Below are 72,089 nucleotides of genomic sequence, written 5' to 3'. Positions count from 1 at the left end.
ATCCCTCACTTAAAGGCCAATAAATGCAAGATGGGATATCTATTGCTTGGTTCCCTTATTTTTACACCACCACCCAAGGAACGTGACAGAAAAAATTGATGAAAAATTAGGGGCGCAATTCATATCCCCAAAGTGGAAGGAAAAGTGGTGAAAGTGATGGCGTCGTGCCATGACGTTAAATCAAGCACTTGTTGGAAGGAAACTCAATTCTATTTTTCTTTCTCTCTTTTTTTTTTTTTATTGTGATATTTTTTTGTAGTGTTATTTCTATTTATTTTTAATTTTGTGGGAATAAGGTGTGCGAAAGCGATTGGTTGAAATTAAGTGTGGGGTGCCCGCATAAAGGACCATCATTGAGACAAGTCTGAGTATCCCGTTAGCTTCTAATGATTCGGCCTTTGGCCTACCAGGGAGTCTCTTTTACCCTCTTGTTATTTATTGTATACATTGAGGACATTGCACAATTTTAAGTGTGGGGTGAGGAGATTGTCTAGGTGATTTTCTGTACTATCCTAGCTTAATTGTAGTATTCTTTCTTAGTGTAGTGATATTTGTAAAAAAAAATTGAAAAATTGAAAAAAAAAACGAAAATTGAGATTTTTTTAGAGAACTTGGACTTTTCCCGTCGATGGATTTTGTGGACAGCTTTCTTGAGGGATTAAAGTCCAATAAAAAAATTCCAAAAAGATTTTCTTTTTGTTTCTAGTTAGTTTTAGTTAGATAATAATCTCCCTTGGTTTTTCTTTGTGTATCGGTTCTTTTCCAGGGGATGTAACTTGAACCGGGTACTTTTTTTATTTTTTTATTTTTAGGATTAGTTTATTTTAGGAGTAGTAAAAGAGAGAGAAGAAAAACCTTTTGTGACTTGTTTGATACTAACATATTTAAGCCTGATTTTGAGTAGTACTTTCCTCTGAGTGCTTGAGTAATGAATAAAATAGCGGACTTTCTGACACCTAAGCTCATAATTGTGACTCTATATATAGCTTATTCTTATTTTATCATTCGCTATGATCCTGTCTGTCTTGAAGTAGAATTGATCCATCTTGATTGATGCTTGTGCCATGTGGGGTGAAGATTTCTTACATATATTCTATGTTTTGCATCTTAGTCTAGAACATGCCATGCATGTTATTGAAGCGAAATAAAAGTGTTGCTCTGTTTAGAAGATGATGATAGGCTTTCTTTGATATGTCTTGTGAATTTTATCCTTTTCAGATATTGTACTACTAGTTAGCCCTTTGAGCCTTTAGCCTTTTGTTTGGAAGCCGTATATTTTCCTTGAGTCTTTTGTTGAATCCCTAGTTTTGCACCCTGCTTCCTTGAGCAATGTTGCTTAGACTGTGATATTAATTGATAAATTTGAAGAATGAGATAATTAAGTGAAAAATAGTGACCAACAATAGCTGCAAAGTGATGAAAAGGCCCTCTTGAAAAGAATGTGACATGAAAAAAATGATTGAGTCATTCTTGATATAAGGGAAATACTTGTGAAATAATTGATGAAGAGAGGGCTGAAAAATAAAGTGAAGAGTAGAAAAAAATGGGTGATGAAGTCTAAAAGTGCAAAGTGCTTAGGGAGGTGTGAGTCACTATTATATAGTTCTCCTACTCGTCCCTAACCAACATTATAACCCGTTAAAGTCCTATTTGATTCTATTCGAGCATGCTTAATTAGTAGAGATGTACATAATGGGCAAGCCTGTTCTTTGTGCATACAGATGAATTCTTTGTGAGTGCGAGAGTTGTTCTTTGATGCTAAGTCATTAAATTATATTCATTCTTTGATTTGAGTGTATGGACTATTTATTCTTGTGAGGTCACTTGTTTCATGATAGATTGGTGATGTTATTATCTTTATTTGATAGAGTAGGTAACCGAGCTTAAAATTTGGTGAGTTAGAGTCCCTCTCTAAGTTTAAGATGTTAGAAGTTTGTTGTTTGTTTGTGGTATATCTTGCACGATGATCAGGAAGTGCATATATGATGATTTGAGTTGCTATAGGTGTGACGACCCAAAACGATGGGCCGCGACGGATGCCCGAGTCCTACCTGTCGAACACCCTTAAGCATATGTCTTAGATATAAACATGAATAGTGTATGTGAGGGAAACCTGCCCACAAGACATATATAGATAGACATACGAAATACAGTGGGGCGAGCCGGCAAGGCTGCTTTAGACAACTATATATACCCAAAATTGGAAGCCAACAAGGCCACATACTATCAACCTATACATAACTATCTACAGACATCTAATAGAAAATACAACTGTACAAGGACGGGACTGGGCCAAGTCATACCCATATATGTATACAAGCATATCATACCAAAATCAAAAGCAGCTCTGGATCAAGTGGAGCATACAAACTCTCACTGATCAGGGATCCTAAGAAGGGGGACCGTCGGCTTGCCTACCTGCACCTGTGGTTTATTATAAAAAGGATTTACCACTCATTTCGTAATCTTTTTCATATCATTCATTTCATTGGCACCAATGGCCATGATGCAATATCATTCTTAGCACGATGGCCGCACATCATATTTCATGTTCTCTTCTTTCACTTTCAAATATCATCATGGATAATCAACAACAAGGCCTTTCAAATTAAGATTTTAAACACATATTTGAGAAAATTAGGGTCTTAGGCACATGTAATTTCTTACACAATCGACATGATTGCTTTTATTAGAATCACGTTTTTAAATCATAACGTAATAACACACAGCCCATACTTAAACCACATTCTCAACAGTGACTTAATATAACAAGAATCTTTGGAATACATATTGAATGCATAATTATTTTGACGCTACGCTTATTTGGAATAATCAATTTATAATGAGCATCACAGGACTTACAAGTATATTGTGGGGTTCAATTCTAAGAGAAGGGTTTAACCAACATACCTTGCTTTGCGCTTTCCCTAATTCACTACACAATTTCGGAATCCTAGCAACTTTGATCTATTTAGAGATATAGCAAAATTGAATATAAATTAGAAAGGAGTTCATAGTTCCAGCTCACTTGAGCATTTTATCAAACACTGGGTGTGCATTAAGGTTCTAAGGTCCTCCTATGGTGGATTCTTTCATCCCACTACCCAAAGATTACCTAAATGAGCTTAACAATCTTCCCACTACCCTTGATGGTACATGCATGTAAAATAAACAACTCCCATGCCCAAGAATTTGCTTGGCTTATTACCTATTTTCAGTTACAATCACGAAATTTAGGGCTAGGGAGTAGAATCTTACCTCTAGGATGAAGACCTAGTGAATTCTTCTTGTAACTTCTTCAACCTTGAGCAAGAATTGATGAATGATAAGCTTAGGAACTTCCCCTCTCACTCTATGGCACTCCCTCTCTCTAGAAATATAAGTTTTAGCCTTCTAAAAAGATCCCTAAGGTTGTTTTATAAGAATGGGCTCAGGTTCAAAATTTAGAAAAATGAAGCCCCGATGCAGATCTGCGGTCGCATATACGACTGCATAATTCTTCTGCGATTCACAAAATGGGCCGCATAATGGCCCTCCGGAACTGGGCACCCCTACCTCACTCTGTGATCAGTCTGCGGTCCGCAGACCTATTCTGCGGTCGCCTAATGCGCCGCAGGCTGCCCTCCAAAATTTTTTATGCTGGGTCTACGATGGGTTATGCGGCCTGCAAAACGATTATGCGGCCATATAATGGACCGCATAATGGTCCAAACATTTGCCCAGATTTCTGCCTCAGTCTGCGGCAGATCTGCGGTCTGCAGAACAGTTCTGCGACCGCAGAATGGGATGCAGAAATGCCCTGCACTTCCAAAACTTCTCTTCAACGCATAAGTCTACTTCGGCACTACGAAATCTCGGGTTTTAGGTAATATTTTACGGGGCCTTACAAAGTAATACGGAAATAATGTAAAGAGAACAGTTTGAAAGAACATACGTCATTTATTAATAATATTAGTTGGTACAACCTTTTGGCTACAAAGAAGTTACACCTACTTACACAAATCCAAATCTCTTAACAATACTGATCACTAATTGTGTAGGAACAATTAGACATAGTGGGGAGGGGGATCCTAAATTATTTAGCCTAAAGGATCACCCCTTGAAATTTCACAACCTTTAAGTGCAATGGTTGCTCATATTATCCAGCGAGCACAAACTATCACCTCCAACTACCAGATTATTATCTTTATGTTGTTTTACCTAACACACACCAATTCAATTCTAAGTCGTGTCATATATTGGCCTACCTGTCCCATGCCTATTGTCCAAGAGGTGCTGGACAACTATATGGGTGGTTCTCATCCTCAGCTTTTCAAACCAAATAATTTAAACAAATAGGACTTCACAGAGGAAAAATTAGCACAACATGGTTCACATTTACCTCCACAAGTAGACGCACATGAATGTCAAGCAATTACCAATTAAACTGTTGTAAAGAAGTGGTGGAATCAAAGGCGAATTGTCCTACGAACATGCTTTCTAGTTGTGAGATTAGGTCGGACAGTTATGAACTAGTTCGTATTATCAAATTAATTCATTTGGACTTAAAATATGATCTCTAGGTGGAAAGTGTAGGCTGCAAGTTATGAACTAATTATACCTATAGATATGATTTATACATGGATAATCTAACAAAGGCAGCCTTCATTGTTAAATCTATAGGCAAGATCTTTAGGTGATTCATGTCCTAAATTGTTTTAAGTGGTACAACAATTAAAAGTCATTATTACAAATCCTATAGACATGGCCTCTAGGTTTAAAGCGTTACGAGCATAGTTGGCAGTACGAATAGTTGAATTAATTAATAAAAAATTCTTATAGGCATGATGCCTAGTGTGAAATCCTAATACCTGATTTCTAAGTGTAATGGCAGATAGTCAAATGAATTAACACATAATAGGTCCTATAGGCATGCTTTCTAAACGATATTGTAAGTCACATAGGCAGTGTTTAGTTACCAATTGCTTGAGGACCTAAACTCATGATTTCTAAGCGGAATAGGCAATGTTGGAAGTCCTATGGGTATGATATCTATTAACAAGCAATACACAGAAGTAAATCATAGATGACAAGTAGCTGGCAAAGTTATTTGGACCTATAGGCATGTTACATACCCAATCATGCAAAAATTAAACTACCCCAGGCACTTGTTTAACTATTTGCCCCATTGTAAACTTTACAAATTATTATAGACCAAGAATAAAAAATTACAAGCCCAACATAAATATACAAATAACTCAATAACACATCTGGGCCTTCAACGGCCTCGACTTCTTGCAAATAGCAGGCCCAAACTCTAGATATGCGGGAAGGCTGATAGCACAGTTTAGACTCAACACCAAATTTGGCCCAATAGACCAAACCCAAATTCTGAAGCTAAACCCCTTCTGTTTACCAGTGATAACTAACACCCAACAAGAGCACCAAGAATTCAAGTGAAAGCCTTTGCAAATGGGTCATCTAGGCTACTTTAAACTTAGGAAATGAATACATATACACTCAGAGTTCAATCCCTGAAGTTACTAACTAACCAAAAAGGTGTTTCCTAAGAAACCTTCTAGGATATGAGGTTCGGGAAATGAAAGAACACATAAATAAGGCAGAAAAGGTTTGAAGGTTTTCAAAATCATATGAGGAGTCTCATAGATTGTAACGACCCGGCCGGTCGTTTTGAGTATTATAACACTGTTTTCCAATTTACTGCACAATTTATGCCTTAAAGTTGATATATGACTTATCAGGTTAGTTGGTTCGGGTCCGGAAGGAATTCGGAGTGAAATGAGATACTTAGTCTCATAATTGAAAATTTAAGTTAGAAAAGTTGACCGGATATGGACTTATATGTAAACGACCTCGTATTTGAATTCTGATGATTCAATAGCTCTGTATGGTAATTTTGAACTTAGGAGCGTGTCCATAAAATTATTTGGAGATCCGTAGTGGAATTAGGCTTAAAATGGCGAAAGTCGAATTTTTGGAAAGTGTGACCGGGGGGTTGACTTTTTGATATCGGGGTCAATATCCGATTCTAAAAATTTGAATACCTCCATTATGTCATTTATGACTTACGTGCAAAATTTGAGATCAATCGGACGTGATTTGATAGGTTTCAGAGTCATTTGTAGAAATTGGAAATGTCAAAGTCCATTAGGCTTGAATTGGGGTGTAATTCATGGTTTTAGCGTTGTTTGAGGTGATTTGACGGTTCGACTAAGTTCGTATGATGTTTTAGGACTTGTTGGTATATTTGGTTGAGGTCCCGGAGGGCTCGGGTGAGTTTTGGGATGGTTTCGGATCATTTTTTCTTGTTTTGCAACTGCTGGAACTGATATCTGGTATTGTTCTTCGCGAACGCGAAGGGTCTCACGCGTTCGCGAAGAAGGAATTTTGGGCTTTTGGGATTTACCCATCGCGAACGTGAGCAAGGAGACGCGAACGCGAAGAAGAGACTGGAGAAGCCTACGCGAACGCGAGTAGGCTGACGCAAATGCGAAGAGGAAAGGGAGCTGGGGCCTGCCTGGCGTTAAGCCTTCGCGAACGCGGATCGTGTCTCGCGAACATGAAGGGAAGAGGTATGAAGTCATCGCGAACACAATGAAGAGGTCGCGAACGCGAAGAAGGAACCTCGGCAGATGAAGGCATTTCTGGGCAGAATTAAAAATTCCGAAATGGGGGTTTTGAGTTCATAACACAAAATTGAATTGGGAGCTCGGTAGAAGGCGATTTTTGGAGAGATTCTTGCGTGGGTATTTGGGGTAAGTGATTCTTATCCAGTTTTGATTAATTTCCATGATTCTGTCCTTGAATCCATCATTTAATGGGTGAATTAAGTTGAAAATCTAGAAAATCCTCTTGGTTTAAATTGAAAATTTGAGGGTCGAGTTGAGGTCAGATTTTGGTAAAATTGGTATGGTTAGACTCGTGGTTGAATGGGCTTCCGAATTTTATAACTTTTGTCGAGTTCCGAGACATGGGCCCCATAGGCGACTTTTGAGCTAAATTTCAGATTTTTATGGAAAATTAGTATTTTCTTATGCAATTAATTTTAATAAATTTTATTGACTGAATTGAATTAATTGTGGCTAGATAAGAGGCGTTTGGAGTCCAATTCAGAAGGCAAAGGCATAGCGGAGTAAAGCGTTAAACGGTTTGAGGTAAGTAACACTTCTAAACTTGGTTATGAGGGTATGAATCCTCGAATCTGATATGATATAAATTGTTTGGAGGTGACACACACGTTAGGTGACGAGCATGTGGACGTGCACCATATAAATTGTGTCTTGAATAAATCCTGTGCAGTTGTAAGATTAATGAATCATGTTATTATCTGAACATTCTCCATGTGTTAGAGAAATTAAGCTGAGGCTCCTATTAAAGACCATGTTTAGGCTACGTGCCAACATTTTGGGACCCATGGGGTCGTGTTGCTGTTGAATTATTTGTTCAAAAATATACATTTCACACTCAGTAATATTTGTCCATTGTGAGGATATTTATGTGATTGAGCTGCGCGACGCAGCAGGCCATAATGGCTTTATACTTTACTATTTTATGGATCAGGGATGCCCGCCTACAACAGGCCTTATTGGCTTTATTATTAAATGGATCAGGGTTGCCCGCCTGCAGCAGGCCTTATTGTCTTTATTATTATACGGATCGGGACTGCACGCCTGCAGTAGGCCATATCGGCTTTATATAGCGCTTGGGCTGAAGGAGCCCCTCCGGATTCTATACACCCCCAGTGAGCATAGATGATTATATATATTCGGGATGGACTTCCCAGGGCATGGACTTGCCTTACTTACGATGATTATATATATATATATATATATATATATATATATTATATATATATATTCGGGATGGATTTCCCAGGGCATGGACTTGCCTTACTTATTTGTATTGTAATGAGTTTACCTGGACATGGATCCTGTCTGTATCAGTTATATTTGGGGATAAAATTATCCCAAGGCTGGATTGGCCTTATACGGTACTGGGTGACTGACTGTCAGTCGATGTGTATTTATATACGGGTTGGAACACCCCTAGGTTGGATTGGCCATAAACAGTACCGAGTGACCGGATTATTTGTGACTAGTATTTACATTAGGTCTTTCTACTGAGATGTCATATACCTCATATCATGGAGTATTGATCTATTTCACTTGTACTAAGTTTAACTGTTAAACTTGAAAGCATGCCTACATTTTTTTACCATTATTTATACTAGACTGTACCTGCGGAGCTCGTCATTGCTTTCAGCCCAGAGGTTAGTCTTGTTACTTATTGAGTTAGTTGTACTCATACTACACTCTGCACCTCGTGTGCAGATCCAGGTGCTCCCGGATACGGCGGCTGCTAGATTTCGAAGTTAATTCTGTTGGGGAATATAAAGGTAGCTGCTTGACATCCGCAAACTTGATTCCCTTCCTATTTAATTATTGTACTGTTCTATATTTTCAGACAGTGATTTAATCAGTCAGACTTTTTATTCATATTAGATGCTCTTGTACTCAGTGACACTGGGTTTTGGGAGTGTTATATTTGAAATTGTGAGTTTCTTCAGCTGAATTTAATTATTATGTTTTCAAATTTAAAAGATATGGTGGTTAATTGAGATTTTTGGCTTGCCTAGTATTGAGATAGGCGCCATCACGACAGGTAAGATTTTGGGTCGTGACAAGCTGGTATTAGAGCTCTAGGTTACATAGGTGTCACGAGTCATGAGCAGGTTTAGTAGAGTCTTGCGGATCGGTACGGAGACGTCTGTACTTATCTTAGAGAGGATGCCGAACCCTTAGGAAATTTCACTTTATTGTATTCAGTCGTGCGAACTTGTTGATTCTGGAAACTAAAAGTCATGTTATTCTATTCTCTCACATATGGTGAGGACACGTACTCCCAGATCGGACGGTCAGCCAACAGTTAGGGCCGCGAGAGGCCGAGATCGTAGTAGAGGCCGGGGCCGAGGTAGAGGTCAAGGTTTAGCTCATACCACAGTGGGACCAACACCTGTAGTACCACCAGTTGCACCAGCTGTGCCCATTGAGATTCCAGGCCTTCAGGAGACTTTGGCTCCGATATTGACAGTTTGCACTGGTCTTGCTCATGTGGTTTTGACTCAGGCTGCACCTGCCACTTCTCAGGCCGGGGGAGGTACTCATACCCATGTTGCTCGTACTCCAGACCATGTAGTACAGGAACTTCAGATACCGGGGGCACTACCAGCCCAGCTAGTTGTAGCCGCTCAGGCCCCGGTAGTCCCTATTATGGCAAATGATGAGCAGAGAAGACTTGAGAGATTTGGGAGGCTTCGACCTCCATCATTTAGTGGGGCTGAGTCAGAGGATGCTCAGGATTTTCTGGATAAGTGCCAACGGATGCTTCGGACAGCAGGTATTCTGGAGACCAGTGGGGTCTCGTTCACTACTTTTTAGTTTTCTGGGGCTGCCTTCAGAAGGTGGGAGGCTTATGAGAGGTGCAGGCCGATTGGTACAGTACCACTTACATGGTAAGAGTTCTCCATTCTCTTTTTGGAGAAGTTTGTACCGCAGTCTCGCAGAGACGAGCTGCGCAGACAGTTTGAGCAGTTACGTTAGGATGGCATGACCGTGACGCAGTACGAGATGAGATTTTCTAAGTTGGCTCATCACGCAGTTTGGTTGGTTCCCACTGATAGGGAGAGGATTAGGAGGTTCATTGATGGCCTCACGTATCAACTGTGGTTGCTTATGACTAGGGAGAGGATATCTGGTGCCACTTTTGACGAGGTGGTTGACATTTCTCGACAGATAGAGGTGGTCCGTAGCTAGGAGTGTGGTGACAAGGAGGCTAAGAGGCCTTGAGGTTCGGGCCATTTTGGTGGGGTACCTTCTGGAGGGCAGTTCTACCACAACAGGGGTCGTCCAGTTCACCATGGTGCATCATCCAGCCATGGTTCATACAGTTCTCATCAGAGTCAGTCAGCTCTCAGTGCACTTCCAGCCCCGAGTATGCTCCGTGCACCATCAGTTCAGGGATCATATGTACCGGGTCCTTCTAGTAGTTATTCTGGTTCCCGAGGTCCGCCTCAGAACTCGCCACCATTCTTCGAGATGGAGTGCTATGAGTGTGGAGAGCTGGGCCATGTGAGGAAATATTGTCCCCGCCATACAGGAGGTCATGTTCAGCAGAGGAGTCAGGCTACTACTTCTGCACCAGTTGCTCCACCACCCACTCAGCCAGCTCGAGTGGGGCTCAGTTAGCTAGGGGTCGCCCAAGAGGGGGAGGCCAATCCGGTGGCGGTCAGGGTCGATTCTATGCTTTTCCTTCCAGACCAGATATTATTGCTTCAGATGCAGTGATCACAGATATTGTCTCAGTGTTCCACAGGGAGGCATCTATATTATTTGACCCTGGTTCCACATATTCGTATTTTCATCATATTTTTGTTCATTTTCTGGATATGCCTCGTGAGTCCTTAGTTTCACCTGTTCATGTATCTACGCCAGTGGGCGATACTATAATTATGTACCAGGTGTATCGGTCGTGGGTGGAAATTATTGGGGGACGAGACTAGAGTTAATCTTTTATTGCTTAGTATGGTCAATTTAGCTATTATCTGGGTATGGTGAGATATCAGATGTTTTGATATATGGCTTTGGGCCAAGTGGGGGAGTCTACTATCTACGATTTGATTGCGCGATTTTGTGCGGTATTGGTTTCGTTCTGAGGTACACTTATGGATTAGTTATGACTTGCAGAGGTTAAGATCGGGGATGATTTGAGTAAGAAAATTTCTTGAATGCGGGTTATATTTCACTTTATGATCATGAGATGATTAAATTATTATTTTGAAGGATGTAGTACGCACGGAGTATGAATTTAATTAGTGGTGTTAAGGCAGGGTTGCTTCTTTGGGGGCTGTTGTGCTAATGGGGGATTGTGTCTTTTGGCCCATTCGGGCGGTGCAATTTAGATTTGAGCATAGTGGGTGACTTTCGAAAGGGTTATAATGGATTCAAAATGTATATGTGTCAATTGAATTTTTTTTTTCGGAATTTGTATAAACCCCAGAATCGGTTATTGCACTGGATGGTGCAGGACTTGCGGTAATTCTATATGACTATGGATTCCACATTCTAGTATAAGAAAGAGGAAAGAATAATTTTAAATTCACATAAGGTATTTTCAAAGTGAGTGTTGTGGTTGTGGTACTTTTGTGGTGCTTAAGAAGAATACAATGGCTTATGGACCTTAGGACGGTGTGGTTTTATGTTGGGATGTCTTATAGTGAGCTTTGGATAAGGGTAGTAGTGTTCTAATTGAGAAACGTCAACTTGAGGGTAATTCAGGAGAACCTCGGAGAAAAATAGGACTACTAGGTAGTAGGCTAGACCAGTATGGTAATGGCATGCTCAGTTCTTTTGGGTAATAATGATGTAGAGGCTTTATAGATGTTTTGGTGGCAATATTTTTGTGTTTTGGTGACCAGCGTGGCTTGGACGAGATAAAGGAAATTAGTTCTGATAGCTTGATTAGGTGAAAATAGATTTCAAAGTGTTCTTAATGGTTTCTACCATGATTTGAACCAGATATTTTCTACCGGTATGGGAAACGTGTTGTGCCTTGTGATTTCCTCCTAGAAATAAGAAAGAGAAAAGTTTCCAACTAATAGGGTATGTAATTTGCTGGTGACTCAGAGTTTATAATGAGATTCTCGTGCTTTTCAAGTGATAGATGTGGTGTGTAGTGCGGGATTTAGATTTATATGTACGAGGTGGCAGTTCATTCTTGAAAGGAAGATCACGAATTCTGGATGGAATGGTCAGTGTTATATATTTAGAGGAATGTTATAGTTACTCGATAATCCCTGAGAAGGGTGTGCGGTTGAAAGGGGCATTGTGTTTTCATTTACGGATATTCATTGGTATTACGGTACTCTCCTGATTGATAGACTGTTGATATTCAAATTACTGATATTATTGGCACGTGAGTTATTCATGCGGGTTCAGATATTGATACTATAGCACGTGAGTTGTCCGTGCGAGTGATGTAAATATGAGCTCTAGAAGAGCTGGTTACTGATATTAAATTTGGGTGTCTTGGTTCTACTATATATAATGAGCTTATAGCATTACAGTTGTGGTGGTGCTTGTTGAACTTACAATACGGTTCTCTACTTTGAGACATCTTCCATTTTGGGTACAAGGTTGTGTAGTTGTGGATTGAGTTGCATTGGTGTGGCATGTCAATGGGATAGTTGTATTTAATAATATAAGGTTATTGGACCTAGAATGGATACTATCAGGTTTGATTCCGGTATATTGGGAGGATAATATTGAAAGTCGGCTTAAGAGAGGATTGTGGTTCTGGTTGGGGCGAGATAGCTCCATGGCTAGTTGATCTGATGAGTGGTTATGAGTTTTTGATTGTTTCTTTCATTATGGGCAGTGTACGAAGGTTTTGGAATGAGGTTCTGTTGAATGCGGCATTTTATACTAGTACTTGGTTGGTTTTGAGTAGTTACTGTGATCAGAAATGGTGCTACGAGTATGTGAGTTGTGTAGTATGTTATGTGATTATATTTGGGATTATGGTTATGGCGGGATACAGCTTGTTAAGACTCATACAGAGTGTAGATGTGAGATTCGGGTATTCGAAAGAAATTTTTGGATTTTGGAAATTGGATTCCAAGATTTATGGGCTAATGCTAAATTAATAATTTTTAGTTATGTTGTTTGGTCAGGCCTATATAGAATAGGGTGACGTGAGATCACCCCCGGGTACGTGCGTGGTAATACGGAATAGTGATTTGATGGCTTGGAAACAACTCTTGGCACGTTCGAGGACGAACATATGCTTAAGTGAGGGAGAATGTAACGACCCGGCCGGTCGTTTTGAGTATTATAACCCCATTCCCCAATTTACTGTGCAATTTATGCCTTACAGTTGATATGTGACTTATCGGGTTAGTTGGTTCGGGTCCGGAAGAAATTCAGAGTGAAATGAGACACTTAGTCTCATAATTAAAAATTTAAGTTAGAAAATTGACCGGATGTGGACTTATGTGTAAACGACCTCAGATTTGAATTCTGATGATTCCAATAGCTCCTATGGTAATTTTGGACTTAGGAGTGTGTCCGGAAAATTATTTAGAGGTTCGTAGTGGAATTAGGCTTAAAATGGCGAAAGTCAAATTTTTGAGAAGTTTGACCGGGGGGTTGACTTTTTGATATCGGGGTCGAAATCCGATTCTAAAAATTTGAATACCTCCTTTATGTCATTTATGACTTGTGTGCAAAATTTGAGGTCAATCGGACGTGATTTGATAGGTTCCGGAGTCGTTTGTAGAAATTAGAAATTTCAAAGTTCATTAGGCTTGAATTGGGGTATAATTCATGGTTTTAGCGTTGTTTGAGGTGATTTGAGGGTTCGACTAAGTTCGTATGATGTTTTAGGACTTGTTGGTATATTTGGTTGAGGTCTCGGAGGGCTCGGGTGAGTTCCGGGATGGTTTCGGATCATTTTTCCTTGTTTTGCAACTGCTGGAACTGATATCTGGTATTGTTCTTCGTGAACGCGAAGGGTCTCACGCATTTGCGAAGAAGGAATTTGGGCTCCTGGGATTTACCCATCGTGAATGCGAGCAAGGAGATGCGGACGCGAAGAAGAGACTGGGGAAGCCTACACGAACGCGAGTGGGCTGACGCGAATGCGAAGAGGAAAGGGAGTTGGGGCCTACCTGGCGTTAAGCCTTCGCGAACGCGGCTCGTGTCTCGCGAACACGAAGGGCAGAGGTAGGAAGGCATCACGAACGTGATGAAGAAGTCACGAACGTGAAGAAGGAACCTCTGCAGCACATTTTTGTGCTTCGCGAACGCAAAGCCATGGTCGCGAATGCGATGAAGGCATTTCTGGGCAAAACTAAAAGTTCCAAAACGGGAGTTTTGAGTTCATAGCACAAAATTGAATTGGGAGCTCGGAAGAAGGCGATTTTTAGAGAGATTCTTGCGTGGGTGTTTGGGGTAAGTGATTCTTATCCAGTTTTAATTAATTTTCATGATTATGTCTTTGAATCCATCATTTAATGGGTGAATTAAGTTGAAAAATTTAGAAAACCCTCTTGGTTTAAATTGAAGATTTGAGGGTCAAGTTGAGGTCGGATTTTGGTAAAATTGATATGGTTAGACTCGTGATTGAATGGGCTTCCGGATATTATAACTTTTGTCGAGTTACGAGACGTGGGCCCCACTGACGATTTTTGAGGTAAATTTCGGATTTTTATGAAAAATTAATATTTTCTTTTGGAATTAATTTCAATAAATTTTATTGACTAAATCGAATTAATTGTGGCTAGATTCGAGGCGTTTGGAGGCCAATTCACAAGGAAAAGGCATAGCGGAGTAAAGAGTTACACGGTTTGAGGTAAGTAACACTTCTAAACTTGGTTATGAGGGTATAAATCCCCGAATCTGATATGATATAAATTGTTTGGAGGTGACACACACGTTAGGTGACGAGCATGTGGATTGCACAATATAAATTGTGTCTTGATTAAATCCTGTGCAGTTGTAAGATTAATGAATCATGTTATTATCTGAACATTCTCCACGTGTTAGAGAAATTGAGCTGAGGCTCCTATTAAAGATCATGTTTAGGCTACGTGCCAACATTTTGGGACCCATGGGGCCGTGTTACTGTTGAATTAATTGTTCAAAAATATATATTTCACACTCAGTAATATTTGTCCATTGTGAGGATATTTATGGGATTGAGCTGCGCGACGCAGCAGGCCAAAATGGCTTTATACTTTACTATTTTATGGATCAGGGATGCCCGCCTGCAGCAGGCCTTATTGGCTTTATTATTAAATAGATCGGGACTGCCTGCCTGCAGTAGGCCATATCGGCTTTATATAGCGCTTGGGTTGAAAGAGCCCCTCCGGAGTCTGTACACCCCCAGTGAGCGTAGATGATTATATATATTTGGGATGGACTTCCCAGGGCATGGACTTGCCTTACTTACGATGATTATATATATATATTCGGGATGGATTTCCCAGGGCATGGACTTGCCTTACTTATTTGTATTGTAATGAGTATACCTGGACATGGATCTTGTCCGTATCAGTTATATTTGGGGATAAAATTATCCCAGGGCTGGATTGACCTTATACGGTACCGGGTGACTGACTGTTAGTCGATGTGTATTTATATACGGGTTAGAACACCCCTAGGCTGGATTGGCCATAAACAGTATCGAGTGACCAGATAATTTATGACCAGTATTTACATGAGGTCTTTCTACTGAGATGTCATATATCTCATATCATGGAGTATTGATCTATTTCACTTGTGCTAAGTTTAACTGTTAAACTTGAAAGCATGCCTATATTTTTGTATTATTATTTATACTGGACTGTACCTGCGGAGTTCGTCATTGCTTTCAGCCCAGAGGTTAGTCTTGTTACTTATTGAGTTAGTTGTACTCATACTACACTCTGCACCTCGTGTGCAGATCCAGGTGCTCCAGGATACGGCTGCTGCTAGATTTCGAAGTTAATTCTGTTGGAGACTATCAAGGTAGCTGCTTGACGTCCGCAGACTTGATTCTCTTCCTGTTTAATTATTATACTGTTCTATATTTTCAGACAATGATTTTGTCAGTCAGACTTTGTATTCATATTAGTTGCTCATGTACTCAGTGACGCCGGGTTTTGGGAGTGTTATATTTGAAATTGTGAGTTTCTTCAGCTGAATTTAATTATTATGTTTTCAAATTTAAAAGATATGGTGGTTTATTGAGATTTTCAGCTTGCCTAGTATTGAGATAGGCGCCATCACGACAGGTGAGATTTTGGGTCGTGACACAGATATAAGCTATAAGTATAACCTCTAAAAGGCACACTGAATTACAACATGAACACACCTCTGATGGAATCAATTTAAAGTGACTGCCTTTTAAACTCAAGTTTTCTATTATGGTCAGGCTTAAAGGATCACAAACAAACCAGGAAATCATGGTCTAGATCTAATCCTAAGAACATAGAAGTTCCTACAGTGGAGGTTTAACATTAAAGTCGAAGGTAAATCAATCTTGTATACACATTTCATAAGTATAGCAATTGACAAATCAATCAGCATGTATTCACCTAATTCCTAAAAGAAAATCTTATTCGAGACAAATGATATTTGAGTGTGACAAACTACCCACGATTTTGTTTGAAGACAATGCAGCATGCATAGCCCAATTGAAGGGAGGATTCATAAAAGCAGATAGGACAAATCACATTTCACCAAAGTTATTTTTCACACATGATCTTCAAAAGAATAGTGATATCAATGTGCAACATATTCGTTCAAGTGATAATAAGGTTGATTTGTTCACCAAATCTCTAACGATGTCAACCTTCAAGAAACTAGTGTACAATATTGGGATGCGAAGGCTCAAGGATGTGAATTGATGCTCTCATCAGGGGGAGCTAATATGTATTGTACTCTTTTTTCCTTACAAGGTTTTGTCCCACTAGGTTTTTCTTGCAAGGTTTTTAACGAGCCAACCAAAAGGCGTATTTCTAAATATGTGTACTCTTTTTCCTTCTCTAAATTTTTTTTTCTATTGGGTTTCATTTTAATTAAGGTTTTAACGAGGCATATTATCTGTTGAATAGACATTCAAGGGGGAGTATTATAAATATAATTTTATTTAAGGTGAATGTCTATATTTTAGAGAGATTCTAAAGTTTGTTACTTTGTGGCTAAGTCACTTTTTCTCTATAAATAGAGAGGTTCTATTCCATTATAATTCATCCCAAATCAATGAGAATTCTCTCTCTCTACTTTTCTCTGCAATACTCTTCTTCTTCTTTTATTGTTTTATAACAAAATCTAATTTTTTTATTTTTTTGTGGTTATTGAAGGTTACTAACTTATTTATTAGGGAAATGGAGAACTAAGGATATTATGTGAGCTACTCCAAGTCATTTGTAAAATTGTACTCTCTATCTAAAAAAACAAGTAATGGCATTATATTATTTTTATTGTTGTTACAGAAATAAAAAATATTATAATCTTTACAAATATTTTCACTATAAAAATTGCTACTTTACTAATTATCAAATTAGTTGGAGTACAAGTTTAAATTCTCACAGAAAAAATCATTCTTATACAGGGGCGGATCTACCAAGGAGGAAGGAGATGGCACGCCACCCACACCTCGGTTGAAACCTTGTTTGTACACACACACATCCTGAAGTACCATGTTGCTGCTTGGTGCCACTGGCCCACGGCTTAATGTTTCGCACTCCAGGCCTGAGATCGACCTAGGTTACTGCATTTTTAAAATTACTTTGTTTCGCTGGGAGATTTGTTCTTATTTTTTCTTCTTTTCTTTTTCTTATTTGCTTCTTCTTTTCTTTCTTTTACTTATTTCTTCTTTCTTCCTTTTCTTCAATTGTTGCACACTCTTTTTCCTTACAAGTTCCTATTGACGTTTTTAGTTTTATAAATTCTTGATTTTATTTCAAAGTTTATACTGTTCTAAAAAATATTTCTAGTATTTATTAAGTAAGTTTTTGCTTTGAGTATCTAAATATGCATCTATAGCGAGTTTTAGTCCTATTTGTCCATCTTTTAGTTCAACTATGACTCTAAAATATGAAAAGTCGTTGAAGACCATTGTAAATAAATAATATTACTAATATTTTGTTGAAATTAGTTATGTTATTGAAGTTTTATGCTTTGCTCACCATAATTATTAAAATATTTTATTTGATCGATTTGTCTATATAAATCAAAAAGACGAATAACCCCAACCGAAACTCAAAAGAGATCAAGTCAAAGTCCAAAGTAACATAAACACCTTGACCTTCAAATCCTAGATCAGCCTCTATTCTTATAAAGTATGACAGTCTGAGTAGACGGTGCTCTCTTTTCTGTTATTTTTGGGGTTCATAACCGGTGCTATTGAATCTGTAGTTAAGGGAATATCACCAGTTCAAAAACATAAGTTAACGTTCTCACTCCAAATTTTATGATTCATTTTGAGACAGAATGGATAATAATATTCAAGATGTAAGGGAACAAACAAGTTTCTGTAAATGGAAAACCCTAATATTCCATCGATTAAGGACCCGTTTGTCCATAGATATTTTTTTTCCTTTTTTCGATTTTTTTTCAAAACATGTTTGACCATGAAATTTTGCAAGTTTTTAGAAATATTTTGAAAATGAGTTTTTCAAAAACCAAAAAGTAGTTTTGACCACTTCTCAAAATTTTCAGAAATTTTTGTTTTCCCATTCACAAAATCGCGATATTTTTTCAAGTGTAATACATGTCCAAATATAATTTCAGATTCCAAATATTATTTTTCAACTTAACTTCAAATACTAAATTTTTTTCAAAAACTACAATTTTTATGTGCTAAATTTGCATAGAGATTCCAACTCCATATGTTCACTGACTCGCGGTAATTTAGGATTTGCTATTGTGATGACCCGATAGGTCATTTTGAGATTTAGCCTCTATTTACGCATTTTGAGGCCTCGAATAGCTCTGTTTAGCGTCTTTCAAATTGTGTGTGCAGTCAGTGTCTTATTGATTTGAGTTGACTACGGTTAACATTTTATGTAAACGGACCCAGATCGATATTTTAACAGTCCTCCGGGTCCATTTCATTCACATAGATAAGTATAGTTATATATGACAAAGATTCACATTAGAGGTACTAAAACTTGAGCAAACTTAACATTTGTAGAGATGAATCCTCATAACAACACCTTGACAATGAAATTGCAGCAAAGCATATAACACAATATAATATTTTGATTCACAAATTGCAGAAAAATCTAAGTCATGCTTTTCTATTTTTTGATAAGAGTTCAGACAGTAGTGGCATATAGAATGAACATAAATACGAACAAATAAAGAGGTAATCTAAAAATATTAATGTAACAATTAAATTGTAGGGTTCAAGAGCACTAACCAGTTGCAAAGAGAAGCGAGCAAAAATAACAAGAGACGAGTTTCAACTGTAGTTCTACAGCAATTGCATATGAAGGAAAGCATTGAGAACTCCAAGGTCTACGGTACTTCAAAGTTCACAGAAGCCTCAAAGGGCTCTGAGCAGTGCTTGTACCGGGGGAGGCTTTGAATGATACCATGGTTGCCTTGGCTTTTAGTCGGCTAAGAACACAATCAAACAATAGTAGTATTCAAAGAACCAGAACAAATTAGAACCGGTAGGAGTGAGAGAGATAGTGACTAAAGTCTGTCCCAAAGGAAAAATTGAGGAGGGTGCTTATATAGTACTCAATTCACACAATGAAAGAAAGAAGAATCAATCGAATCACAGAAATAAGGAAACAATCTCATGCAAACCAATTTCAAATTGGATTAGGGCAAAATCGAGCAAACCCTAATTCGGTAGAGGAATCAAAATATCAAAGGATCTCATTAAACTGAACTCGGGTGGCCCTGTCTTGAGTGTATCAACTCAAGAATATGGTAAATATCCAGAATCAAAGCCGGTGATAACCTTCCATAAATCAATCGATACCAAATGAACCAAATCAAGAAACGGGGAAGCAACATTTTTACAGTCAAAAAAGGAAAGGGAAATATAGAGGATCTCCATGTCGAACTAGGTTTAGGCTGGGGTGAGGCGGCTAGGTTTTAGGAGAGGCAGAGGGGTGATGAGAGAAACGGGAGTAGAGAGGCGGCTGGTGGTGAGAAAATAAGGATTAAGGTTTGGTTAGGGGATATAAGGAAAAGAAGTGGGATGTTATGGGTTGTTGATCTCTTAAGATCAATGGATGAGTTTCTAAGGGTGAAGTAGGACGGATAGTGGGTCGTGGACGGGTCAACCATATATGGGGTCATTTGGTTTAGGCCTCAGGTAGGTCAAATGGGTGGGCTTAGTGTTTTGGACTTCTTGTTGCTCCGATTTTCACCTCACCTTGGGCCACAATTGAAAAAACAACAAAAATTAATCAAAATAAATTATAAAATGGTTAACAAAATGATAAAAATGCTATTTATGAAATTAACACTTTTAAAATAGTATATTATAATTGTAAAAATATAAAAACACTACTTTGACCTAAATAGCATAATAAATATAATTATTCAAAAATATAGGCTTTATCGCAAATAATATGTAAATGGTATAAAAATGCAAATGCAATTGTATGAAATACTGTAAAATATTATAAAATATGCATAAAATATAAATAACTAGTTTGGACAACTAATCACTAAAAAATAAAATTAAGGGGATAGTAAATAATTATAATTAAAAAACTTATAATATGAATAGCATTATTTGTATAAAACTTCCATGATAATAATTTGATATAAATGTTATGAAGAGAATAGATATATATTTAAAACATGTCATGGAGTAGTAATGCAATAAAATATCCTATAAATATTACTTAAAAATATAAAAAAATATATATTATAAAATATACTTATTTACAAAGGCTAAGTGAAAAATATGAGGGCAAAATTAAGTATCAGCATTGCTTTTTCCATATGTTTTTGTGCCTGTAAAAGCCATGGCTAAGTAATAAGATTGAAAACTCGTGAGGTAAAGCTCGAAAATTGTAGTAATGTTTGATTATCGAGTATGGGAATTATTTTGAAGATGTTTTAAGGTATATTATGGCTGGAAAATTGGTGCAGTAGCTTGTGTAGTTTGTTGTTGCTAGGGACATATTTTTGAAGAAAGAAAATGACTTAATATCATAGTTTGTTAATCGTAAAACCGAGTTTGCTGCTCGTTGTGATTGTTGAATTGTTTAAAGATCTTGTTAAGTATGTTATTCTTGTTGAAGATCTCGTTTGAAGCCATATTATGATATTGTATTGCTGGATATTGGTAGTTAATGAATAAGGAAAATAAGGAGATAAAATAGAGTTGAAAAGGTTATCTTGTTGTTAAGTTATCATTGTTAAAGACTATAGAAATTCTACGCACACAAAGTGTTCAATGAAATGTCTAAGTGAAATGACTAATAGTTTATTGAGTTTCTATTGATCCAAATTATTCGTATGATGTAGATTGTCGTTCATTAAGCATTCGGGGACTTATGAGCTATCGACACAAGGTATGTAAGGCTACTATCTTTCTTGGCATGACTTGATGTAAATATTCCCTTTGAAATAATCTTCATATCACAAGATTTAATAGTCCTAAGTCTTCCCTGACAAATGATTGATCATGTTCTTGTGTATTTCCTTCCGATGGCATTCTTCCGGATTCATGATATCACTTGTGGTTGGTCTTGCATTGCACTTATATATGTATTTATTTTACTCTACCGAGCCGCACTATAGTCGGTCGGATACACCACCAATAGTGTAACCACTGATCAGTTGGGTATTACTGATCCCTTTGTGGCCGGGTATGACTGAGTCCCCTTCGTCAGGTACGTTATGATATGACATGAGACATTACCGAATCCTATTAAGGTCGGGCTCGACCGATTCCTCTTCAAGGCCGGGTACGTTATGTTATGACATAAATTTCCCCACAGAGTGGCTTGATACTATATTATATGGCCCCGTTGAGTGGCTTAATTTTTACAGACATGCATATATATATCCATGATTGTGACAGTGTATGCCGTCAGAGGCTTGTTATGAGTTTTAGGTTGACTTTTATACTATTTATTCGTATTTCATCTTTTATTTATGTGCTTTAACTGCCTTACATATTCAGTACATCTTTCGTACTGACGACCCCATGATGTGGCGATGCGTTCTATGCCTGCAGATACAAATAGTGATTCAGACGATACTTCACAATAGGTGACTTAACTCAGCTGAAGGCTATCACGCTCCTTTGTTCCGAAGCTGTCTAGTGAGCTGGTATGTATGATGATTGCATATATGTACATAGATGGGTATGGCGGGGCCCTGTCTCGACCTTATGATGTTTATATGCTCCTTATAAGCTTGTAGATAGAGGTTATGTGTATTGATAGTCATGGCATCCTTGTAGAACCATATGTCTCATGTATATACGTTTCTATATCACTATTGGTCGTCCTTTGTCTAGTTTTCTTTCATGTTTAAATCAGATTATCTCATGGCAGCCTTTTTGACCTACTTACGCATGATAGCATGGTTATGGATTCACATTATGTTGGTGCTCGATGAGGTAGGCCTGTCGTGCCCCTCCGATTTGGGGTGTGACAATGTTCTACCAGATCAGCTGAGCAGGCACCAGCACCCCCTGCTAGAGTGGCGAGACGTCGACGCCGAGGTAGGGCTTGTGCTGTAGCTAGAGCATTTGCTAGAGTAGCAACGGTGGAGCCACCAATAGCTAGAGTTAAGGATCAAGAGCCCAATCATATTGATCATGCACCGGAGGGGCCTATTGGGACATCGGGGCTCCAGGAGACCTTGGCTTACCTCATGAGTATTTTTGAGAGTTTTTCCTAGGCAGGGTTGATCCCGGTTGCACTAGCTACTTCACAGGCTGGGGTAGGAGATTAGACTCTCACCGCTCGTACACCAGAGCAACTGGCTCATGCTTACCAGAAACCGAGTATTATGGCAGTGTAACAAGTAGTTGCAGTTCAACCCGAGGTAAGGCCAGTTGTGTCGGCTGAGGGGTAGAAGAGCTTGGAGAGGTTTCAGAAATTTCATCCTCCCAGTTCAGCGGAGGGGCTTCTGAGGATGCACATGGTTTCTTGGATCAGTGGCATCGCATTTTGCACACCATGGGCTTGGTGGAGTTGAGCGGGATTGACCTTACTAATTTTTAGCTGACCGAGCCGGCATACAGATGGTGGCAGACTTATGAGGCGAGTAGGCCAGCTGGCGCATCACCACTTACATGGTCTCAGTTCTTTGATCTTTTCTTGAGGGAGTTTATTCCACAGACCCCCAAGGATGAGTTGCGCAGCGAGTTTGAGTATTTTCACCATGGGAGTATGACTATGTCCGAGTATGCTATGAGGTTTACAGAGTTATCTCATCATGCACCTTCCTTGGTATCCACTGATATAAAGAGAGTCGGCAAATTAATTGAGGATCTCGCCTATAGCCTCTAATTTAGGATGGCACGAGAGATGGAGATAGAGACCACATTTCATCAGGTCGTGGAGACTGGTAGGAGGTTAGAGTGTATCCGCGGGCAGGATAGAGAGGCTAAGATGCCTCGTGGTTTTGGAGTATTTAGTGGCTCCTACTCTCTAGGCAAGGTACGTCATGGTAGAGGTCATCTCAGTCGACCAGTTCAATCCGCACTTTAGGTTTAGTAGTACTCTAGCTAGCCATGGATTTTAGAGCACTCGTACCGGACAGTCTTCTTTCAGTGCACTTTCTGCACGGGGTTCCTACAACGGTTATTTCAATCATCCGGGGATGACACAGTACCAGCCGCTATGCCTAGATAAAGGTTGTTTTGAGTGTGGTGAAACTAGGCACATTGTGAGAGATTGTCCAAGACTTAGAATGGGTGGACCTCAATAGGGTACTCAGGCTATGGTTCCCACTCCAGTTGCTACTCCACCTACACAGCCAGCTAGAGGTGGAGGACAGGCGGGTAGAGATCGTCCTAAAAGGGTGAGGTCAGGTCGTTGTTATGCTTTCACTGTTAGGACTGAGGAAGTTGCATCAGATGCAGTTATTACAGGTATCGTTCTGGTCTGTCATAGAGATGCATTAGTTTTATTTGATTTGGGTTCATATTCATATATGTCATCCTACTTTGCTTCATATTTGGATATGTCTCGTAATTCTCTGGGTACTCCTATTTATGTTTCTACACCTGTTGGGGATTTTATTATGGTAGACCATGTATATCGTTCTTGTTTGGTCACTATTGGGGTCTACGAGACTAGGGTTGACCTTCTATTGCTTAATATGGTAGATTTTGATGTAATTTTGGGTATGGATTGGTTATCTCCGTACCACGCTATTCTTGATGCCATGCTAAGACTATGACATTTGTTATGCTGATTTGCCAAGGTTTGAATGGAGAGGTTCTTTGGAGCATATTCCTAATAGAGTGGTTTTCTTTTTGAAGGCTCATCGGATGGTCGAGAAGGTGTAACGACCCGACCGGTCGTTTTGAGCTTTAGCATTCCATTCTGTGGTTTGAGACTTAGACTAGCATCATATTATGTATAATGTCTTGCTTGTATGGTTAATTTTCGATTTTCGAGCGGTTCGGAATTGATTTGGAAGAATGATTCTCGTTTTAGAAGCTTTAAGTTGGAAGAGTTGACCAAGATTTGACTTTTGGGTAAACGGACTTGGAAATGGGTTTTCATTATTTTGTTAGGTTTGTATGATGATTTTGGACTTGTACGTATGTTCGGATTTGGTTTCAGAGGTTCCTAGAAGAATTTGACACTATTTGTCAAAAGTTGACAATTTGAAGAACTTAAGAGTTCATAAGTTTGACCAATAGTTGCCTTTAATGTTATTGGACTCCAATTGGTGTTCTGAGACTTTGAAAAGGTCTATATAGTTGAATTGAAATTGTGTGCAAAGTTTGAAAGTAATCAAAAGTGTTTAAGTGTGATTCGCACACTCTTTTGAAAGAATGAAGATTTAACAACTTAAGAGAAATTCTATTCGGTTTGAGCCTCGATTCTTTTTGTGATATTCCTGTGGGTGTTATGAGGCTTTGGATAAGTTTGAATAATGTATTTGTACTTGGTGGCATGATTGGATGGGTTCCGAGGGGCTCAGATGTGTTTTTGGATCATTGGTTGAGAAACTAGTTATGTTAAGGATTTGAAGTTTGACCATGGTCAATATCAGGTCAAGATGAATTGTTTCGATGTTTTGAGTACGCAAGCAAGTTCATGGCTTGTTTTATGATTAAAATGCATATATGGTTTGTGTCCGGGAGTTTCTAATAAGTTTTGGGTGCTAAAACGAAGATTTTCTTATTGCTGGTTTTTTCTTATGTAAATAATTACGAAAATGCCATTACAATTTTTAGATTTCTTTTAAAACTTCAAAATATCATATCTCCCTCATTTTAAGGCCAAATTGGGTGGTTCAAGATGCTATCTTGGGTGTGATCTCGCAAAGATTATGTTGGGCTTGTCAAACATAAGTTTCAGGATTATCTAGGACCTTAATCGAGCTAGGACAACTGCTGCATTATTTTTCTTATTTCGGAATTTAGTTAATTTTTCTCACAAGGGTTTTGGAGCTCAATTTTGGGCGATTTTTGGAGGAGATTTTTATTACTTGGATTGGGGTAATTATTGTTTACTAGAATATATTATTATTTCATGATTCCAACCTCGATTTTAATGTTTGATTAATAATTTGAATTGGAGAAATTGAGGATTTTAGTAAAAACTTTCTAAAACATAAATTGATGGTTTGGAGGCCGATTTGAGGTCGAAATTGAATGACTTCGATATGATTGGATTCGTATCGGAATGGGTGTTTGGAATTTGTGAGTTTTGTCTGGTTCTGAGGTGCGAGCTCGGGGTTAACCTTTTGGGTTGTCTTTTTAGTTTTCATTAAAGATCGAAGCTTCATTATCCGAAATTGTTTCCTATGGCTTTTATTTATGGTATTAAGTTATTTTGGCTAGATTCGAGCCGTCCGGAGGTTGTTTCTGCACGGGAAGGGCTTTTTAGAGTATAGATTTAGCTTCTTTGAGGTAAGTATCTTGCCTAACTTTGTGTGGGGAAAACTACCCCTTAGGATTTGGGTTGATTGTACTATTTGAATTATGTGAAAGACGTGTACACGAGGTGACGAGTGTGTAGACGAGCTTATATGTGCTATTTGACCGGTTTAGACTCTTAAGCTTCTTTCTTGCATTTAATTGAAGTGGTTAGTACATGTTCTATCTTTTATTGTCAGGTTTACTCTTACCTGCTTTAATTGTTAATTGCCATTACTTGTTGAATTCATGCCTTATCTGTTACGTGCTTTAAGTGTTAATTGATTCTCTATAATCATACCTTTATTACAAACCATCATTACTATCTATTTGACCTTGTGAGTCAACATGTAACTATTTTATCCGCTTGTGACCTTCTTTATTTCGTTTAATTTTGTGATACGACGTAGTTGGTTGTGGTTTGTTTGCTTAATTCATATTATTTGGGGATCGGGCTGTACGCTGCAATGGTATTAAAATGATATGGGAAGATATGATATGGAGCGATAAGGACGGATGATATGATATAAGTGGAATCGAATTGCATGCCGCAATGGATTGATATGTTGTAATTATTTGTGATAGTAGAGTTATTCTCGATTGTGATTCTCGTGGTTCATTCTCTGTTGGAACGGTTTATCGGTTGAACGGTTGTTGTTGTTTCTTAAATCATTTAACTTGTATTTTTTATCGTATTTGGTTGACTGTCAGTATTCTAGTAATGGAACGATAGAAACTTCTTGTGTGAGTCATGCATTCTACGTGGTTTGTAGTGTTAATTTAATATGCCAATATGTGCCTCCGTTATTTCTTGGTAAATTGATTGTCAAGGTGAATTTATGTGCATGTGGTCAGTATCTCATATTCGGTTAAGTTGTTGGTAACCTAGCGGTTCTAAATAAAACAATTATTAAAGTGCTTTACCTATGTGTCTTTCAAAATAAAACTCGTTATCTCACTCGATGCTTTACTATTTTAAATGATTATCATATTTTTTTACTTTAATTGGTTTTTCAAATTATATTCATCACCCCATTTGATGTTTACTATACTTGAAGGGTGTCATCACGTTTTACGTATATATTCATCACACGATATTTATACTTATTTTATAGGTTTCCAAACTAAACCTAGCTGATACTCTATTTTGTATAACTTGTTCTTATCTTACTTTATTTGATTTCTAAAATGAACTCACTATCTCATTTGACGCCTTACTTTATTCCAGATTATTATTATGGTTTATTGGGTTTAAATATATCTCTCGATCTCTTTAATTGATATTTGACACGGATATAAAGTACAAGGTAGCACGTGGGCTTTGCCATACGAAGGTGATTGATAATGTGGCGCGAGATGCCACGCGTGTAAGATTCCGAATTTTGGCTTATAATTTGTGGTTACGAGGAGTGGTGCCTCATGGAAATTCTTGTTATAATTCGTGCATTGGGAATGATTTAATTAATTGAGTTGTCATCTGTTTTCCTTATTTGAGTTCATTCATATCTCATCTGTGTTCTAACTATGTTGTTGCTTTATTACCTGGTTACTTCTTGTTGCCTTTTGTGCTTCTATTATTTTCATTGTTTGTTGTAAATTAGTGATCCTTCTGATGTTAGTCTTACATTGATGTTCTTTCAAATGTTAGCTTTATATTATATCCTGCACAGATTTCTATGTCTAGTAAGTGTCTTGACCTGGCCTCGTCACTACTCTACCGAGGTTAGGCTTGATACTTACTGGGTACCGCTGTGGTGTACTCATGCTACGCTTCTACACATTTTTGTGCAGACCCAGGTACTTTTGATCGCGTTGTCTTGGGGAGTTGTGTCTACGCAGGCCTTGGAGTCACCTTCGGATGTTATCGTTATTGTTGTTTATCTTCATTTTGAAATAGTATTATATATAGAAATTCTAGTGTATGTCATTAGAGCTTATAACTATGTACTACCGGTTCTGGGGATTGTATAGTAGAGTCTTGCAGATCGGTACGGAGATGCTTGTACTTATCTTCGAGAGGCTACAAAACTATTATGAGATTCTGCTTCTTTCGTTCCTTATCGTGCGGCGTTTATTCAACCTGAAGCTTATATCTTATATTCCTTTGCATCCACTTATGTACGATATTGTGCACTCGGTAACAGCTATGCGCCGACATTTTGTGATGTTGTGGATGGGCTACAAAGGGGCCATGGATGCTCGACCATTGTCTCGATATGTTGCCAAGACTTAGGATGCGGGTGTATTGAAAGATCATTCAGCTGTTTGCATGGGGGTGCAGCGGGCATCTGGTTGATAAGTACGAGCTTGGGAAGATTTAATTGGTTGCCTAATTGTTGCAATCATGGTAGGGGCATGAAATGGTGTTGATTTGAGGATAGTTGTTGGCTCTAGAGACTATGTGTTTTATATGGGACTTCTATTCAGTGAAAGGTACATATTGTCATTCAAGGCGCTTGAGGAAACGGGCTTGACTGTCATAAGGATGGACATGCGCTTAGTAAGTGATCTAATGTGTCTTACAATGGGAGTTGTACGATCTATGAAGGTTGATATTTCGGATCATCGGGATTTATGTCCTATGGCTTTGCGCCAAGTGGGGGAGTCTACTATCGACGATCGGATTGCATGGTCATGTGATATATTAGTCTTGGTATGAGGTATATATGTGGTATTGAAGGGTTCCCCGAAATTTGTGTATGGTTAAGGACTGAGATTTGCATGGGATAGTGCTAGGACTTGCAGTATTTCTGTATCATTAATAATTCTTCATTCCAGTATCAGAGAGGTTAGAGAAACAGCTTCAGATTCACGGAAGGTCTCTTTAAAGTGGGTGTTTCAGAGGAAATACAATGGTATATGAGCTTTAGGCTACGTGATTCCTGCTAGGATCTTCTGCAGTGAGTTCTGGTTTGGGGTCATTACGTACCAGTAAGGAGAAGTGTTAACCTGAAGAAAAGTCGAAGAGAATTCGAAGAAATGGGTCAGCTCGGTGGTGTTGGGTTAGCATAACAATAAAGGTAATTGGTTATGTTGGGCTTGTAATGCCTTACTGGTGTTTTATGGTAGTACTCTTGGGTTTGACGGTCTACGTGAATTGATTGAGTTGGGCTAAATTCAGTTCTAATAGCTATGTTATGTGCGGACGGGATTCGGAGAGTTCTCGATGGTGTTGACCACGGCTTGAGCTAGTTGTCTGCTATTGGCGTAAGAAATATATTGTGCATTATGGTTTTCTCCTGAATGGGGTCGCAAGTCCTAGATGGCATGGACGATTTCAGAAGTTAAGAGAATGTTGGATGGATATCGCATGAGAAGAGCGTGCATTTTAGGAGGCACCTTGTGTTTTTACTTGCGGATGCTTGATTAATGTTATGGTGATCGCCTGGTTTTGGGCTTCCGAGGTTCAGGTTTTGCTACGTCACATGAAAGGTCTATGTAGGTGTTTTCCATAAGATAATGGAGTATGAGTGATGTATCAGCCATTTGAGTAGCGAGATTGAGATCAGGTATAGAGATTCTGGTATTCGTGAGATTTAGGGGCTAGATGTCCTCGTAGGCAGACTATTCCTTGATTGCTGATTGTGAAGAAATGCTGAGAATTCGATAATTTATGGTATGAGTTATGGATAAGTTGTTATGGACTTCTGGGAAGGTTATTCATCTGATCAGAATTGGTTTGGGGGCTATTTGTAAGCCTAATGAGAATGTGTAATCTATATATTAGATTGGGTTTGGTTACTCTCATGTAATATCTATCCTGGGTATAGTACCGAGTAGAATGGATGTTATTCATGCTCCAGTCTGTGTTATGTGCTTTTCTCTTATGTTATGATGGGTTGTGAAGTTATATGATTATTCGCACACATGTTATAATTTTGTTCAGGCCTTATGCCGATATGGGCGAGCTAGCCCTAGTGATGTTGATTTACTTATTGCACCTTAGTTGTGCTTGCTTTTCTACGTATTATATTTTTCCTTTCTTCTTTCCACTATTATATTTGTGCACTCTAGCGTGCTTGATGTTGGCATACATATGATTGGGGATCCCGAGCATTTTGGCTCGATGGGTATCCCTATGTGGATTGATACATTTAGGATCGGGTTGTGCGCCGCAATGATGTTATGTGGGATACCCTTCCTTGTGTTTATTTCATATTTTATTTTTCCTCTGTGGGATGAGTTAATGAAATTGTACTTTTGTTGTTAGATCTGTTGTACTTGTTAGATAGTAATCGTACTCTGCTTTCTTTCTATTATTAGATACTTTCTTTCTGAGTTGTTGCTTGTTTGGTGTACGGACCGTGTTGTATGAGAACCCATGTGGTTTTGGTGTGACTTGTCATCTAGGCTGCTTGTATTGGCTGAGACGAGGTTTCTAGACCTGAGATTTGCACAATCGTATCAGGATGAGGAGTGTTTGTAAGAGTGATACCATATTTTCGCTCAGAATGGGGCAATGGTCCCTTGTCGGACGAGAGATATTCTTGGCTTGTTGATTTCATGGGTGGTTATGAGTTTCTGCATGTTTCTTTTATCATAGGCAGCGTTGTGAAAGTCCAGAACGAGGTTTTTTCGGATATGAAGAGTATTACCGGTACCAAGATTGTTATTGGGCTGCTATGGTGGTCGGGAGTTATTGCTACACCCATCTGAGTTGTGTGGAATAGCAGGTGATTATACCTTTCTAACGACCCGGCCGGTCGTTTTGAGAGTTGTAGCCTTGATCCCCCATTTATTTCTCATTTTATGCTTTATAGCTGCTATGTGACTTGCCGAGGTAGTTGGTTCAGGTCCGGAGAGGTTGCGGAATGAATTGAGACACTTAGAATCAAGTTTGAAAGCTTAAGTTGAAAAGGTTGGCTAGTTGTGGACTTATGTGTAGACGACTCCGGAATGGAGTTTTGATGGTTTGGTTAGCTTCGTTGGGTGATTTTGGACTTAGGAGCATGTCGAGATTGTGAATTGGAGGTCCGTAGTGGAATTAGGCTTGAAATGGCAAAAGTTGGAAATTTGGAGGTTTGAACGAGAGTGGACTTTGTGGCTATCGGGCTCGGATTGGAGTTCCAGAAGTTGGAGTAGGTACGCGCCGTCATTTGTGACTTATGTGCAAATTTTGAGGTCAATCGGACGTGATTTGATAGGTTTCGGCATCATTTGTAGAAGTTGGAATTCCTTAGTTTTTAATAGGCTTGAATTGGGATGCGATTCGTATTTTTGAGGTTGTTTGATGTGATTTGAGGGTTCGACTAAGTTCGTATTGTATTTTAGGACTTTTTGGTATAATTGGGTGAGGTGTCGGGGGCTTCGGATGGTTAACGGATCGAATTTGGATTTTGGATGATTGCTAAAGCTGGGAGTCTGTTGGTGTAATCGCACCTGCGAAGCTTTGATTGCAGGTGCGAGCTGTGTTGCACAGAAGCGGCCAAGAGTTGAGCTGGGTAGTGCGAAGAGATTGCCCACACCTGCGGAGTCGCAGGTGCGAAGAATTGAGTGCAGAAACGGAAATGGAGATGGGGGTTGGGTCCGCAGAAGCGGTCATTTGGCTCGCAGAAACGAGTCTGCTGGTGCGCTGTTATGGTCCGCAGAAGTGAAGGGAACCGCAGCAACGGGATATGGATCGCTTCCGCGACACCACAGAAGCAGATAAGTTGTCGCAGGTGCAAGAACGCCTGGACGGTGTTTTAAAAATAAGGGTTCCGTGATTTTTACCATTTTAAACATTTCATGCTCGGGATTTGGCGATTCTTGAGAGGATTGTCGGGGGATTTCTTGAGGTAAGTCACTTGTGGTTAAGTTTATTCAATAATTTTGTTTCCCCATTGATTTTCCCGCCTAGATTGTGTGGTTTTAAGGTGTAATTTGGGGGTTTGAGGCTAGGGATTTGGAGAGTTTAATTTGGGGATTTGAGTGGCGATTTGATGTCGGATTTTGATAAATTTGGTATGGTTAGCCTCGTTGTTGAATGGGCTTCCAAATTTTGTGACTTTTGATGGATTCCGAGACGTGGGCCCGGGGGGGGGGGGCGGCTTTTGAGTCGACTTTTTTTATTTTGATTAATAGATTATTAATTACTTATGGAATTGATTCCTTTAGCCCATGTTGATCGTATCAAACTGCTTGTGGCTAGATTCGATGCATTTGGAGGCCGATTCGTGAGGCAAGGGCGTGTTGGAGTAGAGATTTGCACGGTTTGAGGTAAGTAACACTTCTAAACTTGGTTCTGAGGGTATAAATCCTTGAATTACGTGTTAAATAATTTGTTTGTAGGTGACGCATATGCTTGGTGACGGGCGTGTGGCCGTGCACCATAGAATTTGTGACTTAATTGATTCCGTGGAGTTGCATAATCAACTAATCATATCATTATCCACATATCCTCCACATGTTAGAGGAATTGAGCTGAGACTCATGTTAAAGATCATGTTTAGGCTACGTGCCGATATTTTGGGACCCACAGAGGTCTTATTGCTATTGAATTACTTGTTTAAAATTTACAATTTTGTATTCAGTCACATTTATCATTTGCATATCGTATCTTAGTCTCTGTTTCCATTCATTGATACATCATATCATCATGTTGGGCCAATTTTCATGACAATGTGAGCCCAAGAGATTGGAGAGATTATTGACTGAGCGAGGCCGAGAGCCTGATTATGAGTGATAATCATGAGATCGGGCTGCATGTCGCAACATGCTTCTATTTATTTATGCCTGGATCTAGCTTATTATAGCGCTTGGGTTGAAGGAGCCCCTCCGGAGTCTGCATCCCCACAGTGAGCGCAGTGGATATTATATTTGGGATAGAGTTCCCTGGCATGAGTTGCCATATATATTCACGCTTGGAATGGAGTTCCCTAGGCATGGAGTTGCCTATACATTATACTTGGGATGGAGTTCCCTAGGCTGAACATGCCCTGTACTGTATAGAGTGATTGAGCACCCTGAGAGTGTGAGTACGCAAGGCTTCCATTGTAGTGTACCACAGACAGCATTCACAGTGGCATGTAGGTATAGAAATGTCATATCCCTCCTATCATTCAGAGTTGGTCTATTTTACTTGTATTGAGTTTTACTTGATGAACTTGAAAACATGCCTACATTTCCGCACTGTTTTTTCTATATTGAACTGTGCATGTTGAGTTCGTCACTACTTTTAGTCCAAAGGTTAGATTTATTACTTATTGAGTTGGTTGTACTCACGCTACATCCTGCACCTCGTGTGCAGATCCGGGTGGTTCCGGTCATAGCAGTTGCTGAGTTACGGAGTCCAAGACATTCGGAGATCATCGAGGTAGCTGCTGGGCATTCGCAGACCTTGACTCTCCTCCCACATCTTTCATGTAATTTATTTTAGTGTTATTTTCTAGACGGTGTACCAGACTATATCTTTATGTAGATGCTCATGTACTCAGTGACACCCCAATTTTTTGGAGAGATGATGTATTGAGTTATGACTTCCTATCCTGCTTTTAAAAGAATTCATTTAATTAAGCTGTTTTTATATCTTTCAAAGATTTAAAGTATTGGAAATGTTTGAGTAGTCGGCTTGCCTAGTACTATGATAGGCGCCATCACGACGGGTTGGTTTTGGGTCGTGACAATCTTGGGTTGAGGTTGTGACTAGATTCAGCTTGTTTAGAGTTATACGGTACATAGATGCAAGAATAGCTTCATATAATGAGTTCCGAATGATGGGGATTTGTGTTTAAGTTTCATGGACAAAGGTTGAAGTAAGGATTCTCTGTTAGGTGATTTTGTGGGGCTTATATGAACTGGGGTGACGTGGGATCACCCATGGATGTGTATGGTGAGGTTATATGGAGATTTGATGGCTTTGGAACGACTCTTGGCACGTTCGAGGACGAATGTATGTTGAAGTGAGGGAGAATGTAACGACCCAACCGGTCGTTTGAGCTTTAGAATTCCATTTGGTTGTTTGAAACTTTGAGTAGCTTCATATTACGTATTATGACTTGCGTGTATGATTGATTTCGATTTTCAAGCGGTTAAGAATTGATTTGGAAGAATGATTCTCATTTTAGAAGCTTTAAGTTGGAAGAGTTGACCAAGGTTTGACTTTTGGGCAAACGGACTCGAAATCGAGTTTTTATTTCGAATAGGTTTGTATGATGATTTTGGACTTGTACGTATGTTCGGATTTGATTTTGGAGGTTCCTAGAAGAACTCGACACTATTTGTCGAAAGTTGACAATTTGAAGAACTTAAGAGTTCATAAGTTTGACCAATAGTGGACTTTAGTGTTATTGGACTCCAATTGGTGTTCTGAGACTTTGGAAAGGTCTATATAGTTGAATTGAACTTGTGTGCAAAGTTTGAAAGTAATCAGAAGTGTTTAAGTGTGATTCGGACACTCTTTTGAAATAATGAAGATTTAACAACTTAAGAGAAATTCAATTCGGTTTGAGCCTGAATTTTTTTGTTGTGATGTTCTCGTGGGTGTTTTGAGGCTTTGGATAAGTTTGGATGATGTATTTATACTTAGTGGTGTGATTGGATGGGGTCCCGAGGGGCTCGGATGTGTTTTGAATCATTGGTTGAGAAACTAGTTTTGTTAAGGATTTGAAATTTGACCATGGTCAATATCGGGTCAAGATTACCTCTTTTCGGTGTTTTGAGTGCGCGAGCAGGTTTGGAGCGTATTTTGTGATTGAAATACATATATGGTTTGTGTTCGAGAGGTTCAAAATGAGTTTTGGATGCTAAAACGAAGATTTTCGTATTGCTGTTTTTTTCTGGTGTAAATAATTACGAAACTGCCATTGCCATTTTCAGATTTCTTTTAAAACTTCAAAATATCATATCTCCCTCATTTTAAGGTCAAATTGGGTGATTCAAGAGTCTATCTTAGGTGTAATCTCCCAAAGATCGTGTTAGGCTTATCAAATGTAAGTTTCAGAATTATCTAAGACCTGAATCGAGCTGGGACTGCTGCTGCATTATTTTTTCTTTTTCGGAATTTAGTTACTTTTTCTCACAAGGTTTTTGGAGTTCGGTTTTGGGCGATTTTTGGAGGAGATTTTTATTACTTGGATTGGGATAAGTATTTTTTATTCAGATTTGTTATTATTTCATGATTCCAACCACAATTTTAGTGTTTGATTAATAATTTGAATTGAAGAAATTGGGGATTTTAGTAAAAACTTTCTAAAACATAAATTGATGGTTTGAAGGCCGATTTGAGGTTGGAATTGATTGATTTTGATATAATTGGACTTGTATTGGAATGAATGTTCGAAATTTGTGAGTTTTATCGGGTTCCGAGGTACCAGCCCGGCGTTGACTTTATGAGTTGACTTTTTAGTATTCATTAACGATCGAAACTTTATTATCAGAAATTGTTTCCTATGTCTTTTATTTATAAAATTAAGTTATTTTGGCTAGATTCGAGTCGTTCGGAGGTTGTTTCATATAGGAAGGGATTCTTTGAGGTAAGTATCTTGCCTAACTTTGTATGGGAGAAACTACCCTTTAGGATTTGGGTTGAGTGTACTATTTGAATTAAGTGAAAGACGTGTACACGAGGTGACGAGTGTGTACACGATCTTATATGTGGCATTTGACCAGTTTAGACTCTTAGGCTTCTTTCTTGCATTTAATTGAAGTGGTTAGTACATGTTCTATCTTTTATTGTCAAGTTTACTCTTACCTGCTTTAATTATTAATTGCAATTACTTGTTGAATTCATGCCTTATCCATTATGTACCTTAAGTGTTAATTGATTCTTGTAACCATACCTTTATTTATGAACCGTCATTACTTTCTATTTGACCTTGTGAGTCAACATGTAATTATTTTATCCGCTTGTGACCTTCTTTGTTTAGTTTATTTATTTTGTTTTATTTTGTGATACGACGTAGTTGGTTGTAATTTGTTTGCTTAATTCATATTGTTTGGGGATCGGGTTGCACTCCGCAATGGTATTGAAATAATATGAAGAGATATGATATGGAGCGATAAGGACAGATCATATGATATAGGTGGGATCGATTGCATGCCACAATGGATTAATATGTCGTAATTATTTGTGACAGTAGAGTTATTCTCGGTTGTGATTCTCATGGTTCATTCTTGTCACGGCCCTGATTCTCCTCCATAGGATATCATGACGACACCTAGTCTCTAAGACTAGGTAAGCCTAACAAGCATGCGGAATAATTAAAATAATAATCTAAAAGCTCAAAACATCAGCAACTGTATAAAGTAAAAACTGCAACTCAAGTATATATACATCTCCCAAAACCCGGTAGATATAAGTCACAAGCTCTAGATACAATGTTCCAACTATCCTAAACATCACTCTCTATCAAAACATAAAGAAACAAGGAAAAGACGGAATAGAAGGGGACTCCGAGGCCTGCGGACATGGGCAGGTGTACCTTGAAGTCTTCAGGCAGCAGCACAACACTCTAATATCGAGGCCGATAGGATGTACCTGAAGGTAACAACACGGAATAAAGAAGACAAAAACAACACGTAAGGAAGCGAAAATCTTAGAAATTAAGGAACAACAATAACAACAATACAACAAATAGAGGAAATCAACAGGGGCACTCCCGAGGTACTGCCTCATAGTCCTAAAAGTAAATATCTCACAATCTTTCCTTATAATAACGATCGCACGGCAGAAACCTCATGCCACAATAGCAGTCTGCACGGCAGAAACCTCGAGCCACAATAACAACCCGCACGGTAGAAACCTCGTGCCACAATAACAACCCGCACGGCAGAAACCTCGTGCCACAATAACAATTTGCACGGCAGAAACCTCGTGCCATAATAACAACCCGCACGGAAGAAACCTCGTGCCACACCAAACAATCACCTCAACAATAGTCACGAAAAACCAAAACATAACAAATGAAACAATGACATTCCAAGCAAAGAATCCCACGGTTAAATAATGAATACGGAATCAAAGAAGTAGGTAATTCGACTAAGCATGTTGTACAAATTGCAAATAAGAGATAAGACACATAGACATATGAAATTAGGCTAAACATGATGACTACACATGCTAGAGTAACTTAATTATGGAAATTAAAGGAAACTACTTAGCAAAAATTGAATTTTCAACATTTAGCCCGAGTACGCACTCGTCACCTCGCGTACACGGCCTTCACATATTGCAAATTACCATAACAGTACCAAATCCTAAGGAGAATTTTCCCCCACACAAGGCTAGACAAGTCACTTATCTCAAACCACGCTCAATCAATCAATAAGAAGGCATTTCCCTCGATTTTCTGACTCTGAACGGCTCAAATCGAGCCAAAACCGATTACATACTATAAATATAACTATTGGAAACTAATCTAAATAATGAAATTATGATTTTAGCAAGAATTGGGAAAATCGCCCCAAAAATTCAACCTGGGCCCATGTCTCGTAACCCAACCAAAATTATAAAATCCGAATACTCATTCAATATTGAGTCCAACTATACAAGAATTATCCAAATTCGAACTCATTTGGCCTTTCAAAACTCAAGAATTTGGTCTAAGAACTTTACACCTTTTTCCCAAATTTTTCAACCCAAATCCTTAATTAAATGAAAAATCGAAGATAGATTAGTGGAAATTACTCAAAAATGAGTTAGGAACTCTTACCCCAACAATCCCTCTGAAAATCCCTCAAATTATCGCCTCAATCCGAGCTCTCAAAGTCCTAAAATGAAAATGAGATCAAACCCTCGATCTTTTCCCTTTTTCTGCCAAGTTATGTCGCACCTGCGACCTTACTACTGCACCTGCGGAAAAGTCATCGCAGGTGCGGATTTCACTTAATCCACAGAGTCCACTTCTACGAACATAGGGCCTCACTTGCGCATGCGCGCCTACGATAATTGATTCGCACTTGCGACCTTAGCCGATCATGCGCATCTCCTCACCGCAGAAGCGAAGCCGCTTCTGCGAAACATTTTTCGCATCTGCGAGGCCTTGCCTGGGCTACCTTGTCCTCTTATGCGTTCCCTCAAGTGCACGTGTGAGTCCTCACCTACGTTCATAACCTCCGCAAGTGCAATTAAACTAGAAGCTGGGAGCTTCAGCATTTGCACAAGTCCAACATTTGTTCCTATATCGATCTGAATCATACCTGGGGCCCCCGGGACCCTGTCCGAGTATACCAACTAGTTCCAAAACACATAATGGACCTACTCAAGGCCAAAAACCACATCAAACAATGCTAAAAACACGAATTGTGCACCGATTCAAGCCTAATGAACTTTAGAACTTCTAACTTCTACATCTGATGCCTAAACCTATCAAATCACGTCCGATTGACCCCAAATTTTGCACACAAGTCATAATTGACATTACGTACCTATTCCAACTTCGGGAATCAGAATCCGACCCCGATATCAAAAAGTCCACTCCTAGTCAAACTTCCCAGAATTCCATCAATTTCCAACTTACGCCAATTCACGTTGAAACGACCTACGGACCTCCAAATCAACGTCCGGACACACTCCTAAGACCAAAATCATCATACGGAGCCACTGGAACCATAAAAACTCCATTTCGGAGTCATCTTCACATAGGTCAACCTACGGTCAACTCCTATTCTAATTTAGGGACTATGTTCCCCATTCCACTCTGAAACTCACCCGAACTCGACACCAAGCGCCCCGGCAAGTCACATAACCACAAAAATAAAGTGGAGAGAGCAATAAATAGGGGATCGGGGCTAATACTCTCAAAATGACCGGCCGGATCGTTATATCTTCCCCCTCTTAAAACAAATATTCATCCTCGAACGAGTATAGAGACATACATGTATTGGTGAAAAGATGAGGATAACGACTGCGCATATCATGCTCGATCTCCCAAGTCGCCTCCTCGATAGGCTGACCCCTCCATTGGACCTTAACTGACGCAATGTTCCTCGACCTCAACTTTCGAACCTGCCTGTCCAAAATGGCCACCGGCTTCTTAACATAAGATAGATCCTTGTCCAACTGGACTAAGCTGAAGTCTAACACATGAGATAGATCGCCGTGATACTTCTGGAGCATGAAATCATGGAACACTGGATGAACTGCAGAGAGACTAGGTGGTAGTGCAAGTCTGTAAGCCACCTCTCCAACCTTCAAGAATCTCAAAAGGTCCGATATACTTAGGGCTTAACTTTCCCTTCCTCCCGAACCTCATAACACCCTTCATGGGCAAAACTCGGAGAAAGACCCGCTCCCCAACCATGAATGCAACATCGTGAGCCTTCCAATATACATAACTCTTATGTCTGGATTGGAGGCTGTACGAAATCGATCCTGAATCAATTTAACCTTTTCCAAAGCATCTTGAACCAAGTTTCTACCCTATAACCTAGCATCACCCGGCTCAAACCAACCCACCAGAGACCGGCACGGCCTACCATGCAAAGCCTCATATGGTGCCATCTGAATGCTCGACTGATAACTATTGTTGTAGGCAAACTCCGCAAGTGGCAAGAACTGAACCTAAGAACCCCCAAAATCCATCACATACGCACGGAGCATATCCTCAAATATCTGAATAGTGCGCTTGGATTGTCCGTCCGTCTGAGGGTGAAATGTTGTACTCTACTCCACCCGCGTGCTCAACTCATGTTGTACAGCTATCCAAAACCGCGATGTAAACTGCATACCCCTGTCAGAGATAATAGATACCGGCACGCCATGAAGCCTGACAATCTCGCGAACATAAACTTGAGCCAGCTGCTTTGAAGAGTAAGTGGTCGCCACTAGAATGAGATGAGCTGACTTGGTCAATCTATCCGCAATCAATCATACTGCATCGAACCTCCTCTAAGTCTGTGGGAGCCCAATAACAAAATCCATAGTGATCCGCTCCCATTTCCACTCCGAAATCTCTAGCTTCTGAAGCAATCCACCTGGACGTTGATGCTCATACTTCACCTGCTGACAATTTATACACTAAGCTACATACTCCAATATGTCCTTCTTCATTCTCCTCCAACAATAATGCTGCCTCAGGTCCTGATACATCTTCGCGGCACCTGGATGATTGGAGTACCGCGAACTGTGAGCCTCCTGGAGAATCAACTCATGCAAACCATCTACATTGCGCACACATAGTCTGCCCTGCATTTGTAATACACCGTCATCTCCAATAGTGACCTCCTTGGCATCACCGTGTTGCACCGTGTCCTTAAGGACAAGAAGATAGGGGTCATCATACTGACGCTCTCTGATACGATCATAAAGAGAAGACTGAGAAACAACACAAGCCAAAACTCGACTCGGCTTGGAAACATCCAATCTAACAAACTGGTTGGCCAAGGCCTGAACATCCAAGGCTAATGGCCTCTCTGCTATCGGTAGATATGCTAAGCTGCCAAACTCTTCGTCTTGTGACTCAAGGCATCGGCCACCATATTGGCCTTCCCGGGATGATATAGAATGGTGATATCATAGTCCTTAAGCAACTCCAACCACCACCACTACCGCAAGTTAAGATCCTTCTGTTTGAACAGATGTTATAGACTCTGGTGATCGGTGTAGACCTCACAAGGGACACCATACAAATAGTGCCACCAGATCTTCAAGGCATGAACAATAGCTACTAACTCGAGGTCATGGACAAGATAGTTCTTCTCATGCACCTTCAGCTATCTAGATACGTAAGCAATCACCCTACCGTCCTGCATCAACACTGCACTGAGACCAATGCACGAGGCATCACAATACACCATATAGGACCCCAAACCAGTAGGCAATACCAATACCGGGGTTGTAGTCAAAGCAGTCTTGGGCTTTTGAAAGCTCTCCTCACACTCCTCGATCCACCTGGACGGAGCACCCTTATGGGTCATCCTGGTCATAGGTGTTGCAATAGACGAGAAACCCTCTACAAATCGACGATAATACCCTGCCAAGCCAAGAAAACTCTGAATCTCCATAGTTGAGGATGGTCTGGGCCAACTCTGTATTGCTTTAATCTTCTTTGGATACACCTTGATCCCCTCACTCGATACTACATGACCTAAAAATGCCACTGAATCTAGCCAAAATTCACACTTCGAAAATTTTGCATATAACTTCTTTTCTCTCAAGGTATGAAGCACAGTCCTCAGGTGTTGCTCATGATCCTCCCGGCTCTGAGAGTACACTAGAATGTCGTCAATAAATACAATGACGAATGAGTCAAGATAGGGCTAAAATACATTGTTCATCAAGTGCATGATTGCTGCTGGGGCGTTGGTCAGCCCAAAAGACATCACAAGGAACACGAAATGACCATACCGAGTCCTGAAGGTAGTCTTCGAGATATCTGGCTCCCGAATCATCAACTGATGATATCCCGAACGCAAGTCGATCTTAGAGAATACTCTGGAACCTCGAAGCTGATCAAATAGGTCATCAATACGTGACAATAGATACTTGTTCTTCACTGTAACCTTGTTCAACTGGTGATAATCAATAAACATTCGCATAGAACCATCCTTCTTCTTTACAAACAAGATAGGAGCACCCCAAGGCGACACACTGGGCCGAATGAAGCCCTTATCGAGTAACTCCTGCAACTGCTCCTTTAACTCTTTTAACTCTGCTAGGGCCATACGATAGGGTGGAATAGAAATGGGTTGAGTGCCCGGTAACAAATCAATACCAAAGTCGATATCCCTGTCGAGCGGCATGCCTGGAAGATCTGTCGGGAATACATATGGATAATACCTCACTATCGGAACTGACTCGACGGTAGGAGTATCAACACTAACATCCTCACATATGCCAGATACATGTTACACCCCTTTTCAACCATTCGCTGGGCCTTTAGATATGAAATAACCCTGATAGGAACATAATCTAAGGTATCTCGCCACTCTAACCACGGTAGACCTGGCATAGCCAACGTCACCATCTTGGCATGACAATCAAGAATAGCATGACAGGGAGACAACCAGTCCATGCCCAAAATAACATCAAAATCCACCATACTAAGCAACAATAATCGGCTCTGGTCTCAAAACCACTAAGAACAACCAAACACGACCGATACACACGGTTAACAACAATAGAATCTCCCATGGGCATAGACACATAAACAGAAGAACTCAAAGAATCACGGGATATACCCAAATACGGAGCAAATTTAGATGACACATAGGAATAAGTGGAGCCTGGATCAAATAAGACTGATGCATCTCTATGACAGACCGGAATAATACCTGTGATGACAGAATCGGATGCAACTGCCTCTGACCTAGCAGGAAGGGCATAATATCTAGCCTGGCATCATCCTCTAGGGAGACCTCTACCTGCTCGACCTCCACCTCGAGCTGGCTGTGCAGGTGGAGTGGTAGCTGGTGCTGTAACCATAGCCTGAGGACCTGATGGAGCACGCGGTGCCTGAGCGATCTGTAGAGGTGTACCCCGCCTGAGTCTGGAGTAATCCCTCATCATATGACGAGTGTCACAACACATAAAACAAGATCTAAAAGGACGTGGTTGTTGTGGCTGGCTCGGGCCTGATCGGCTGGACTGACCGCTGAAAGAACCCCGTACAGGAGGTGCACTAGACAATGGCGGTGCATAATAGGGAGTTTGGGGCCTAGGACTGGCCGGAATACTACTGGCAGCTGGAAGTGTAGAATGAACAGGGCAACTCACATAGCCCCTACCCTGACGAGTTGCAACTGGGGCACAAGTACCACTATAAGTGCCGGACTCTCGAGACCTCTTGGCCTCTCTCTCCTTTCTCTCTCCCGAGTCAGCATGACCTCCAATCTCCTAGCAATCCCCACTACCTGCTGGTATGCAATGTCCATCTTCAACTCTCGGGCCATGCTAAATCTGATACTGGGGTCGAGCCCCTCGATAAATCGAAGGACCCGCTCTCTAACAGTATCAACCAAGGCCGGTACATGTCTAGCCAAATCACTGAACCGGACCGCATACTCCGACACGATAATGGAACCTTGGCGCAACTGCTCAAACTCAGCACGCCATGCATCTCTAAGACTCTGTGGAACATACTCCCTCAAGAACATATCTAAGAACTGAGTCAAAGTGAGTGAAGTTTCCTCGGCCGGACTAGCCACCTCATATGCTCGCCACCACTGATAGGCCGCTCCTCTAAGCTGGAACGTAGTGAAAGCAACCCCACTAGACTCTGCAATACCCATAGTACGGAGGATACGGTGGCACTTCCCAAGAAAACCCTAGGCATCCTCTAACGCCAAGCCATTAAAAGTAGGAGGGTAGTACTTCTTGTACCTCTCAAGCCTGAGCTGCTCCTCCTCAAAAACTGTTTTCCTAGCCTCGGGCTGAACTGGGGATACTGGCTGCACTGGTATAACCTCTGGAACCTGGTCGACCTGGACCCGCAGCTCTGGGGTACGGGCGGCGGGAGTCTATATTCCTCCCCCGGCCTAAGATGTGGCAGGAGCAAGTGGTATCAACGCTGCTTGAGCCAAAGTGCTCAACATGCTCAGAAACTAGGTGAGAGTCTCCTGTAGGGCTGGTACAGTAACAAGAATCTCAGGTGTCTGCCCTCCAACTAGAGCTACTGGTGGCTCTTCTGTAGTAGCTCGTGCAGGTGCTCTGGCTGCACCACGTGGACGTCCTCGGCCTCTACCCGGCCCGGCCTCTCGCAGCTCTAGCAGGGGGCGCGGGTGTCAGGTCATCTGATCCAGTTGTACGTTTCCTCACCATCTGTGAGAGAATAGAAAGACAAATATTTAGAATCCGAAGTGAAAAGTTTTGCATGTTAAGGAATCAAAGAAGTTAAGCTTTTCCTAACAGTTCCATAGCCTCCCGAAGATAAGTACAGACGTCCGTACCGATCCGCGAGACTCTACTGAACCTGCTTGTGACTCATAACACCTATGAACCTAGAGCTCTGATACCAACTTTGTCACGGCCCCAATTCCCATCTGTAGGATGTCGTGACAGCACCTAGTCTCTAAGACTAGGTAAGCCTAACAAGCATGCGGAATAATTGAAATGATAATCTAAAAGCTCAAAATGTCAGCAACTGTATAAAGTAAAAACTGCAACTCAAGTATATATACATCTCCCAAAACCCAGTAGATATAAGTCACAAGCTCTAGATACAATGTTGTAAATATCCTAAACATCACTCTCTATCAAAACATAAAGAAATAAGGAAAAGACGAAATAGAAGGGGACTCTGAGGCCTGCAGACGCGGGCAGGTGTACGTTGAAGTCTCCAGGCAGCAGCACAACACTCTAATATCAAGGCTGATAGGATGTACCTGGATCTGCACAAAATCATGTGCAAAAGCGTAGTATGAGTACACCACAATGGTACCCAGTAAGTGCCAAGTCTAACCTCGGTAGAGTAGGGACGAGGTCAGGTCAGGGCCCTACTGGGAAAGATAAGAAACAAGGCAAAAGATATAATGATATAATAAAGTAACAGGGAAGTGTAACAATAGTAATTTATGGAAGGTAACAATACGGAATCAAGAAGACAAATACAACACGTAAGGAAGCAAAAATCTTACAAGTTAAGGAAATAAAACAACAACAACAACAACAACAACAATAGAGCAAATAGAGGAAATCAACAGGGGCACTCCCGAGGTACCGTCTCGTAGTCCCAAAAGTAAATATCTCATAATCTTTCCTTATAATAACAATCGCACTGCAAAAATCTCGTGCCATAATAACAATCCACACGGTAGAAACCTCGTGCCACAATAACAACCCGCACAGCAGAAACCTCATGCCACAACTAAACACTCACCTCAATAATAATCACGATAAACCAAAACATAACAAATGAAACAATGATATTCCAAGCAAAGAATCCCATAGTTAAATAATGAATGCCAAATCAAGGAAGAAGGTAATTCGACTAAGCATGTTGTACAAATTTTCAAATAAGAGATAAGACACGTAGACATATAAAATTAGGCTAAACATGATGACTACACATGCTAGAGTAACTCAATTAAAGAAATAAAAGGAAACTACTTAGCAAAAACTGAATTTTCAACATTTAGCCTGAGTACGCAATCGTCGCCTCGCGTACACGGCCTTCACATATTGCAAATTACCATAACAGTACCAAATCCTAAGGGGAATTTCCCCCCACACAAGGCTAGATAAGTCACTTACCTCAAATCACGCTCAATAATTCAATAAGAAGGCCTTTCCCTCGATTTTTCGACTCCGGACGACTCAAATCTAGCCAAAAGAAATTACATACTTTAAATATAACTATAGGAAACTAATCTAAATAATAAAATTATGATTTTAGCAAGAATTGGAAAAATCGCCCCAAAAAGTCAACCCGGGCCCATGTCTCGGAACCCGGCCAAAATTATAAAAATCGAACACTCATTTGATATCTAGTCCAACCATACAAGAATTATCCAAATTCAAACTCATTTGGACTTTCAAAACTCAAGAATTTGGTCTAAGAACTTCACACCTTTTCCCCCAAATATTTCAACCCAAATCCTTAATTAAATGAAGAAATCGAAGATAGATTAGTGAAAATTAATCAAAAACGAGTTAGGAACTCTTACCCCAACAATCCCTCTGAAAATCCCTCAAATTATCGCCTCAATTCGTGCTCTCAAAGTCCTAAAATGAAAATGATATCAAACCCTTGATCTTTTCCTTTTTTCTGCCCAGTTATGTCGCACTTGCGACTTTACTGCCGCATCTGCAGCTCCGCACCTACGGAAAATTCATCGTAGGTGCGTATTTCACTTAATCCATAGAGTCCGCTTCTGCAGGCATAGGTCCGCACCTACGCGTGCACCTGCGACAATTGTTTCGCACCTGCGACCTTAGCCGCTCCTGCGCATCTCCTCACCGCAGAAGCAAAGCCGCTTCTGTGGAACATTGTCCGTATCTGTGACACCTTTCCTGGGCTGCCTTGTCCGCTTTTGTGTTCCCTCAAGCACATGTGCAAGTCCTCACCTGCGGTCATAACCTCTGCAAGTGCTATTACACCAGAAGCTGGGAGCTTCAACATTTGCACAAGTCCAACAATTGATCCGATATCGATCTGAATCACACCTGGGACCCTCGGGAGCCCGTCCGAGTATACCAACCAGTTCCAAAACACATAACAGACCTACTCGAGGCCAAAAACCACATCAAATAATGCTAAAAACACGAATTGCGCATCGATTCAAGCCTAATGAACTTCAGAACTTCTAACTTCTACATCTGATGCCGAAACCTATCAAATCACGTGCAATTGACCCCAAATTTTGCACACAAGTTATAATTGACATTACGAACCTATTCCAACTTCCAGAATTAGAATTTGACTCCGATATAAAAAAGTCCCCTCCAAGTTAAACTTCCCAAAATTCTACTTATTTCCAACTTTCGCCAATTCACGCCGAAATGACCTACGGACCTCCAAATCAACGTCCGAAAACACTCTAAAGACCAAAATCATCATACAAAGCCACTGGAATCGGAAAAACTCCATTCATGAGTCGTCTTCATACAAGTCAATCTACGGTCAACTCCTACGACTTAAACTTTCAATTTAGGGACTATGTGCCCCATTCCACTCCGAAACTCACCCGAACCCAACACCAAGCGCCTCGGAAATTCACATAACCACAAAAATAATGTAGAGGGAGCAATAAATAGGGGATCGAGGCTAATACTCTCAAAACGACCAGCCGGGTCGTAACAATTCTCTGTTGGAACAGTTTATCGGCTGAACGATTATTGTTGTTTCTTAAATCATTTCACTTGTATTTCTTATTGTATTTCATTGACTGTCAGTATTCTAATAATGGAACGATATAGACTTCTTGTGTGAGTCATGCATTCTACGTAGTTCGTAGTGTTGATTTAACATGCCAATCTGTGCCTCCGTTTATTCTTCGTAAATTGATTGTCAAGGTGAATTTACGTGTGTGGGGTCAGTATAACATATTCGGTTGAGTTGTTGTTAACCTAGAGGTTCTAAATAAAAGAATTATTAAGGTTCTTTACTTATGTGACTTTCAAAATAAAACTCGTTATCTCACTCGTTGCTTTACTATTTTAAATGGTTATCACATTGTTTTAGTTTAATTAGGTTTTCAAATTATATTCATCACCCCATTTGATGTTTACTATACTTGAAAGTTGTCATCACGTTATACTTTTAATAAATTATATATTTAATTCCTTAACTTAACGGATATTTTACTTTGTTTAAACATGATATTTTTACATATTTTATTGGTTTCCAAACTAAACCTATCTGATACTCTATTTCGTATAACTTCTTGTTATCTTAGTTTATTTGATTTCTAAAATGAACTCATTATCTCATTTGACGCCTTACTTTATTCCAGATTATTATTATGGTTTATTGGGTTTAAATATTTCTCTCGATCACTTTAATTGATATTTGACACGGATATATTGTACATGGTAGCACGTGGGCTTTTTCGTATCAAGGTGATGGATAATGTGGGCACGAGATGCCACGCGTGTAAGATTCAGAATTTTGGCTTATGATTTGTGGTTACGAGGAGTGGTGCCTCGGGGAAATTCTTGTTGTAATTCGTGCATTGGGAACGATTTGATTAATTTAGTTGTCATTTGTTTTCCTTATTTGAGTTCATTCATATCTCATCTGTGTTCTAACTATGTTGTGGCTTTATTACATGGTTACTTCTTGTTGCCGTTTGTGCTTATAGTATTTTCATTGTTGGTTGTAAATTAGTGATCCTTCCGATGTTAGTCTTACATTGATGTTCTTTCCATTGTTAGATTTATATTATATCCTGCACAAATTTCTATGTCTAGTAAGTGTCTTGACCTGGCCTCGTCACTACTCTACCGAGGTTAGGCTTGATACTTACTGGGTACCGCTGTGGTGTACTCATGCTACGCTTCTGCATATTTTTATACAAACCTAGGTACTTCTGATCACATTGTCTCGGGGAGTTGTGTCTGCACAGCTGAAGACTTCAAGGTATTCCTGCTTGTCATTTGCAGGCCTCGAAGTCACCTTCGGATGTTATCATTACTACTGTTTATCTACATTTCGAATTAGTATTATATATAGAGATTCAAGTGTATGTCATTAGAGCTTATGACTATGTACTACCGGTTCTAGGAATTGTATAGTAGAATCTTGCGGATCGGTACGGAGATATTTGTACTTATCTTCAAGAGACTACGAAACTATAAGGAAATTCCACTTCTTTCATTCCTTATCGTGCGGTGTTTATTCAACCTGAAGCTTATATCTTATATTCCTTTGCATCCACTTGTGTATGATATTGTGCACTCGGTATCAGCTATGCGTCGATGGTTCGTGATGCTACGAATTGGCTACAAGGGGGCCATGGATGCTCGATCATCGTCTCGAGGTGTTGTCCAGACTTAGGATGCGGATGTATTGAGAGATCATTCAGCTGTTCACATGGGCGTGCAGCAGGTTCTGGCATCTGGTTGATAAGTACGAGCTTGGGAAGATTTAATTGGTTGCCTAATCATTGCAATCATGGTAGGGGCATGAAATGATGTTGATTTGAGGATAGTTGGTGGTTCTAGAGACTATGTATTTTGTATGGGACTTCTATTCAGTGAAAGATACATATTGTCATTCAAGGCACTTGAGGAAACGGGCTTGACTGTCACAAGGATGGACATGCGCTTAGTAAGTGATCTGAGGTGTCTCACGATGGGAGTTGTACGAGCTATTAAGGTTGATATTGGGTATCATTGGGATTTATGCCCTATGGCTTCGCACCAAGTGGGGGAGTCTACTATCGACGATCGAATTGCATGGCCATGTGATATATCAGTCTTGGTATGAGGTATATATGTGGTATTTAAGGGTTCCTCAAAATTTGTGTATGGTTAAGGACTGAGATTTGCATGGGATAGTGCTAGGACTTGCGGTATTTCTGTATCATTAATAATTCTACATTTCAGTATCATAGAGGTTAGAGAAACAACTTCAGATTCACGGAAGGTCTCTTCATAGTGGGTGTTTTAGAGGAAATACAGTGGTATATGAGCTTTCAGGCTACGTGGTTTGTGCTAGGAACTCTTGTAGTGAGTTTTGGTTTGGGGTCATTACGTACCGGTAAGGAGAAGTGTTATCCTGAAGAAAAGTCGAAGAGGATTCGAAGAAATGGGTTAGCTCGGTGGTGTTGGGTTAGCATAACAATAAAGGTAATTAGTTTTGTTGGGATCGTAATGCCTTACTGGTGTTTTGTGGCAGTACTCTTAAGTTTGACGGTCTGCGTTACTCGGTTGAGTTGGGGGAAATTCAGTTCTAATGACTTGGTTATGTGCGGACGGGTTTCAGAGAGTTATTGATGGTGTCGACCACGACTCGAGCTGGCTGTCTGCTACTCGCATAAGAAATATATTGTGCATTATGGTTTTCTCCTGGATGGGGTCGCAAGTCCTAGATGGCATGGATGATTTCAGAAGTTAAGAGAATGCTGGATGGATATCGCATGAGAAGAGCGTGCATTTTAGGAGGCACCTTATGTTTTTACTTGCGGATGCTTGATTAATGTTATGGTGATCGCCTGGTTTTGGGCTTCTGAGGTTCAGGTTTTGCTACGTCACATGAAAGGTCTATGTGGGTGTTTTTCGTAAGATAATGGAGTATGAGTGATGTATCAGCCATTTGAGTAGCGAGCTTGAGATCAGGTATAGAGATTCTGGTATTCGTGAGATTTAGGGGCTAGATGTCCTCGTAGGCAGACTATTCCTTGATTGCTGATTGTGAAGAAATGCGGAGAATTGGATAATTTATGGTATGAGTTATGGATAGGTTGCTATGGACTTCTTGGAAGGTTATTCATCTGTTTGGGGATGATCGGAATTGGTTTGGGGGCTATTTGTAAGCCTAATGAGAATGCGTAATCTATATATTAGATCGGGTTTGGTTACTCTCATGTAATTGCTATCCTGGGTATAGTACCGAGTAGAATGGATGTTATTCACGCTCCAGTCTGTGTTATGTGCTTCTCTCTTATGTTATGATGGGTTGTGAAGTTATATGATTATTCGCACGCATGTTATAATCTCGTTCAGGCCTTATGCCGATATGGGCGAGCTAGCCCTAGTGATGTTTATTTTCTTATTGCACCTTAGTTGTGCTTGCTTTTCTACGTATTATATTTTTCCTTTCTTCTTTCCACTATTATATTTGTGCACTCTAGTGTGCTTGATGTTGGCATATATGTGATTGATGATCCCCGAGCATTTTGGCTTGATGGGTATCCCTGTGTGGATTGATATATTTAGGATCAAGTTGTGCGCCGCAACAATGTTATGTGGGATACCCTTCCTTATGTTTATTTCGTGCTTTATTTTTCCTTTGTGGGATGAGTTAATGAAATTGTACTTTTGTTGTTAGATCAGTTATACTTGTTAGATAGTCCTCGTACCTTGCTTTCTTTCTATTGTTAGATACTTTCTTTCTGAGTTATTTCTTATTTGGTGTACGGACTGTGTTGTGTGAGAACCCATGTGGTTTTGGTGTGACTTGTCATCTAGGCTGCTTGTATTGGCTGAGACGATGTTTCTAGACTTGAGATTTGCACAATCGTATCAGGATGAAGAGTGTTTGGAAGAGTGATACCATATTTCCTCTCAGAATGGGGCAATGGTCCCTTGTCGGACGAGAGAGATTCTTGGCTTGTTGATTTCATGGGTGGTTATGAGTTTCTGCGTGTTTCTTTTATCATAGGCAGCGTTGTGAAGGTCCAGAACGAGGTTCTTTTGGATATGAAGAGTATTACTGGTACCAAGATTGTTATTGGGCTGCGATGGTGGTCGGAAGTTATTGCTACGGGCATCTGAGTTATGTGGAATAGCAGCTGATTATACCTTGGGTTGAGGTTGTGACTTGATTCAGCTTGTTCAGAGTTATATGGTACATAGATGCAAGAATAGGGTCATATAATGAGTTCCGGGTGTTGGGGATTTGGGTTTTAAGGTTCATGGACTATGGTTGAAGTAAGGATTCACTGTTTGGTGGTTTTGTCGAGCTTATATGAATTGGGGTAATGTGGGATCACCCATGGATGTGTATGGTGAGGTTATAAGACGATTTGATGGCTTTGGAACGACTCTTGACATGTTCGAGGACGAACGTATGTTGAAGTGGAGAGAATGTAACGACCCGATCGGTCGTTTGAGCTTTAGCATTCCATTCGGTGGTTTGAGATTTTGAGTAGCTTCATATTACGTATTATGACTTGTGTGTATGGTTGATTTCAATTTTTGAGCGGTTAAGAATTGATTTTGAAGAATGATTCTCGTTTTAGAAGCTTTAAGTTGGAAGAGTTGACCAAGATTTGACTTTTGGGTAAACGGACTCGTAATTGGGTTTTGATTATTTTGATAGGTTTGTATGATGATTTTGGACTTGTACGTATGTTCGGATTTGGTTTCGGAGGTTCCTAGAAGAATTCGACACTATTTGTCGAAAGTTAACAATTTGAAGAACTTAAGAGTTCATAAGTTTGACCAATAGTTGACTTTGATGTTATTGGACTCCAATTGGTGTAGAGGTTAGTACCATGTTCTATATTTCTTGCATTTAATTGAAGTGGTTAGTACATGTTCTATCTTTTATTGTCAAGTTTACTCTTACCTGCTTTAATTATTAATTGCAATTACTTATTGAATTCGTGCCTTATCCGTTATGTACCTTAAGTGTTAATTGATTCTTTTAACCGTACCTTTATTTATGAACCGTCATTACCTTCTATTTGACCTTGTGAGTCAATATGTAATTATTTTATCCGCTTGTGACCTTATTTGTTTAGTTTATTTATTTCATTTAATTTTGTGATACAACGTAGTTGGTTGTAATTTGTTTGCTTAATTCATATTATTTGAGGATCCGGTTGCACGCAGCAATGGTATTGAAATGATATGAAAAGATATGATATAATGTGATAAGGACGGATGATATGATATAGGTGGGATCGATTTCATGCCACAATGGATTGATATGTCGTAATTGTTTGTGAAAGTAGAGTTATTCTCGATTGTGATTCTCATGGTTCATTCTCTATTGGAACGGTTTATCGGTTGAACGGTTATTGTTGTTTCTTAAATCATTTCACTTGTATTTCTTATCATATTTCGTTGACTGTCGGTATTCTAGTAATGGAACGATCGACACTTCTTGTGTGAGTCATGCATTCTACGTGGTTTGTAGTGTTGATTTAACATGCCAATCTGTGCCTCTGTTATTTCTTGGTAAATTGATTGTCAAGGTGAATTTACGTGTGTGGGGTCAGTATATCATATTCGGTTGAGTTGTTGATAACCTAGCGGTTCTAAATAAAAGAATTATTAAGGTGCTTTACTTATGTGACTTTCAAAATAAAACTCGTTATCTCACTCGATGCTTTACTATTTTAAATGGTTATCACATTTTTTTAGTTTAATTAGGTTTTCAAATTATATTCATCACCCCATTTGATGTTTATTATACTTGAAAGTTGTCGTCACGTTTTACTTTTAATAAATTATATATTTAATTCATTAATTTATGAATGTTTTACTTTGTTTAAACGCGATATTTCTACTTATTTTATTTGTTTCCAAACTAAACCTATCTGATACTCTATTTCGTATAACTTCTTGTTATCTTAGTTTATTTGATTTTTAAAATGAACTCATTATCTCATTTGACGCCTTACTTTATTCCAGATTATTATTATGGTTTATTGGGTTTAAATATTTCTCTCGATCACTTTAATTGATATTTGACACGGATCTATTGTACATGGTAGCACGTGGGCTTTTCCGTATCAAGGTGATGGATAATGTGGGCACGAGATGCCACGCGTGTAAGATTCAGAATTTTGGCTTATGATTTGTGGTTACGAGGAGTGGTGCCTCGGGGAAATTCTTGTTGTAATTCGTGCATTGGGAACGATTTGATTAATTTAGTTGTCATTTGTTTTCCTTATTTGAGTTCATTCATATCTCATCTGTGTTCTAACTATGTTGTGGCTTTATTACCTGGTTACTTCTTGTTGTTATTTGTGCTTCTATTATTTTCATTGTTGGTTGTAAATTAGTGATCCTTTCGATCTTAGTCTTACATTGATGTTCTTTTCATTGTTAGCTTTATGTTATATCCTGCACAGGTTTCTATGTGTAGTAGGTATCTTGACATGGCCTCGTCACTACTCTGCCGAGGTTAGGCTTGATACTTACTGGGTACCACTGTGGTGTACTCATGCTACGCTTCTGCATATTTTTGTGCAGACCCAGGTACTTCTGATCGCGTTGTCTTGGGGAGTTGTGTCTGTGCAGCTGGAGACTTCAAGGTATTCCTACTTGTCATTTGCAGGCCTCGGAGTCACCTTCAGATGTTATCACTATTGTTGTTTATCTTCATTTCGAAATGGTGTTGTATATAGAAATTCTAGTGTATGTTATTAGAGCTTATGACTTTGTACTACCGGTTTTGGGGATTGTTTAGCATTTGTTCAGTTTTAGTTTCATTATCTCATTCATCCGTTTGATTTTGATATAGTTAAGTTGTTTATTTCTATTATATCTCTTCATGTGCTAGGCTTACCTAGTCTTAGTGACTAGGTGCCATCACGATTCCTAAGATTGGATTTTGGGTCATGACAGAAGGGATGTTTGGCGTACCTAGCCTTTGTGAGAGATGTCAGTGCTGATACACCCACGGTTGATTTAGTCCCCGTTGTGAGGGAGTTTTCAAATATGTTCCCTACACACCTATCGAGCATGCCATCTGATAGGAATATTGATTTTGGTATTGGTTTGGCATCGAACACTTAGCCTATTTATATTCCACTGTATCACATGACTCTAACAGGGTTGAAGAAATTGAAGGAACAGTTGCAGGAATTGCTAGATAAAGGTTTCATCAGACCGAGTGTGTCACCTTGGGGTGCTCTAGTTCTATTAATGAAGAATAAAGACGTTCCATGCAAATGTGCATTGACTATAGGCAATTGAACAAGGTTACCATGAAGAACAAGTATCCATTGCCGCATATTAATGATTTATTTGATCAGCTTCAGGGTGACAGGGTATTCTCGAAGATTGACTTGAGATCGGGGTACCATCAGTTAAATATCATGGCTTCGGACATTCCTAAGACGGTCTTCAAGACCCGCTATGGGTATTATGAGTGCTTGGTGATGTCTTTTGGGCTAACCAATACCCCAACAATTTTCATACATTTGATGAACAACGTGTTTCAACCTTATCTGGATTCCTTCATCATTGTGTTCATTGATGATATATTGGTGTATTCTTATAGTAGGGAGGAGCACGAACATCATTTGAGGATTGTGGTTCTTTGAGAGAGAAGAAACTATATGCTAAGTTCTCCAAGTGCGAGTTTTGGTTAGATTCGGTGGCATTCTTGGGCCACGTGGTGTCCAGTGAGGGGATTAAGGTTGATCCAAAGAAGATTGAGGTAGTTTAGAGTTGTCCCAAACCTTCTACCGCTATAGAGATTCAGAGTTTTCTAGGGTTAGCTGGGTATCATCGCCGCTTTGTGGATGGGTTTTCATCTATCACAACCACATTGACTAAGTTGGCTCAAAAGGGTGCCCCATTCAGATGGTCTGATGAGTGTGAGGAGAGATTTTAGAAGCTCAAGACTACCTTGATTACAGCTCTAGTTCTAGTTTTTCCTTCGGGATCTAGTTCATACAAATTCTACTGTGATGCTTCACGGGTTGGTATCGATTGTGTGTTGATGCGAAATGGTAGGGTGATTTCCTATGCTTTATGTCAATTGAAGCCCCATGAAAAGAACTACCAAGTGCATGATTTAGAGTTAGCATCTATTGTACATGCACTCAAGATTTTGTGTCACTGCTTATTTGGCGTGTCTTGTGAGGTGTATACGGATCACCAGAGTCCTCAAAATCTATTCAAGAAAAATGATTTAAACTTGAGACAATGGAGGTAGTGGGAGCTATTAAATGACTATGATATTACTATTCCTTATCATTCGGGGAAGGCCAATATGGTGGCCGACTCCTTGAGTAAGAAGACAGAGAGTATGGGGAGTCTTGCTTCCAACTAGGGAGAGGCTTTGGCTATAGATGTTCAGGCTTTGGCGAATAGGTTTGTGATGTTGGATATATCGGACCCTAGCAGGGTTCTTACTTTTGTTGTATCCTAGTCGTCCTTGTTTGAGCGTATCAAGGTGCGTCAGTATGATGATCCCCACTTGTTTGTCCTTAAGGATGCGGTGCAAAGAGGTAGTTCCAAGGAGGTGACTATTGGTGATGATGGTGTATTGCGGCTTCAGGTCCGGATTTGTGTTCCTAATGTTGATGGGTTGAGAGAGATGATCCTTGAGGAGGCTAATAGTTTGCGGTATTCCATTTATCCGGGTGCTGCAAATATGTGCCAAAATTTGAGGAAGCATTAGTGGTGGCGGAGGATGATGAAGAATATTGTTGAACATGTTTCACGGTGTTTGAATTGTCACCAGGTTAAATATGAGCATCAGAGATCGGGTGGTTTGCTTCAGAGGCTAGATATATCGGAGTGGAAGTGGGAGCACATCATTATTGACTTTGTGGTAGGTTTGCCGCAGAAATTGAGGAGATTTGACATTGTTTGGGTCATTGTGGACAGACAGACCAAGTCTACGCATTTCATTCCAATCATGACTTCCTACACTTCGGAGCAGTTGGCTAAGATCTACATCCAGGAGATTGTCCGCCTATATGGTGTATCTATTTCTATCATCTCGAATCGAGGCACTCAGTTTGCATCACATTTTTATAGAGCCATGCAACATGAGTTGGGCATGCAGGTTGAGTTGAGTACTGCGTTTCACCCTTAGACGAACAGGCAGTCCGAGCAAACTATTTAGATTTTGAAGGATATGCTGAGGGAATGCGTTATTGATTTTGGAGGTCAATGAGACCAGTTTCTACTTTTAGCAGAGTTTTCCTACAACAACAGCTACCAGTCGAGCATCCAGATGGCTCTGTATAAGGCATTATATAGGAGGCAATGTCGTTCCCCGGTTGGTTGGTTTGAGCCTGGCAAGGCTAGGCTATTGGGCATAGATTGTGTTCGTGATGCTTTGGAGAAGGTAAAATTGATTCAGGAGCAGCTTCGTACAGCGTAGTCCAAGCAAATGAGTTATGCTGATAGGAGGGCTCGTGATGTGGCATTCATGGTGGGTGAGAAAGTTCTACTCAGAGTTTCTCCCATGAAGGGTGTGATGAGGTTCGGGAATAAGGGCAAGTTGAGCCCTTGGTATATTGGTCCTTTCGAGATGTTAGAGAGAGTTGGTGAGGTGGCCTACATACTTGCTTTTCCACCCAACTTATCAGGAGTTCATCTAGTATTTCGTGTTTTCATACTCCGGAAGTACTATGAGCATCCGTCACATGTGTTAGATTTCAGCTCGGTATAGTTGGACAAGGATTTGACTTATGTTGAGGAGCTAGTGGCCATTTTGGATAGGCGGGTTCAGAAGCTGAGGTCGAAGGATATTGCATTGATGAAGGTTCAGTGGAGGGGTCAACCAATCGAGGAGGCAACTTGGGAGACCAAGCATGATATGCATAGCAGATATCCTTATCTTTTTGATATCCCAGATATGATTTTAGACTCGTTCGAGGATGAACATTTGTTTAAGAGGGGAAGAATATAATGATTCGGCCGGTCGCTTTGTGTATTTGAGCCTCATTTTCCTATTTGATGCTCCTCATATATGTATTTGTTGTTATGTGACTTACAGGGATGGTTGGTTTGGTTTCGGGAAGGTTTTGGATTAAATTGGAATACTTAGTTCCAAGGTTGGAAGCTTAAGTTTTAAGAGTTGACAGTGATTGAACTTTTGTATAAACGACCCCTGAATGGTATTTTGATGGTTCCAATAGGTTTGTATGGTGATTTTAAACTTAGGTGTATGTCTGAAATGGGATTTGAATGTTCCTAGATTGATTTGTCTCTAATTGACGAAAGTTGAAAAATTGAAGGTTTGAAAGTTCACAGGTTTGATCGGGACTTGACTTTGATGTTATCGGGGTCGGATTGTTATTTCGGAAGTTGAAATAGGTTCATTATATAATTTGAAACTTGTGTGCAAAATTTGAGGTTATTTCGAGTTGGCTAGACGTGGTTCAGCGTAAGTTTTGGAAGCTTGAAAGTTGATTAGCTCATTAGGCTTGAATTGAGGTGCGATTCGTAGTTTTGATGTTATTTAGTGTGATTTGGGATCTTGATAAGGTCTGTGGTATGCTTTTGAGACTTATTGGTATGGTTGGACAGGGTCTCGGGGGCCTCAGATGGGTTTCGGATCATTTGAGATTGAATTGGCTAATCAAGTTTGGTGTCTTCATACCTGTCAGATTTGGTCCGCAGGTGCGAGTCTGCTAAAGCGGACCTTCGCAGATGTGAGCTTGGATGGGTTCAGGAATGTCCGCATATGCGGCTATTTTTGCGCAGGTACGCTACTTGATGCATAAAAGCAGCTTCGCTGGATCGGACTTTTGTTCGCAGCAGAAGGGCGAAGGCATAAGTGATTTCCGCATCTTCGAGGTATTTTTCGCAGATGCAGTGTCGCGGAAGCGACATTTGTATCGCAGAACCGATAATCGCTGGGCAGAACTAATTTAATCGAAGGTTTGACTTATTTTATTATATTTTGAGATTGGGAGCTCGGATTGAGGTGATGTTTTAGGCAATTTTCACCACTTGGACTGGGGTAAGTGTTCTTGAATTTAATTTGATTTTATTTAATGATTCCATCTTTAATTTTGACTTTCGATTGATAAAATCTAACAGGAAAATTTAGGGATTTTGATTATAGTTTTGGAGTATGAAAAATGGAGGTTTGAACCTCGATTCGGAGTCGTTGAAACTTATATATTTGGACTTGTATTCGAATGGGTAGTCGAAATTTTTAACTTTTGTCGGGAGTCAGGATATGCTCATGTAGCGAAATAAGGATGGAATTTATTATTATTTGCACATGCAACGAAATAAGGGTGGCATTGTTGATGATTTTATATGATGATTTAGGGGTGTTTCTCTTGATGTTTTTATGTGTTCAAATGGGGATTATATTTTGTTCATATGAATGTTTCTTAAATCTCCGTCTTGTATTTTTATGAGTTGTTTATTGAATTTGACATGCCTTTATATGCCTCCACTTCTATTTGATGATTTGTTGTCAAAGATGGATTCTTCTTCGTTGAGTGTTATCACATGTTCTAACGGGATTGTTGATATTGTTTTTTCTTACATATTCTGTTGCCAATTATTGATACATTGCACAGATTATTGGACTAGTGAATATCATATGACTTGAACTTCGTCACTATTTCACCGAGGTTAGTCTTGATATTTACTGAGTACCGATCATGGTGTACTCATACTACACTTATGTATATTTTTGTGCAGATCCAGGTGTTGGAGGTAGCAGATCTTGATATTGAGAGCTTGCATCGGTCGTGAGGATTTAAGGTAGAGCTGCATATTGTCGCAGTCCCTTGGAATCTCATCCTTTATGTTGATACTGTTAATTTTACATTTGAACAAAATTTTATTTTGAAAATTCCGCACGTACCCAATTAGAGCCATAATTCTGTACTACCTAGTTCTAGATAGATGTACTGAGTATTACCATTTTAGCTTGTGTTATTTAGGGCTATCTAAAGGGAGGGTTTTGGGTACTTAAGGGGACTAGGTACGGGGGATGTACCGGTACGGAGAGGGTTACTTAAGGGGACTGTGGTTAAGGAAAATTAAGGGTACAAGTTAAGGGAATTTTTAGGGGTACCGTACCAGTACCACTACCGGTCCTAGGGGGAGGGTACTTAGGGGTATTTTTAGATTAAAATTTAAAAAAATTATTATATTTAAATATACACAAACTTTACGGGATAGAAAAAAATCAATACTTTTATTTCAATACTTATAAAAATAAAATTACATGTTTCTTTTGAACGATTTATGGATTTTCAATAACTTTTATTTGTTGTTCGCTTGAAATTGATAGCACTTGTTCTTCTGCGTTCCCGTTGTATCTGGTAGATGGTATTTCAATATAGGAATCGTCGTCTTCTTGAATTATTTCTGGAAGGCTAAAGTTTCTTCTCTCTTCTTTAATCCAATATTTCAGCAAGTCTTTATTTCCTTCATCATCGCAAACATTATTTCTAACAATTGTTCTAGGAAAACCTTAAAAAGCAGGATTATATATTTCTTATATGTAACGAATAAACCCGGACTGGTTAGGATTTATTTCAAAACTAGGACTCCCCCTCCTTAGCATTACCCTTAGTCAATCTATTACGCACTTTTTTTACCACTTTAGGAGCCATTTTAAATAATAAATAATTAAAATAACAACAAATAGCAATACAAGTATAACAAAAATAAATACGAAACTTAATAATAGTGCTAGAACATTAATTACAATTAGAGATAGAGAATTAGAGAGATATGAGAGTTTTGTGTGAAAATTGAAAAGAATGAAATGAGGTATTTATAGTTTTAAAATAGGGCCAAAGTGTATTTGAACAAACTTATGGGTTTAAAACATAAATTAGGGGGTAGGGGGTGTTAAGGGGGTAGGGAGGAAAAAATAGCGATTTTTTTTGCCTTTGCCAACGACTAATTTTTTTTAAAATAGCCTTGGCTAACGGTACAAAAATGGATGCTTTTAAAAAAGAAGAAGAAGAAAAGTTAAAGGTACCGGTTCGGTACCTTAAGGGTACCAACTGGACCGGGCCTATCGGTACTTTTTCCGGTACCCTCCCAGTCCTCGTACCCTTTACCTAAATCCTCTACCCTTACCCCCAAAACCGAACCGGTACGGAGCATTACTGGTACAGTCTGAACCAGTTATGGGTACTCCCGTCCCCTTAGACAGCCCTAATGTCAACTCTATTTTTGCCTTTATACTAAACTGTCTTATTATATTAAGTGTTTGTTGATTTAATGTTATTAAGTGATAGGTTTACCTAATCTTAGAGATTAGGTTTCATCACTACCCCTTTGGTAGGATTTTGATTGTGACAGTAGGGAGGGTGGGGAGTTTGAGACATAAGTGTGGGGTGGGGGTTGGTTTGTGGGGGTGGGTGGGGGTGGGGGGGTTTGGGGGTGAGGGTGAGGGTGAGGGGTGGGAGTTGGTTGGGATGAGGAATAGGGTGGGGAAGGTTAAAAAAAAAATTGAAAATATTTTCTTTTCTCTTGGTAGGGAAAAACATGAGTTATGAGAATAAAGTTTTTTCAAAATATTTAAGCCAACTAAACATCGAAAAATTAAAAAATATTTTCTTTCATATCAAACGCACCCTTTTTTCGTTGTAGTATCGAAATGTGCTTTCAAATCTTCCTTCATTCATGAATTAACATGAGTCATCTACATAGATTTATATTTGAATCAGTGTTTGTGGAAAGGAACAAAATACATCAACTTGGAACTTTTTAAGCAGCAGTACGTGCACAACGATGAAGTATCAGAACAAGTTAAATCAATTAACGAAAAAACTACTATTTGTGAAAATTTATCTGTTCTTTTATTGTTCTCTCATCAATACCAGTTAATGTATTTCAAACTTATTTTAGTAAGTTTGCCAGAGCAATGTTTTTACGAAGAATTGAGCTTGGCAAATCGAATAATATTACAATTGTTAAAACGTCTCTTGGGCTGGCTGAGTCCAACTAACAATACCTTAGAGGTAGAAACTCAAGAGACTCTCACCTTGTTTATTTGATCGTAACATACAAGAACTACCTGAAATATTGCATTGAAGTCGTAAACCGCAAGAAGTAGGAAGGAGCAAGCCATTTTGCACAGGGGAGAGCAATACACCACGTGGCCTAAGAAGAAGAAAATCGATGGAAGTACTGAAGTATAAGCAAAATAATACTAATAGATTCCGTGATGGTCCAGAAACTCATCACTTATTGGAGGCCTTTTAAGTATTAAAATGGTTACTCGATGGCTGAAGCAAATGAAAGTTCTGTCCGACAAACCTTTAGTCACCCACAGACGAAGCAGGAAAGCTTCACAAGAAAATTTCATCTGCCACAATGGCAGTGATACCAGAATAAGCACTATGCAGATGAGTTCTAGCAATCGAGGACATACCTGGATCATTTACAATCACCAGTAGAATCTGAATACTAAAAGACCTAAAGCTAGCAAAGATAGTGTTAAGTGTCAAGTAGTGCAAGTCCACAGACTATAAAGATAAGGATAAGTTGTTTTTTTATTTGGGGTAGTGGGGGGAGGGAGGGAAGCCCTACCTACTTCTCCAGCGTCCACTTTCTGTAAGCTAAAAGAGAATCAGTTAAACTTGACGACCATAGCTTAAGAACAAAATAACCTCCCTGTACAATACTAAATGCAACATGTTACATTCTGAGCTGATATAAACAAAAACATAGGGGATCATGGACCTCATAATCCCTTATTAAATATGCAAGTCTTCATAGATTAACATAACTCAACTTCTAGAGAAGAAGATAAAAACAAGACAACCTAAGTACATAAGCAATCTCAGGAAAGAAGTACAAAGAAGAAGTTAAAAACTAGAAAACATAAGCAATATCAGGAAAGAAGTACAAAGAAAGGACGTATGACCATCCTTAAGCAACACATTTCAGTGCCACCAAACGTAATGTCCGAAACCTATTAGGATTACTGCTATTATGTATCACATATGTGAAAAAATCATTCCGAGGTCTCTAGTTTTGATGCAGCATCCTTGTCTAAAAACCAAGTCAGCTCCTCTTCAGCTGAAACTTCCGTAGCAGGAGGAGGAATCCCATCAGCAGCAAGTCCACTTCCCAGAACCACATCAACAATATTGGCTAACTCTGCTCCCGTGATCACCATTGCTATCTCTGAAGCAGAATTAATTACCGGAAACGTGAAAGTAATCCTTGGCGGAGGAGGTTTTGGTGAGTCTGTGATGAAGGTGACCAACCCCTCCTTCTCATGGCGTTGAGAACGTGTAGGAAACAAAGAAGCCACATGTCCGTCTGGCCCCATACCTAATAGCATAAGATCAAATTTGGGGAATCCACTAATCGCCGATAAGGGCAGAACTTTGCTTTCAACCAATTGTTTCACACGAGCCTCATAATCAGTAGCTGCACCCTCAGGTGACTCCTTGTCATTGATTGCATAAATGTTAGAAGAGGGGATTGGAACCTGCCAAAAGAAGCAATATCATCCAATTAAATCTAATCCTTATCATGTAAATTCATATGGATCAATAACCTAGTAGCCAATCCAATGAGAATGGAAACTGAAACGAAACAATAAATTGAGCATAACATGTTACTAAGGTAGGACATTTTTTTTTTTTTTAAACCAAAGAAGGAGTATTTCAACCTAAGAATCGGACACCTTCAATCCTAATTCACTAATCTAGTTGAGCCATCAGAATAGAACATCTAATACAATATTAGCGGCGGATTCTGGATCTTTAAGCATGTCGCTCGGAGTAGCACTGCATCGAAAACTCATTTGTGACAATGAGTGCACATTTAATATAAATATATACACTTTACAAGAATTTAAACTAATACATATAGTTTGAGCTGAGGTCAGCGATTACAGTTCAATCCAACCATGAACAAGATACCATACAACAATAGCTAAACTGAATCTGTAGTACCCAGAGCAAACAATCACAAAAGACATAGAAATATACACAATATTACAGAGCTTCCATTTCTTGTAACTCGAGAAATAAAGAAAAATCTGATCTAGTACACCACCTTAGAAAGAAAACCATCCGAGGCAAGTTTGTAATTGCTGTCACCGTGATCCAGAGGAACTACCCGCTCATCCACCCAAAAAATCCACCATTTCGACCAATCAACTGAATCTTTGTAAGGCTTCTCCACTAGTTTCCTTTTCGAAAAAACGACATTGATGAACTGAAAGGGCGACGGAATTAAGGAAAAGACTAAAAGAATAGTGTGTTTGATTACCTCATGGAATCAATAAGAGTGCCTCCAGAGAGCACAACAGTGAAAGAACCTTTGTCTTTGATGAACTTATCAGACAAATCAGCAGTGTATTTGGCGAGTGCGTTTGCTACATCTTCTTCAGAGTCGAACTTTAACACCGTCTTCTTCCCTTTCTGGGTCGCCATCTTCGAAGCCCAAGTCTGTTATTTCCTATATTTAGAGAGAGAGAGAGCGAGAGGGGCGAGGGGATTAAGTTTGTTTTAGCACGCAGTTAAGGAGCCCCTTAAAAATACTAGTCACCACTGATATTTTCGTCACTCTCAACTTAGGGCTCGGTAAGCCATAAAAATGTTTTTTTTTTAATGAAATAAAAGCAATTTACTAAAATATGAACAAAAAATGAAGATAAAGAGAAAAAAAATATTTTATTCTTTTTTAATTGTGTTATCTTTACTATCTATTACAAGGTATTTATATGGCATAAAAAGTGAATAATCATTATTGTAAAATAGTGAGTGGAATTGCCACTATTTAGTGGAATGATCACTATATAAATATTTTACATGAATATGTCATTAAGAATTTCAGAGGAAGAACATGGAGGAAGATCATGAGGGAGGTTATGGAGATAATTGAGAAGAGTAGTGATCATTACTCCTTTGGTGGTTATGGACATCCACCATAATTCAAGATTTTATAACACTCTCCCTTAGATGTCCATAGATAATATGCCTCGTTAAAACTTTACTAAGAAAAAACCATGTGGAAAAAAATCTTAATGAAGGAAAAAGAATGCGCATATCTGTAATACGCTTTATTTGCTGCCTCATTAAAAACCTTACCAGGAAAACTCAGTGGGACAAAACCTAGACTAAGGGAAAAAGAGTCCAGCGCATATCTTACTCCCCCTTGTGAAAACATCACTTTATTTCTCGAAGACGGCGCATTCCAATCTTCTGTCTCAACTTCTTAAATGTTGAAGTTGGTAATGCCTTAGTGAACAGATCAGCCAAATTTTCACATGAACGAATCTGTTGAACATTAATTTCACCATTTTGTTGAAGATCATGCGTGAATTTTTTTTGGGTGAAATGTGCTTTGTTCTGTCTCCTTTGATGTATTCTCCTTTCAGTTGAGCAATGCAAGCAGCATTATCTTCATATAGTGTAGTTGGATTATCTTTTTTCATAAGAAAACCACACATTACCTGAATATGTTGAGTTATTGATCTCAACCAAACACATTCTCAACTAGCTTCATGAATAACTATTATCTCAGCATGATTTGAAAATGTGGCAATTATTGTTTGTTTCATTGAACGCCATGATATAGTTGTACCTCCATATATAAACAAATAGCCTGTTTGAGATCGGGCTTTATGTGGATCAGACAAATAACCTGCATCGGCATAGCCAATCATTTCTGACTTGAATTCATTAGAATAAAACAATCTCATATCTAGAGTTCCCCGAAGATATCTAAATATATGCTTAACACAATTCCAATATTTTCTTGTTGGGGAGGAGTTGAATCTTGCTAATAAGCTTACTGCAAAAGTAATATCTGGCCAGGTATTGTTGGCAAGATACATCAGTGCCCCCAATTGCACTAAGATATGGAGTTTCATCACCAACGAGCTCTTCATCATTTTCTTGAGGCCGAAATGGATCTTTATTTATGTCAAGCGATCTCACAACCATTGGAGTACTCAATGGATATGCATTATTCATGTAAAATCGCTTTAAAACCTTTTTAGTGTATGTTGATTGATGGACAAAAATTCTATTTGTTATATGTTCAATTTGTAGGCCAAGACAAAATTTTATCTTACCACGATCTTTTAATTCAAATTTTTTCTTCAAACACTCTACAACCTTTGAAAGCTCTTTAGAAGTGCCAATGATATTCAAGTCATCAACATACACAGTTATGATGACAAATTCAGTTCCAGACCTCTTAATAAAGACACAAGGGCAAATAGGGTCATTTTTGTACCCTCCCTTTAGCAAATACTTGCTAAGGTGATTGTACCACATCCTCCCTGATTGCTTCAATCCGTATAAGGATTTCTGAAGCTTTATTGAACAAGTTTCCCTTGAAATTTTATGTGCTTCAGGAACTTTAAATCCTTCGGAAATTTTCGTAAAGATTTCATTGTCCAATGAGCCATATACATATGTTGTGACAACATTCATTAACCGCATATCAAGCTTTTCATGGACTGCCAGATTTATTAGATACATCAAGGTAATTGCATCTGCCACAGTAGAATATGTCTCCATATAATCAATACCAGGCCTTTGCGAAAACCCTTGTGTGACAAGCCGTGCTTTATATCTTACGACTTCACCGTTCTCATTTCATTTTCGCACTAAAACCCATTTGTACCCCACTGGCTTGACACCTTCAGGCGTTCGGACTACTAGTCCAAAAACTTTATGTTTTTCGAGTAAAGCCAATTTTGCTTGAATTGCGTTTTTCTATTTTGGCCAATTATTTATCTGTCCAAATTTCATGATAGATTTGAGCTCAAGATTCTCGTCAATATTAATAATATTGAGCGCTACATTATATTAACAATATCGTCGACGATCATTTTGCATCGGTTCCATCATCACTCAATAAACACATAACTTATCGAGATCTCATTATTTTTAGGTACTTGAGCGTCTCCCATGAGGTCTTATGAAGTGTTATGTCGTGGTGCTCTTCTAGAGCACTTGCCTCCTTATTATGACCATCTTGAACATTTGCTCCTCTCCTTCTTCAAGGAGTTTTATCTTTGGAACCGATTGGTCTGTTACGCTTCTTGCGTGCCATAGACTCTGTCCCTCATGGACTTTATTCTATTTGGAGCATTAGCAGCTGAAATATAACATTTAAATTTAGGTCAGCAAATGCGTCTGCCAATAATTTGCAAATGAATTATCACTTGAACTTCAAGTTCATATTTTCTTGTACGAGGATCTATATGTATTCATAATAATTCATTCCACGTATCACTTTCTCAGCTGCCCATTTTCTCTCCCTAATGTTGGGATCACTAACACATTTCCCAACCTTCTTTGGGAATGCATTGTGGTGACATAATTAAATCATATAGCGCATCCATATTTCTAGATAGAAATTATTTGGTTCCTAACCCTGAACCGATTGTGATAGGGAGAAATTTTCATAACTTGGCTAGATGCGTACAAGTGCTGCTGTATATTAAATAATACATCTCATACCAAATTTCGTTTTGGGAGTTTTGTTCTCATAACCAATGGTTTAACTATAATTGGAGGCATACAATTTCTGGTAAACCAACTTGTATTTAAACCAGCATTATCAAGTTAAATCACCATATTTATATTCTGGAACTGTGCTCTAATAATTTGAGCAAGCAACCTTGCAAAAGTCAAACTAAAAGTTGATAACAAATGCACATGTGACCATATAATAGATGCACCTATTAAAATTATATAATAGTAAATGGTCCACATGGCAGGTGACTGAGCCCATATATTTACCATCTTTTATTCGTTCGAGAAATTAAGGGATTCAATCCCAACTTTAACTGGTATATCATGAGAATAAGCAGCACAAGAGAATTCTTGAAGAATCTTTTATTTCTTCAATATACGTAAATTCTCAATTAATTTTCGCATCATAATTGAACCAGGATGGCCAACCGGTCATGCCAACTAATATTTATTTCAGTAAATCTCTAGTTTACTTGTGGCATGTGATTCAATCATCATGCTTATACTTGTGTAGTACAAATAGAAGAAAGTCGGGTAACCTTTTATATTTACCCGGTATGATTATAGTAATTTCAAGATATTCAATCTTCCTTTCATTTATAGTCTCAATATGCCAACCAATTTGGCTTGTACATTTGAAACTCAAAAAGTTTCTTTTGAGACTTACTATAATATTAATGTCATGAATAATTTTACCCATTCGGGTAGTAATAAATTAGCTCTTCCGGAGCTCTTAATTGATTTTGTACTATAAGATCTTTTGTCACACCATTCATATGGTGAATATCTCCTTTACGGAGAAAATCATATAATAATAATTGTCATGGTCAAATCATCATAAGCAAAATCATTTCTTGCTTTAATTTTATCTTTAATAACTTTTATAAGGCATGCCGAAATATTTTTGGCGTATCACATGTACGGGACCAATGACATATTCATGTAACTACATAGTAATATTCATTATCTTTCCTTCTCTCAAACCTCCTGTATAGGTGAGTTGTAGTATTGATTCAATCATGCATAAATACATTCTTGTGCATAATTTGTATCACATATATATTTTTACATTCACTTTCATGAATAAGTCTGTACTTACAATGCTTATCACAAGTCACATTTTCAAAGAATGGACCATAATCATCTTAATGTGCCTCATATTTACAAACCATATTGATACACATTTCCTTCACTTTTGAAGGATTATCTTGAGAACCCTTATTGTTCTCCTTATTACAATTACCATAATGATGACTATTATTATTTTGGTCTTTGGCACGTCCACATTCATTCATCAACCACTTGTCTTCATTTAGACTTATTATGCATCGCTACCACATTCACTTCAAGAATGGAGCAAATCAAGTGGGACACGTTTCATGCTTTTTCATGAAAAATATATTATTTTTCTTTAGTCATCATTATGTCATCAATATGGTACATTGAGACTCAAAACCAATGCCTTACCAATATAAAGGCATGTTATGCCATAATGAATTGAGACTCAAACCCAACTCTTATCATCATGGAGCATCAGGACTTGATCTCGATGTCTTACCCTCATGGTGCATTGCGAATTGAACTCATTGAAGTTAATATCATTAATAGCAAAGGATAAAAATAATTTCAAATATGGAGGAAATACTTACCTCTTGAGTTAAACTCTTCATAATGTCATTTGGATATAATTCTCAACAATAGACTTTCGTTTACTCAAATCAGCTAAGTAATTAGTGTCAAACAGATATATGAAAATACAAAATAATATTAAAAATTCACATATAGTTTTTGCTGCAATAAGCCTACTTCAAGATGAAAGTGATATGACTAGAATATTAAGAAAAAATAATGTATCAAATAGAATAATAGTACTACTAGTTACTATGCACTTTTGTGAAAATTAAGTATTATGCTCTCTAGAAAAATAAAGAGATATAGCATAACCTTTAAGTCAATCAGAGAATCAAAAAAAATAGTGGACAAATCTCTGTCTATTATCTACTACTATATGCTTTCCATATAGAAATGATTCAACATGTTAATTTGATAAGAACTATTATCAATGAAAAATTTGGTGTAGTACATACTTCTTGTACTAATATTTTATCTTATTAAAATAAAAGAGTTACGAGTAGTATTATTATATTATATTTGACAATAAACTAATGTATAATCATTATACAAGGCATGCTAAAATTATATTATAAGGTAAAACCATAAGCATACATAATAAAGTATAATTTAATTTTGTAGATTATTTAGTCTACCGCATGCCACCTATTATTTAGTTCATGAAAATTTAACAATACTATATTCATGAAGAAGATGCTCAAGTTTATATTATGATGAAATATCACAACAAAACAAAAATGAAGGAACCGACATTCTTTCGGCGGAATATACTCATATGTATATCTGATATCAAAATCTAAAAGAATTGTTAGGCTTGATAATTTTAATAATAGATCATCGAGATATACCTTACCAGAAGTGGAACTCAACCTTGAGGTTAGAGATTTCGTGTTAATAACGTGTTATGAAATAAAAATAATTTAGTAAAACATGAACAAGAAATGGAGATAGAGAGAAGGAAGAGATTTTATTTCTTCTTCAATTGTGTTATCTTTTCTATCTATTACAAGGTCTTTATATAGGCATGAAAAGTGAAGAACCGCTATTGTAAAATAGTGAGTGAAATGGTCACTACATAAATATTTTACATGAATGTCATTAAAAATTTGAGAGGAAGAACATGGAAGAAGATCATGGGGGAGGTTATGGAGATAATGGAGAAGAGTAGTGATCATTGCTCATTTGGTGGTTATGGACATCTACCATAATTCAAGATGTTATTACAGTTTTCACTATTTTTCCGAAAAATTGTCCAAACGCCCACTTAGCACGTTGCCTTTTCATTTTCATTTTTTTAATTTTTCGGTACAATCAATATTTAGTTTTATTGGTCGAATTAATTCAAATTCGTATCATATAATTAACCTCATTAAAAATAAGTATTCTTTATAAAATAAAAAAAATCATTCTCAAGACTAAAACCCGAAATCTCTAGTTAATAACTGAGAGGTTTCGTCCATTCGAATTATTTAACTCAGAAGTGATGGGTTCTTGAAATGTGCATTATGTTAATTTTTTTCCTCAAGAAAATAATTGGGATTAATTGTTTTCAGAAATGCAAAACTAAATTGGTTTTAGAAAATTGATCATATTTTGAGTAGGCTTCTATTTTTGAATATCAAAATATTTTAGTTTCGTGATGATTGCATTAGTTTATCCCACAATGTCGGAACCACAAAATACTGAAAAAAGACTTTAGTTTACCTTAACAGAAGAGGCATAGTAATTCAAACTTAAATCTTAATGTAAGATGATCAAACTATGCTAAGGAAGAGGGGAAAATCTTCAGCTAAAATGATTTAGCTTGTTTAGCAGATATGCTACGGAGCATTAGGATTTCAGTATCCAATTCATCAAATTAATTAAACTATCATATACTTAGGGAGAGCAATTCTCGAGCTATAATATCACAGACGTCGTTTTCTATGTATCCCACCGACAAATATCGGCATCATTCGTTCAAATATAATGTAACAAAGGTTATACTTTGTCACATGTAGCAAAGATTAATATCACATATAGTCACATGTAACAAAGAATATTCTCACATGCGAATATAGTTACATGGTTGCAAATTGAAATGCATGTCCTCGTTCTAAATGATGCCAATTTAGGAGTTTTATCCCTTCTATTTTACAACTTGTTGCCCCCCTTTATTTTTGGTCAATTGCCAGTTAAACATTCTTATTTTATGTCGACATGTGCCTGATTAAAGTGAGCTTGTTTATATTAAATTGGAGTATGTTGTCCTCACACTAAAGTTTAAGACCCTTATTACCTAGCTGTAATCTATATTATATTAAAATAATAAGCCCTTAATTAAAACTAAAATACCCTCCATAAAATCTTAATTTCACTACTTACATTAAAAAAATCCATATTTATTAAAAAGGAAAAACTTAATTTAATTTAAAGTGTCCTTTCTAAAAAGCTGTATATTCTTTTAATCTATATCTATATTTATCTATATTATATTAAAAGCACAATGCCTTTTGTAAAATGTCGTTCGCCTTTTATACCCTTTAAAAGGAGAGTTTGCACTGGACAAAATAGTCATAATTATTTAGTTATTTCCCTAATCTATCTATATTATATTAAAAGCACGAAGGCTCTTAGCGAAATGTCGTTCGTCTTTTTTACCCCTTTAAAATAAGATTCGCATTAGACAATATAGTCATTTTAACTATTTTCCTTTTTATTTAGGGATGGTCATTTAATTTTTACTCTAATATTTAGAACTCTCAAATCAATTAAAATTTTAGTTATTAAATCGTTTCTTATTTAATTTGAATTACATAAAAGTTCCTAATATTTAGGAAGTTAATTTACCCAAGATTTTCTATCGTTAAAATTTAGTCTAGAATACTTTCTGATCCTAGACTATCCAAATTAGTCTAGAATACTTTTACCAATACAATCTATCAAATAATATTTGAGATTTATTATTTGCTAGGAATTTGAGGTAGCAACTATGATAAGGCACATAAAGAAACCAAAAAACTTATAGTCATGAAATAACTTGAGCTGGCAGAAGGTTTTTGCATGTATTAATGTTCAATTCTTCCTAATTGTTATTTTGATAATAATAATAATAATAATAATTATTATTATTATTATATTTGAAAATAAAACTGATTAATAATTAGAACAAATTACTAGCCGAATATTTAGGAATACAAAACAAAGGGAGAGAGAGAAAGAGGAAGAAAAGTGGTTGAGAAAGTCAATAAGTAACACTTATGATTCTACAAACATAAAGATTCAAACGTGAAATATTATTAGATATTAACAGAAGAAAATATCATTTCAATTTTTTTTACTCTTTGAAAATATAATTCTTATAGGATAAAATAATAATTACAGTTAAACTTTTATAACTACGGATAAGCTAATATAAAGAATTTTAATCAACAAAATGTAAATTATTTCCTTTAATGTTGAAAATAGATAATTAAGTCTTTAAATTAACTAATTAGCAAAAGAATCCAATTTATTTAGTTTTCAAATTCATCGTATAAGTAAAATTATTTCAAATTGACAGAACTCATAAGACACATAAATTTGTTTCGATAAGAAGAGCATTAAAATTAAAAAAAATAGAGAAAAATATGTCATAGTATAGCATTAAGAATCAAATTGGTCAAAATGCACTCGTGAAGCAATATGGATGAAAAATACAAGACAAAATATTGTGATGACCCAAAATGTCATCTTTAAATTTAATAAGTAATTCTATATTCTAAGACTTCAAAAAATACCATTTATCATTTCTCGACTTGCGTGCGCAGTCCGTACAATTTTTAAAAAAGTTTTTATGTGAAAAATGGATTAAAATGGGAAATAGAGCTTTAAAACTCAACTAAGTTTACTTTGGTCAATATTTTGAGCAAACGGATCCGGATCAGTATTTTAAATATTTTAGTAGGTCCGTATCGTAATTTGGGACTTGGACGTATTTCCAGAATCGAATTCCGAGGTCCCTAACCCGAGTTATGGAATTTTGATGAAAAATTAAAAGCTTGAAAGCTTAATGATTTCTAAGAAATTACTGATGTTGGATTTGTTGACCTCGGGTCCGTATTTTAGTTTTGGAACCCGGTATAGGTCCACTATAATATTTATGACTTGTCTGCCGAATTTGACAAGAATCGGAGTTGATTTGACGTGATTCAGACGTCCGGTTGTAAAAATATAAGTTTTAAAGTTTTCTTGAAAACTTCCTTTGATTTGGTGTCCGATTCGTAGTTCTAGGTGTTATTTTGGCGATTCGATCGCGCGAGCAAGTTCGTATGATGTTTTAGAACTTGTGTGCATGTTTGGTTTGGAGCCCCAAGGGCTCGGGTGAGTTTCGGATAGGCTACGGGATATTTTGGACATTGAAAATCTAGTATTTTGCTGCAGCAGGTGTTCTGGCATGTTCTTCTTCGCATTCGCGAAGGTACTCTCGCGAACGCGAAGGGTAAACTGGGCAGCTGGATCTTTCTTCTTCGCGAACGCGACCATCTCCTCGCGAACGCGTAGTGTTAGGCACACCTGGGGGAGGGTCGATCATTCCTTCAGCGCGAACACGAGCTATGCCTCGCGAACGCGACGACCAGGGGGGAACCTTCGCGAACGCGAAGGAGGAATCGCGAATGCGAAAGCCACGGGTTGCTACTCATCGCGAATGC

General features: G+C 38.6%; 3 protein-coding genes across 4 annotated transcripts; 1 reads left to right on the top strand and 2 right to left on the bottom strand.

Annotated features, from left to right (window-relative positions):
* Positions 1-23,474: 23,474 nt before the first annotated feature.
* Positions 23,475-23,936, top strand: LOC138894095 (uncharacterized). Its single transcript, XM_070178775.1, has one exon. The coding sequence runs from the start codon at positions 23,475-23,477 to the stop codon at positions 23,934-23,936; it is 462 nt and encodes a 153-aa protein (XP_070034876.1).
* Positions 23,937-42,258: 18,322 nt separating this feature from the next.
* LOC138894094 (uncharacterized) lies at positions 42,259-42,777 on the bottom strand. The gene has a single exon (XM_070178773.1). The coding sequence runs from the start codon at positions 42,775-42,777 to the stop codon at positions 42,259-42,261; it is 519 nt and encodes a 172-aa protein (XP_070034874.1).
* Positions 42,778-60,991: 18,214 nt separating this feature from the next.
* LOC104105968 (probable 6-phosphogluconolactonase 4, chloroplastic) lies at positions 60,992-62,853 on the bottom strand. Of its 2 annotated transcripts, XR_011408605.1 has the most exons (4): positions 62,564-62,810; positions 62,348-62,483; positions 61,152-61,775; positions 60,992-61,100 (listed from the first exon to the last, which is right to left on the bottom strand). XR_011408605.1 is itself a non-coding variant. In XM_009614411.4 (3 exons), the coding sequence occupies exons 1-3, from the start codon at positions 62,725-62,727 to the stop codon at positions 61,293-61,295; spliced, it is 783 nt and encodes a 260-aa protein (XP_009612706.1). In that variant the 5' UTR covers positions 62,728-62,853; the 3' UTR covers positions 60,992-61,292. The 2 variants fall into 2 exon arrangements, 1 of the variants encoding a protein (XP_009612706.1); XM_009614411.4 differs by having other exon boundaries at positions 60,992-61,775; positions 62,564-62,853.
* Between the last annotated feature and the right edge of the window lie 9,236 nt (positions 62,854-72,089).

The sequence above is a fragment of the Nicotiana tomentosiformis genome, chromosome 6 (genome assembly GCF_000390325.3).
Source record: "Nicotiana tomentosiformis chromosome 6, ASM39032v3, whole genome shotgun sequence".
NCBI classification, from domain to species: Eukaryota; Viridiplantae; Streptophyta; class Magnoliopsida; order Solanales; family Solanaceae; genus Nicotiana; species Nicotiana tomentosiformis.
This window is presented reverse-complemented; position numbering and strand designations above follow the sequence as displayed.

Excerpts from the sequence above, each read along its gene's own strand:
- LOC138894094 (XM_070178773.1), bottom strand. The coding sequence starts at position 42,777 with ATGGGTATTGCAGAGTCTAGTGGGGTTGCTTTCACTACGTTCCAGCTT.
- LOC138894095 (XM_070178775.1), top strand. The coding sequence starts at position 23,475 with ATGGTTCCCACTCCAGTTGCTACTCCACCTACACAGCCAGCTAGAGGT.
- LOC104105968 (XM_009614411.4), bottom strand. The coding sequence starts at position 62,727 with ATGGCGACCCAGAAAGGGAAGAAGACGGTGTTAAAGTTCGACTCTGAA. Across the intron at positions 62,484-62,563 it reads ACTCTTATTGATTCCATGAG|GAAACTAGTGGAGAAGCCTT; the intron begins GTAATCAAACAC and ends TTTTTCGAAAAG. Across the intron at positions 61,776-62,347 it reads CGGATGGTTTTCTTTCTAAG|GTTCCAATCCCCTCTTCTAA; the intron begins GTGGTGTACTAG and ends TTCTTTTGGCAG.